Source organism: Parasteatoda tepidariorum, chromosome 4 (genome assembly GCF_982258835.1).
Source record: "Parasteatoda tepidariorum strain Cologne lab strain chromosome 4, Ptep-v5.0, whole genome shotgun sequence".
Classification (NCBI taxonomy): Eukaryota; Metazoa; Arthropoda; class Arachnida; order Araneae; family Theridiidae; genus Parasteatoda; species Parasteatoda tepidariorum.
Genome location: NC_141758.1, coordinates 24,698,194 through 24,770,282, shown reverse-complemented (window position 1 = coordinate 24,770,282; position 72,089 = coordinate 24,698,194). Strand labels below are relative to the sequence as shown.

Sequence of the window (72,089 nt, the reverse complement as noted above, 5' to 3'; positions counted from 1 at the left end):
GAGAATTCTGTGCACCTAAAACTGAGGAAATTCAAGCTTAATGAATAAGTGAGATGTTTTTTTTTTTTTCCTTTTCTTTCTGTGCTTACTCCATTAATTTTTATTTCGATTCAAAATGCATTTTATCGGGTTTATTAATTTTGCTTACATTGCGTTCATTGCAATTTTATAAAGTTTTGGCCGATGTCTTGCTGAAAATTTCCAATGTATTATTAAAATATCATTGTGTTTTGGCAGCCATTCCTGTTACCGCGGTGTTCCGCGCAAACAGGAATGGTGATAAACATAAGTTACCAATTTCGTCAAGGGGCACCCACAAGTATATTTTTACCAAAAATAGATTTTTGTTTTAAATTTTATCATTATTATATTTCTTATTTAATTTATTTCATTTTTATTGCTTTTTTATTATTTAAAATAAATACGTGAATTTTCGAATTAGCAAATTTGCGACCACTGTCAACTTCTACATTTCTTTTTGTTTGAAAGAGAATATTTGCAAAAATATGCCGCCTAAACAAATCGCTCTTAGTCGATCAACATCTCAAGCACGCAAGAAGAGAACTAACCGTGTTTCAGAAAAATCGGAGCAACGGGAAGAAAGACTTGAAACTAATCGAGAACACAATGCTTTAGCCCGTTCCTTAGAAATGTCTAAGAAACAGGAAAGAAGACTGTTAACAAATCAACTACGCACTACTCAAGCCCGTTCGTCGGAAACATCAGAGCAACGGGATGCAAGAATAAAAATCAATCAAGAACGCACTTCGCTATTCAGACGCTGCCAATACTCTGATTTGAATCTCAGTGCATTTCACTATGATCCGACAACCAACTATAGTCTTTCACCCAAGCGTCATCATCGGAAAAATGGATCAATTATGTATGTTTTGTAGTGCTCTCAAATTTAAGAATGAAACAGCTGGAATTTGCTGTTCTGGAGGCAAAGTGTAACTACCAGATTTAACGTCGCCAGCCGAGCCATTATCAACGTTGTTATCGGGTCAAGCAAATCAATAGAAACTTTTCTTGGCGAATATAGGTCAGTACATTCGTGTTTCCAAATGACATCATTCGGTGCTGCTACAAGTATCGGTGCGCATATGGACAGCTAGAGTTATTTATTACATTCACATGCAATCCTGCTTGAGCTAAAATTAAAGAGCTTTAGTAACTTAGGCAAACATCATCGGATCTTCATGATGCATTATCACACGTGAGTTAAAACAAATATTAAGCTCTAAACTTGGTTTTATTGCGAAAGTCATGCTTTTAGAGAGACACGGTGTTTGATGCATTCTATTGAACGGCAGAAAAAGATAATTGCCACATGATTTGGCTTATTGAAAAACTCACACCAGGACAAATTGGTCAGCTCATATCAGCAGAAATATTCATGACGCCATTGATCCAGAATTATTTCAGATCATCATTCAAAATATGTTTCATGGTCGGTGTGCATCACCATACATGTCTGTTTGAAAATGCACTAACGATATCCTAGAGAATTAACTGTTGAGACTATCACTGGTTTTTTCACCATTAAATAAAATTCTCTATTCAAATCATAATCACAAATCTCATTTACACACTTAAATACAAAATTTAAATTCAAACTGAAAGCTTTGCAACGCACGCAGGGTACAGCTAGTTTATGTATAAAACTTAATTTTTATTAAATTAGCCCACACGGAAAAATTATAGGAGTTTGCATATAAATGAATTCAATGTATCTCATTTCAAATTAAATGAAACAATCCATTAAACACCCACCACGTTGTGATTCTAGATTGCACACGACATTCATAAGTAAAGTGTTTTACGTTTTTTCCAACTTGGAAATATATGTTATGCTACAGAAGAAGGCCGTTTTTGATACAATTTCTGTATAATTCAAACTGTTTTATTGTATTAAGAAGTAGTTGCAAAATTAAAATATTATAACCTTTAACTTCGCCGAAGCTACTAAAAATACACTCATGGTCATAAATTAAGGAAAATACCATCTCTGGCAAATAAAGTTTTAGAAACTAAACAAGCGTGACTTTTTCATAAAGCTCATTCATTAAATTAGAGATGAAGTACCAGGAAAAAAAAATGGTGTAGAAATATGTATGATACCATTCATAAAAGCTACGATTTTTGCTACCCGGAGCAATATAAGAAAGATCTCTCTTTCAAAAACTTAATATTGGACGGCATGATGGTTAATACATTATATGTCTCCCATGTGATGAGATACATTCCAACGCCTAGACAAGCTGAGGATCAAATTATCGAGATTGCCTGGGAAAGATTACTCCATTCAGCAAAGAACGCATGAAGGTGGTTGACGGGCTACAACTCGTCAGCCAAGCATATACAACTCATGCTCTATTGGATTCAAGTCAGGTGATAATACTGGCCATTCAAAAGTAGGCATCAGTTTACGATGTTTGCACTGGCGTTGTCATTTATAAACACGAATTCTGCTCTCATGGCACCCATAAACAAATGTGCATGTGGTTCCAAAATGCCACTCTACTACAGATACCCCTTCATAGGGTATATATATAAGCAACAGAGGACAACACACAGAGAAACATCCATGCTCTGAGTGGGATTTGAACCCACTGCCAATGACTTCGCAGTGACGCACGCTAACCTCGATAAATTCGGTCTGTCATGGTTCCGATTTGAACATGCAGATCTGTTCTGGAGCATCCACCCCAAACAAGCAATCCTTCACCACCGTAATGGTCATTGTTCAATGGTATTGTCTTGATGGTAACTGGTACATGGCACTCTCATTATTAAAGTCCGACGTAAATCTGACTACAAGCTAAACCTGGACTAGCCGGAAATCATGACGCCAGCCCACTGTTATGATGACCATATTGTATGTTCTCTGCTCCAGGCTAATCTCTGGAAACTGTCAGTTGCCAAGAGCGGAACGCATGTGACAGGCTTGTGAGATTGCGAGCATATCGACCAATATTTTCAATACCGTTTTTTAAAATATTTTGTCAAACCCATCGCTGTCTAAAATACTCTAGAATGCCTATGAATTTATTAAAAGTATGTACTGCTTCAAAAACTATTTTTTAAAAAAAATTTGCAAAATTTAGAGGGAAAATATTTTTTTACGTTTAAAGTGATACAAGACATTTCATTGAAACTTCAAAAGGTCAGACATTTTTTATTCTATAGATTGCTATCAAAAGCTATCTTTAGAGAAAAATAAAAAAAAAAGAATGTCAGAAAAAAAGTCACAAACAAAGTATCGAGTTCTATATGTCACTTTAAGAGGCACTTTGAGAATCAACGGATAAAAACATGTCTACTTCAAGAGTGCAAACGATATACACTCTCCACAGCTAACGACCCATCATCGCCTCCACCGTCTAGTACACCCTTCTCGTCCTTTAAAGAATGTGTCAACCGGGATCGCCTGGGAAATATCTTCCCTCACTTTCTTTCAAAGAAAAAAAAAATCTTTGAGCACAGTTGTGAAGAATAAATAAAGATTTTTTTACGAGGGACCGCCATTTTTAGTTTGTTGACCCACTCTTCATTTTTGTTAAGAGACCCACACTCAAACTTTTAATTAATATTTGGACCTAATTTTAATATAGTGAACAGAATACGTTATAAAGGGCACCAATAAATAATTACTGAAATTTTACAAAATAATAAGAATGCAATATAAAAAATTTAATAATAATTTAATAGATTTCCTATATAAAATCAAGCAAAGTAAAAATTATTTTACCAAAAACTTTGCTTAATTTCTCAGACATTATAACTGAGTATTGGTTAGGTCATCCCTCAGTTACGAGGCTTGTTTTTTAAGTAAGGACCGTTCTGCTGTATATGTTACCGGCAAAGTATGAAACGCTGGCATTCTATTGAATGCTTAGGCACTGTATATAATGCCGAATGTTTTTAGGCAAGGTATGAAATACAGGTATGAGGAGTACTACTTACTTTCCCTAGGCATTGTATACAATACCTAGGCATTCAATAGAATGACAAATGCTATTTTGGCAAAGTATGAAAAAAACGTCTTGATGAGATTATTTTCTAAATGATGTGCAGTTCTCAAAAATAAAAATGTTATTCTCAGAAAAAGAAAAAAAAAATGAGAGTGCTATTAAGAATTTTTTATTCAAAATGCGTAAAGAAAAATGAAAGTTGTACAAATATAATTTGTGCCTTTCTTATCAAGGGAAACATAATTTGCATATAAAAAATAAGAAATTGACCTACTTGTTGCAACATGGCTGGCTTGAATGACATTTTGAATTAAATTTCATTACATTACAAAATGAATCAGAGATGTATTTTATACTTTTCCGGTTTCTCATTTGGCATTATATTGAATGCCGGATTTCAAACTTTGCCGGTAACATATACACTAATAAGTGGCGCGAACAGCGCAATGAGTGCTTGCGTTATGTCCTGGTGTTCCTTGGGAATAACTGCTCACAATTGCTGTTACAGCTGTGTAGGTAAACAGTACGGTCAGTTCCGAGTCTTTAAAATGTTTAATATTATAGAATCACCAGCTCCGTCAGTGATATGGTCAGGGATGCGCTTTTTTGTTGGCAAAAAACCTGTCTGCTCCAAACATTGTCAGATTTACAGAGCTATTGCCATGCTGACAAGTAATTTGCTTCTCCATGATAATGACCAGCTCAGATCAGAGCTTGATTGATCTCTTTTGGATAGGAAATTTTGGATCTACCCCTCTGTAGCCCAGACCTTGCGTTGAGCGATTTTTAGCTCCTCCGATATTTCAAACACCATTTCGGCGGTAACCACTAGAACGTAAAAAGGGTCGTGACCTATTGGTTATCGGAGGCATTGGTATCTGTTACCACTTTAAAAATAAAAAGGAAATTTCTTGCGAAAAACGGGAGATTCGTCAACTAGGCAGTTTTTCTTAAGTAGTTCTTGTATTCTTCTTATTATTATTATATTCTTCTTATTATTATAATTATATTTTCCTCTTTATGTAAAGCAAATGCTGGTTACTTAAAGGGAGATAGAGCGTACTCCTTGCAATCAGGTAAACCGGGTTCGAATCCCAGTGATGGTTGGCTGATACGAATGCCGGCTTGCACCTACCACAGAGCTGTTGTATAATATCCTCAGAGGTGGATATTGGTTAGAGCACGGGTTAGAGTCCCCTTGCCATCAGGCTAACCGTGGGAGGGTTTCGTGGTTCTCCTCCTCACGTAACGCAAATGAGGGTAAGTTCCATCAAAAAGTCCTTCACGAAGGTAAATTTCTCCCAATACTTGATAGAGGTCTTGAACCTTGTCTTCTGGATTGATTCTAAATTATAAGGCTACGGAGTTGAATATTGATAGTCGTAAGCTCAGAATTAGGTTGACTTTTAACGTTTGTTTTAAAATAAAATAGTACTAAAAGATATCAGTGGTGTTTCAACTCCATTTTTATTCGAGTATCTATAGTTAAACCAACATCTATTTTTTTAGAAATTAATCATCCCAAAAACAACTGAAGACGAAAGATATACTTGATAATGAGTTACTTCATTTACTGCAAAAATTATGAAGGTGGGAAAAAGTTAACATCATCCGATTGCTCAAAATAGGCGCTCATTCTCAAGACTCCCCAGAAGTTAATTAAAAATACAAAATAGAGCTGAAGACGAAAACGCAAAGTTTCCAACGAAAATATTGAAAATAAAATGAAAGTGAAAAACAAACTAGAAAAACCGCGATAGCCGGGAAGCAAATCAGGCATTTCCTCACCAATCACCAATAACTCTGGGAAATGCAACCTGCATCTGGGTTAAAGCGGTTCCCATTTTTCGATCTCAAATTTTATAATAAATTTTAATGGTGTTACGGTTAAATATGTAGCAATATATCATTAAATATGTAGTATATATGTATTGTTAAAACTGCTTGATTTCCCCAACATGCATTTTTTACTTCAAAACTTAAACATTTTGTTGAGCTTAACATGTAATGATGCTAATTTGCCTTTACATATTTTACGTAATAAATCTATTTATTGAATTTAATTCAAATTTAGAATATAGTTGTATAGTTTTTCCGCAAATGTCTCAAGCACACCACTAAATTATCTTGCGCTTGTTGTGAATATTAATTTAAATGTTTTAATAGGTTTCTTAAACAAGTTATGCTGTTAATTAAATGCAATGCAATCAAGTTGATTTGCAATCTGTTATCCGTCAATCCGCTGTGTTTGTTTTCTTGGAATTTTAGCTAAACATATTTCCAATTCAATTCAGGTGAATATCTCTAAGATAACAATTTTGTTAGAAGCCAACAACTAAATTAGTTATTTCGACAGCAAGATCTAAATTGGTGAAATGCAAAATAATTTTTTCATTAATCTTCTTGCTTGTCTTAATAACTCTGTGTATTTTTTCTACTGTCATACCCTTCAAAAGCTACTTTTTTAAAATAATTCTGCACACGCTCGAGAAATAATGCTTTTAAAATTATGAATAATAATAATTTCATAACTTAAAAAAAAAAAAAAAAAAAATAATAGTCTGCTTTAGAAAATTATTTTTTTAATCACAAATAATTTTTTAAAATCATTTCAGTTAAAATTATCATAAGGCTTATTTTTCCTGATCATATAAACTTAAATAATGTAAATATTATAAAAATAATATAAAAATAATATAAATTAATAATATTGATAAGATTAACGCTGCTTCGCTGCTTATTATTAAAAAAATATAAAAATTTTTTTACCTTCATTTTCATGAAGTAGGTGCAGTAGCAATTTTCAATAACAGATGACGCCACTATAGGCAAATTAAATTACATAGCAAAAGTATTTTTTGATAATTTTAGATTTGTGTGATTATGATGATTTTTTTCCGTAAGGAATTTTTTTAATAATAATAAAAAGACACTCTTTTCAGAAAATAATGCAGATTAATTGTTTTGAAAGAATTACGAACTTAATTCACGTGCGATTTTAGAATCGAATCAGAATAATTAACAGATTAGTTGTTAGAATAATTTACAGATGCCGCCACTATAGGTATACAAATATATTTTGTTTGATATTTTAAAAGCGATTTTGCACATTTTTTTCTCGTTAGTCATTTTCCCACTTCTTTAACTTAAGTTTACCTTTTAATTTCAGTTAAATTTACTTAGTTAAACCTTAAATCTAACTAAATCTTCACAAAACTTATCAATATTATAATAAAAAAAGAAAGCCTTAATTAATTTTTAAGCAATTTTGTATGAATAAAAAAATAACATTCCTTCTTATTAATAGTCCTGTGTAATGCAAAATGAGTGTTAACGATATATAAAAGCAAAATTCTTTCCTATAAATAGTTGACTGGAGCCGAATTTTATTAAAAATAACATATTTTAATAAAAACTAAACAAAAAGCTAAAATAAAGAAAATGTTAAAATTATAGAATAGGAATAAAATTATCAACGTTTAAAGTCGGAAATTTATTGCATAGTTAAGTATACGCTCGTCAAAACTGTAAATATCCCCGTTATCAGTTCAATAAAAATGTTGTACTATTTTCACTTTATCAATGATCGAGAGATGTGTACATATTTTTATGAATTTCTTTCTCTTTTTTATATTTATTTTCAAAGCATTGACAGTTAAATTATGTGGATGTTTCGATTTCTATGGATTTAAGCGCGATGGCTTCTGTAGATGTAAAGCGATGTGAAAGAAACTTAGAGTATCTTTTTTTCTAATTTTTAGACTTGCAAATTTTGAAATGTGAAATTTATCGAAATCGAATCGATGCCTTCAGCTGCACCATTTTCAAATAATTTAAAGTCCGAGTCTGACAGTCGTATTTTACGCATCTAGTCTAAAGTCGTTATTTTTATTTATTATTACCACGTTTATATAAACTTGCCTTCGTGTATGTCTTTCCGGGTGGAATTTTGTAATCGATTTTAAACTAACTTCCCGACTAGCTACAAACTTCAAATTTGGCACATAGTTCTGAATTGGATGACAATGCATGAAAATGAAGAGAAAAGAGACATACAAAGTAAAATAAAATTTAAAAAAATATATTTTTGAGATTGTCTTTTGTTGTCGATTCCATTATTTCAAATTAGTATTACATGTCAGGTGAAAATATTTTTATTGTCGAGGATCCAGTTTTTCCTCATTCATATCCAGATTGTTTTGGTTGTCATCAGCATAAAACTAATGAAAGTCGTAAAGGTATTGTTTTTCTACAAAGATTTTTGTATCCCTAATTTAAAATGAAAGTTCTATTATTTTAGTAGTCTTGACTACTCTTGACTAAGAAAAATAGTCTAAATAAAAATATATATTTTTAAGAACCACGTTTTTTTGTAGTGAAGAATAATAATTGAAAAGTAATAATTTTTAAAAAATATAAATTAAAAATTAACTAAAATCATAATTTAAAATAAAAAAAATTCAAAATAGAAAATAATATTTTTAAAAACCACGTTTTTGTAGTGGAGAATAATAATTAAAAAAAAATTGAAAAACGAAAAACGTGGGGCGCATGAAATACATAACAGTACATATACACATTTTCTTACTCACACACATGCACAGCCACATATACATCCACATACATATGCATACACACAAACATATTCCACATCCACATTCAGATACAATTACAATTACAGATATACATACACATATTCTCAAGAGCACACGTACACGCACTAATATAACATTACTGTTATGTATTTCCTGCTCCCCACGTTTTTTGTTTTTCAATTTTTTTTTTAATTATTATTCTCCACTAAAAAAACGTGGTTTTTAAAAATATTATTTTTTATTTCTTTAATTAAAAGGCAGAGTCTGATAGTTGTACTTGGCCCATCAGTTAATCTGAGGTAGCTTTTTTAATATTTTTTATATTTACTTTTTTAAGGGGGAAAAACACCAGAAAAAGTTCAGAAAAGTAATAAATATTCAGAATATTATAATGTTACGATTAATTTCGATGATTCCTCCAAAACTGTGTTGCAACTTGAAGAGACACCAGCACCTCAAACACCCAGCATAAATAAAACTTGTGCATACCTTTTTCTGCGCTATTACAACTTTCCCTGTCATCTGTCCCAGTATAAATTATTTCACATATTGATTTAAGTTATAAACGCTATTTTTACAAATTAAGTGCAACAATTTATGTACAGTGCGAGAAAAAAACTGGACCACTCTGAATAACTTTTGATCTAATGATCGGATCTTTGTGTTCTAAGATTCAATCTTAACGGTTCGAGGAGATAATTTAAAATTTGCTAATGAATTAGTGTAGGTGTTGATTTAGGCTACGAAATCAGTCATAAAAACGTTCATTCTCTGAATAAACATATCCTTTTTTAATACGGATTCAGTTTTCTGAGCCCCCGTAATCTGAGAAATAGGGTCCCAATAGTTTAGTCGGGAGAACGGTCTAAAATACGGACACCATAATGTTAAATTTATTTTTTTCCATATTTTACCATGTCTCCATGTGAATCGAAAAATTTTAGCACACAATTATTGGGAGTATAAATAAGTTTCCGCCAATAAGTTTTCGTTTTCTATCAAAAATTAACAGTTTATTATGAAAAAACGGTGCTCATAATCTTTTATTCAAGGTATTCTCCATTACTAGACGCTTACTTTTCACATCTTTCTGGGAGCATTCGAATAGCACGTCGAAGAACTCTTCATCTTCCGAAGATATCCACGAATCGACCTGTTCTTTGGTTTCTCAATTCTGAGTTTACGGCTACCATTGTTCAACTTCGTATCGTTGTAATTTTTAACTCAATCCATAAGAATAAAAAATCTATAAACAAGTATTGGGAGATTTGCCTTCGTAAAATACTTTTTCATGGAATTAGCCCGCATTTGAGTTACATGGAGAAGAAAACCACGAAAACCTCCCACAGCTAACCCAACAGCAAGGGGGCTCTAATTCATGATCCGTCAATCACTGAGGATATTTTAAGGCAGCATTGTAGTCGATGCGAGTCGATGGCGAAATTCGTATCGATTAGCCTTCTCTTGGATTCGAACCCAGCACAACTCATTTAGAGACGAGTCCTCTATCTTCTGACACGCCAAGGCTCAAAAGCAACCTTCGAATCATTAATACCAAGTCCTAGAGGATCAAGATCCGATCATTACATCAGAAGCTATCTAGGGTGGTTCGTTTAATTCTTTGCGCATTGTACAGCAAAATATAAATTTTTTTATCACTTAGGGCTGGTACATGGGGCGGAGCAGTCCTGACTACCCATACGCTTTAATACGCGATAAGTTTCAATTTTATTACTACTTCAAATACAAAAATTAAATAGTCGACAAAAGCCAGAGGAGTTTTTTGGGTCGCTTTGAAATGTGTTATAAAATTGCCATAAAATAATAATCAAAGTTAAATGAATTTTTCAGCAATTTTACTTAGCTTGCCAATTTAAAAAAGCGTAAATTATCTAGTAATTTATACCCTTAGACTTTTCAGCGGAATATTTTTACTAATGGTCGTAATGCAGTTTACATATCAGATTCCATTGTCTCATCTAATTGTTTATGAATTATGACAGTAAGAAGCATGCTCAGTGAAAATTTTCTGAAATAGTGGTGACGGCGGCAATATTTTTATTTTCCTCCAATATAGATAATCAAATAGTACTTCCACAAGTTAAATGTCCAACTTATCGTTATTACGCTTTAATCGTACTTTTTATATATTCAAAAAATTAGATTATTAGTTTCTACATTATGTAATTACAATTGATTTTTTTTTCCTTCTTCGAGCAAAATTCTCCTATGGTCCACAGCTATATCTTTTGAATTTTTGTTTTTTATAAAAGAAATGTGTGAGAATTTTTTGAAAATGAGCTAACACGAGTCTTATCTCTCAACTTTTGATGAAATTGGAGTATTCGGAAATAGAAACTCCGTGAGAAATGATTGAAAAATGGGTTTTTCAATGACGAGGGCACAACTAGATTTATGTAGATTATGAGGTAACTAGATTATGCACTAATGTCATACTTTTTCGAAAAAATACGACACAAAAATTAAATTCAGATCAATTGAGTATTCCGAGTATTTATAAAAAAATCCGGAAGTAAAAAAAATTTAAATAAATAAATTAATAAATGAAATGAAAAAATAAAAAAATATAAAATAGAATAAAAAAATAAATATTGTCACGTCAATGCTATGGCGTCAGCTATGGAATGCTATGCGCTATGGCGTCAATGCTATGGTTGTGGATCTCAAGATTATGTTTTTTTCTTTTTTTCAGGATAACTAGTAAATATTAAAATTTGACTAAAATTTGTTGTCTTTTAAAGTGAGAAAATATAAGATAAAAAAAGGTAATCAAAAATTTGATTTGCGAAAATGTATAGAAGTTTTTTTTCTTCTTCACGCATTAACAGAGTTTTAAGCTATTTTTAAGTTGAATATAATCTGGATGCAATCTTCGTTTAAACTAGTGCACCTATTTTTATCGTAGTCGAAAGGCTTATTAGTCAGATAATTAATTTCAAAATAAAATTCACAGATTGATGACTGTAATGAGCTAAGTGTTGAAAGTAAGTTCAAATTTAAATCGTCATTAAAAATTATTGGTGGTTTAAGAAGTTTATTTAGCGTAAGAAATAGAGTTTTAAATAATTTGTCATCCAAAAAATCTTTGTCCATACGTTAAATTCCATACGCTTCAAATCTACCGAGTTTGAAATAAACTCTAGAAAAGAGTTACACCTCACAAGATGACACAAAATTATGAACACCTTTTATTAAATATGGAGAAGATTAACGCTAATAACTTTATGGATAAAAGATGAGCCGGGTTTTGTAAATTTTTCTTTTAATATCGATTGTGTATGGATAGATTATAAACCGATTTTTGTAACTTTTTTTTTTATTTTCTAAAGAAAATGTATGATATGGATAGAGTTTGAAACAATTTGTCATTTATTATTATTTTCTGAATGTAAACGTATGACATAAATATAATATCAATCGATTTTTGTCATTTCTTTTATTATTAATTTTTTAGGCAATCGTATGATGTGGTTACAAAAATTCTTTTTTTAAAAATTGATTTGCAAGTAGTCTGTAGAATGATGTAGACGTAAGATAAAGATTTTTTTAAAAAAAATAAATTCTTTAGTATTTATTTGAAGACAATGTTTTTTTCCCTTGTTTCCTTCATGTTTAAAATGTAACTATATGATATAGAGCACCCAAAAGAACTCGAATATAACCGAGAACGACAAATTTCATTTTTTGATATTTTACTTTGCTAATTGCAAGAAAATTTCACAAATAATTTGTATGAAATAAAATTAACTACTTATTTCCCAAATCACAAACGGATGGAACGCTGTCACTTATTTATTTCTTCGTATTTTAAGTGAAGACTCATAAGCCAATACAAAAAGGACTTAGCCTTGGAATACTCGTTGCCCTATCGCTAACTCTCATATCTATAGCCAATAACAGTGAAGCACTTTATCACGTGACAATTTGTTTGTTGATTTCTCAACATTAATGGCGTGGCACTTATATTTCCAAGTAAAACGCAATTATTTTTCGAATTAAACATTATGTAGTCAAGTTGAGAATCTATATTTATATTATAGTGTTTATTTGCATTGTAAGTACTTATTGCAGATTTGAATATGTGTGTTTTTATTTACTTTTCCTTTAACATTTTTTAGCGACCTACATCCAGCGTTCTTTATATTATGTCATAATTTTAGAATGTCTCTTCTGCTTTTTAAATGTATTAGCTTTAATTCCTTATAAGTATTGGCTTAATTTTTGAAAATATCCTCTTTAATTCCTTATTTATGTACTAAGTATATGAGAAATTACTTTTACAGAACGAACATTTTATTATGAATGTACTCATACATTATACATTACTCATATACATACTCATTAGAATGTACTCATCTATTCATAATGGTTATGAAAATCAAGTTATTTTATTATATGTTGTTTGTTATCTTTGTGTATCTACAAATGGTTGATTGAATTTTCTTTGATTCAAAATGAGTGAAAAAAATCTGGTTATTTAATTATTTTTTTATGTAGCGTATGCGTATGAAATAATTTATTTTTTGTATTATATTTCAATATTCTTGTTTGGCATAAATATTTTAATTATGTATAAAAAATATATATATAGTCGATTCGTGATACATAGGTTAAGTCTTCATTGAGTCTAGAACTGAATATATCTATAGTACAAATTTGGCATTTTATTATAATAATTAATTTAATTAGTGATTGGCAAGATTATTAATTTCATTTTTAAGTTAACTTTAAATCTTCCTAAAAATTACAACGATTGTTAGTTGATTTTAACCTATTTTTTTAAAAGAAGTTGGAGGGTTTATATAGCCTATCAAATATAATGTTCACATAGTGGATGAAATTCTTCCTTCAAATTAAACTGTAAAAATCATTTTTTAGTTAAAAGTTAAATCACTTATATCATTTTTATATTATCTATATAATTTTATAGTTAAAAGTGCTAAGAAAACTGAACTTGAGTATGTGTTATCCAACTATAATGTGATATATATATGTTATCCAATAAACCGTATGCAAGGCATTAATCGACTTTTTGCTCTACTTTATAGAAATGTTTAGTATAAAAAATACCTATTGATTTTGCCTATGATATTGGAAAGATACTGAATTGTGTTTAAAAAGCAGTTTTATTTATTATGTATGATGCCCGGTGGCTGAATGGTAGTGCTCCGCACTCCTGTGTAGGTTCGATCCTCGGACCGGGCAAGGTTGACTCAGCCTTTCATCCCTTCAGTGGGTCGATAAATGAGTACCAAACATGCTTGGGGACTAAACACTGGGGGTTCCGCGTTCGGCTGACCACCTGACCGGAACATCTGCTCCTGTACCCCGGAGCCCAAGGTCAAGAAAACTGAGATGGGCACAGTAGGCCTTGGCCCTCCATGGGCTGTTGCGCCACTGAGTTTAGTTTATTATGTATATAATGCTGTTACAATAATTTGTTTTTATGATCTTTGATTTAAAAGTCTATTATTCATGGACTTAGATTGATTTCAAATGACCTGTCTATGTCTACTCATCTTCCATTTATTTTAAGAAGTTAGACTTCTTTTTAACTTTTTATCGTCGCTTTCGAAAGCGCCACTGCACGGAATATATGTATTGAAGGATTATGCATTTGAGCCAACTATTCACCCTCACAAATGAAGCTAGATGAGTCGCCTATGTTCCAAAAGGAATTTCATGTTACTGAAAGTAACTTTGAATGGCTTTGCTGGAAGTGGAAATCATGTTCAACTATTCCGAATAGGAAACAATTCAAAAGAAATTGAAAAATGTATTATATCGTCTGCAGAGGTATACATTCTATAGGTAAATATGGGATCCATAGCCTTGAAGAGATCTGTATTGATCTTTCCACATTTTGATATCTTTTTCTTTTATTTTTTCTTCAGATTTGGTTCATAATAGCATTTTTAATGAGGTTTAGTGACTAGTATAATTTATTTATTACCTTAAGTCTGTCTCCAATTTTCTCTTTGCATCAAAATTAAAAGTTGATAAGTTATCACTGTTTAAGAAATATATCAAATGATGCATGTTCAATTTCAGGTTTTCAATTGAAATAGGATATCAAAAAACTCAAGAAAGTGCCCAAAAAACATATCTTAAAAGTTCGAAAAATTTATTTAATTGATATCCAGGGATCTGTCCAGGCCGAATTTACTACCGTTTAGTGGTACCTTCACAGATTCAACTTTAGGAAAAACTTTCACAAAATACTTTTTCTTAAAATTTTATTTTTACTATGTTTTTGTGTTGATTTTTTAATATAATTTTTAATTTTCACAAATTATGTCTAAATTTTCACAAAATAGGTACCTCTCAGAAAAACCTAGACAGACCCCTGGTATCATACACAATGGCGTAATTTTGGGAGGCAAAACTCCCTCCAAAATTATCCATTGCTTGATTAATAAACTATTGTATTGTAAGTAGTATGTAGGTATAAGAAAGTTTTTACTGTTCATTTTTTGTAATTTAAACCTATATTAGGAAGTAACCGAAATGATACACTGCTCTTGAACATACATTGGAGCTTAACAATTAAATTTCATTAAAACAAAATTTTCTTTGAACCTACAATTAGAGCGTCTACGAAATTAAAATGGTAGTTATGGTGTACTTAATACGAAAATTTTATGTAGATCATTGTGTTAATGTACATTGCATTTCTTTCTCAATAATTATATCTTTCTTTTTTTAACTTTAAAAATTCTTTTTCTTATATTATTTACGAAATCAATAAATAGAATTCAAAATTTTATTATATTTCTAAATCAATTTTGAGACTTTTCATTATATTATCAGTTTTATTTTTATTCAATTTTTATTTCAATTTAACAAACCTTTTAAAAGAGGCACTCTGAAAACCTCTTATTCTGGTCTATTTTATGTAGCAGCCATAAGAGAAAGCTTAAAAGTTGTTTTTATAAAATGTTTAATTAGGACAAATTATATTTCTTTATGTAGTAATGCATAATATATTAATGCTTATTATTTTTTGTATTACAGATTGTTGCCCAAAAATACAGTCTTTGATGAAGATGAGTTGTTTGAAGTCTTTATTTCAAGTCTTGGTAATTGTTTTAATAAATTAATATCCTAATTGATAAATCAGATCACTTTGATTAAATAATTTTTTTTTTTAAACTTCTTCTGATAGAATTAAATATTGAGAATTATGAATTTTTCAGAATTTTTTTCACAATATTTTATTCTGTAATTTTTTATATTTTAACCATTCCAATACAATTATTGACCGAAGCATCATATTTAGCCGGTATCCACATGATGCTCTGTGTAATAGGCCCATAGTTAGCCGACAAAAGCGTTATACCGTTTTTTAATCGGCATTGTCTGCTTCACTCTGGCCCTGGTTAATATTCCATTGATTGATTCAAAATCAGGTTGGATTAATACCACTAAAAGTATGTTTTAAAAATGCTTAATATGTTTTGTATATTGAAATAAGGTTCTTCTATGTGTGGTATTTAGAAGTGAAGTATTTGTTTGGTACAAAAGCAAAATTCAACAAGAGTAACGGTTATTAATTTTTAAGGTTTGCTACATATGTTTGATTTACATAATATATTTGAATCAATACACTCTCCACTTAAATTGTTATATAATACTTAAATAAGAAAATTTAAATATCAGCATACATAAATGCAATACTTCATTGCGAAAACTGCTCTGTTCAGTGGCGTCTCTTAAGTGTAGTTGACTATTGTAGCAAAAGCTGAAGCAACTTAATAATATTAAGAAAAGAAGAATGGAAATAAAATCAAAGTTATTTCCCAGATTTATTGTGAGGAATATGATTAAAAATATTCAATGATTTTTTTTCTTTCTTTTAGGGAGAATGGAAAACCCACCTCAGCATCTTACGGTTTTAAATAATCTTAATAGAGAAGCATGATCCATTCTGCATTTTTATTTCTCCACTTATTTTAAATTGTCAGTACTGAAAATATACAAGATGAATTCCATTTCCAACCTCGCTATTTACAACAATTTGCAAAAAACGGTATCAGACTCAATTATTGAAAACATAGGCTTATTTGAAATCATGAAAAACGAAGGGAATCGATTAAATTCTTTCAACGGTAAATGGCCACTTGATTTCATTGCCATGAATGATCTCGCTAAATGTGGATTTTTCTATTTATTATCTGATGACAAAGTCCAGTGTGCGTTCTGCAAACTTATTCTTGCCAAGTGGGCAGTTGGTGATGAACCATTAGATCAACATCAAAAGTTTTCTTCAAAATGCTGCTTTCTTTCAAGTTTGAAAAAAACTGCTGATCCTAAGAAAAATATACCAACATCTAATTTAAGTTTTTTTTGTACTCCACTTTTCAATTCTTCAAGACCTCAGAGGGCAAAAATACCAAGGATGTCAGATGTTAAGAAACGTTTATCAACTTACAAGGGATGGTCTGTTACAATGATTAGTGTAGAAGATCTTGCTGTGTGCGGGTTATTTTATACAGGTAAAAGAATTCCTCCCTTATATTGTGTTATTGAGATTCTATAAATATTTATAGATATATATAATGTATATCTATAAATTCTATCAATATCTAATATATTAGATGTAGTATATAGAATATATCTAATATATTCTATTAATATCTAATAAGTGTTATTGAGATTATTATTTTTTCTCTTTGGTCTAAAAGATTCCGTTTAGTAGTGTTAAACAATCATGTTAGAAAAAAATGTAGTAAAAGTATGTTAATTAACAATTTTCACAAGCTTATGTTGAGCACATGTATGACATGTGCAACTAATTTGTGTCAAATACGACAAGTTCACATTGAATTTGATGTTTCGTGTGTTGTTCTTAATGATATTTTTTCTCTTCAAGGAATATAATTTTTTTCTCTGATTTTTTTAAAAATTTTAACTTTTACTGATAAGAAATACGTAAATAAAATTTTTATAAAACTCTTGTGAAATTTTTCTACACTGTCTGAAGTTTTGTTAATATTTATTTTATTAACAAGCTTTGCATGCAAATCATTCTTAATCATGTTTTTAATTTTTTATCAATATTTTTAATCTTGTTTACAAGTTGTTTATGCTGTAGGACTTTTTTTGGATATTTGTTATAGGTTATCTCTGAGGTATCTCTATTGTCATTTATATTTTTATTATGTATGATAATGGAGATAAAATTTGAAAGAATTTTGATGGCGCATGTAACAAAAGTGTATCTCCATTAAAAAAAGTTTGAGTTTAAATCTCCAAGTAACTTAACTCTGCTTCGAAATTTTATTTTTCTTTCTGAAAGAGATACAAAAAATTAAATCTTAATTTTTCATAGGCAAAAATTGCCTATATTTTTCTGAAGTTTAGTTTTCAATCCTGAACAGGTTATATACTAATAAAAGAATTAAAAGGTAATAAAAGAAATATATACTAAAAAAGAAAAAACTTGTCTGAAAGCAGTTAGAAATATTAATTTGAATATCAGAGCTAGGAACTGAATATAAAGAATGAAATGTTTATGTTTGAAAGTTCATATTTGATAAAGATTTGATTTGTTAAATTCATGAAAACTGAAGAAAAAAGATTTAAATTTTAGGTAAAATTTTTTAAATTTTTTGTTTCATTTTTTTTCATACAAAATATGGCAATTTTGGCATTATGAAATCAATTTAAGTTATGTTTTATCATAATATTGTTTTTTCTTTTTTTAAATTTATTTATTTATTTTTTGGTATGAAATTGTTCTCTGTAATTACGTCTTTCACTCCAAAATGAATTTTATTCCTCCTGATAAAGTCAAGGTCTGTTTATACCCCATAAAAAATATTCCAACTATATGGCTGCTTGTACATGAATATCCATTTTTTTATGAAGTGAACTTGGCTAGTGCTTCAAGCAAGGTCTTTGTTTAGTATTTTAAATGTTAAACTTTTTTGAATATAAATTAAAGATTCTTTAAATGTAATTGTTTTTTTTTTTTTTTTTTAAGGTGTGGACGATGTTGTAACTTGTTTTTCCTGTGGAATTTCTCTTGGAGATTGGGAACCAAATGATGAACCTATGTCCAAGCATTCACAACTCTATCCAAATTGTATATTTCTCCATTTTGTTATCAGTGGTAGCTCCCTAGAAAGAAAAAAGACAAGAAAGCCCTTAAACACTTTTCCAGTATGTATATTATATAATAATTTTTCATTTTTATAAATTTTTGATGAAATTTTTAAATTTTAATTTGGTAAAATCCTAGTACAGGGACGGCGAACCAATGGCACGCGACACAATACTCTGGGCACGCCACCGATCACAAAGTTCACTATGAAGCACATTAACAATTAAATTAAAATTCACAAAAACAAACAAAAAAAAAATAAACAATTAACAGAAAATAATGCCTGGAGTCCCTCTGCCCGGAAGAAGTGAAACTTCGTAATGTGGAAATGAAAATAGGAAGGGGTAGAAATTGATTTTTAGTGAAATCATATTGTTTCTTTAAGACAAACTTTATTAACATTGCTTGCAATTCGCAATTGATCGAATCTTTTAATTATCATTTTCGAGTGGAGAAATATCCAAATCTATAACATTTACCATGGGATTATGATAACTAAAGTACGATACGAAATGTTTGAGTGGTATTTTTTCAATATTACTTGCAAAAACTGCATCAATGATAGTTCCCCCTGTTGGATCATTCCTACCATTTATCATTTCCAATCCAAATTTGTCTTTAAGGAAGGTTAATAATGTTTCAGCTTCAGGTAACGAGAAATTCACATTAAAATCTCCTGCAAGGATCACAGGCCACTCATTGCCATGGTAGCGTTAAACGTTTAACGCAACCTTGTTGGAAGTCGCATTAGAAGTTTCACTTCAAAAAATTAACAATTTAATGCCAAAATAACAATAACTGTAAAAAACAAACTAACAATAAATAACTAGCACAAAAGCATTAACAGTTCTGCTTAAACTAGCATCTTACAACCTAATATAAGTCATTTGTCTTCTAATCTGCAACAAGAGAAGTCACACTAATGTTACTTTAAGTTGAATTGAACTGAGACATTGCAAAATGTTTTTTTTTTTCATAGTAAAGAAGGAGTTTTCAGTTGATGGAATTTAGTATTGTTTTCCCAATAAGCAAGAAGTCAAAATTATTTGACGGCACATCTATGACCTCATTAAACAATTTTTTGAAAAAATGCAACGTTGGTGCATAAAGGTTCGCCACCCCTGTCCCAGTATATGCTTGTGCAAATGCTGATGTGAGGTTTTTGCGATTGTCGCCGAGAATTTGTGTAGGCAAAAACATAGACAATATAACATGCAAAAGCACATTGAACATATGTATACCGGGCTGTTGCACTTAACCTTAAAAAGCTCGACATATAGACACAAAACTATTATTTAATGACACTAGACAGGCATATTAAAAAAAAAAAAAGAAACAGTAATAAACACTTTGAAGCTACTCACTCACTTTTAAAACGTGTATCCTACATCATTACTTCAAAATACCTTGAAATTATACCTATCTCCAATCATTGTTTTAGAAAATGTATAAAAAAATTACTGTGAAATCATTTTAACTGTTTTCACATACGACAAATATACTGTTTGCATGTTCATTCCGCAGAATCGCACGAAATTCAATTCTGAAGCCAAAATTTAATACTTAAATTTTTGCAAAAAATGTTGCATCCGAACAAAACACCAATAAACATTCATTGCATCAATACTATTCTCCCATTTGCGCAAATAAAAATCATCACCTTAAATATTCACCTCCGATACAACTTCCTCAATTTAGTGATATGCGCAGTTTCAACACTGTCATGTACATCATCATAACATCAAATGTCCACTTCCAATACAATCTTGCCTTTGTCATTGAATATGTTCAATTCTCTCGTAATTCCATTTCCATGATACTATTAAAAAAATTTCAAGGCCAGTCTACAACTACAGATAGCGATCTTTATTGCCATCTATAGTTGTAGATTGAATTGTAATTGTAGATTGGGACGTCCTAAACGCTGCCAGATATTTTTATTAATTAACTCTTTATTTACAGGAGATGATTTCAAGGGAATCCCCTAAACCATCCCTTACTGATATTTTAAAAACAGAAATTGTTCTCAAGGCCAAAGAAATTTTTCCTTCTCAGTTGGTGGAAGAAGTGGTTTGCAAACATTTAAATGAAACCAGTGAAAGCTTCTCTTCTCTTCAACATTTATGTGATAAAGTATTACAATATGAAGAAAAGAAACTGAAAATAAGGTAAATATTACTTTTTTGTTTTTGAAATTATGTTAAATAGTGCATTTGATATTTTTTTAGTTGTGCATAGTTGTTGAAATATTGATTTTTTAGAAGGTTTCGATGACTGTTACATCATGTTTGACATAACAAAAAAGAAACTTTAATATTTATATTTGTTTCCATCTATGAAACTTTTTTTTGCTTGTGTCACCATTGTTCCTAAAAATTTTTGCTGCCCATTGTAAAAGCTATTAGATTTAAACTATTGCATTTTCCTTATTTTTAGAAAAATGTTTAAGGAACGTTTAAATGCGATATTGTTAATTTTGTCACTAGTTTTAAAGTTATCTAATGAAGATTTTTCTATGCCACTTAATTCATTTTGGGGAACATTAGTTGCAGGAGTTTTTTTTACAGCCAGATACTGTTAGATCTGATGATGAGCACTGCATCACATTTTGTAAGATTTCTAATTTGCTTTAGAGTAATTAGTTTCTTTTTTTAATGGCATTTTATGGCACAAAAAAAAGCATACACACAAAAAAGCATTAAAAAAGGCATAATAACAAATGATTAAAAATAATTGCATTAATCGAACTTTTTTCAACCATCTATAATTATTTATTATTTAATTTTGGAGGTTAATATTTATTTCAATTTAACATAGAGATTTTTGAAAATTCTCTTTCGTTTTTTTCTTTGAAATTGATTTACTGTGTTTGGTAATGTATTAATTGTTAAATGCGTAGTTAAATAGTTTAAAATATACAATTCAAGTCACATAAACTAACATTAATGGCTACATTTTTTAAGATTTTCAATTTACATGAAATTTACTATCTTTAACTTAGTGCAAAAGAATGAATTTCAATCCACTTAAACATACTGTGAATCAGATAGGTTGAATGAGCATGCAAAGTGATCTGAGGGAAAAAAATTCAAACAATTCTGGGGTTTTTGCTTTTTTAAGTTAATTAGCAAACTACTTTTTTTAAAAAAATGAAATAGGTATGTTAATTAGTTTTTGCTTGCACTCTGTTATGAAAACTTTAACTTTAATAATTAAGCTTTTAATAAATTAGGCAAACTTTTAAGTATTGAAATTAACATACACATAACTGCCAACTCCGGTTTTTTATCGAAACTCCCGCCTTCCGTTTTTTTTATTTTAATCTTCCGATTTTCCTCGATTAAAAAAAGAAAAAAATTCCATTTTATTTCATATTTTTTACAACAGAGCCATCGAATATGTACCCGAACGAATTTTTTAGAACAGGAATCAAATTCCTGCATCTTCTCGGCACATGCTCTTTCAAGGGAGAAAATCAAAGCAACGACGCAGAAGCTGAAACACACACGGAAGCGTACCTGCATTTAAGAATCTGATCGGCCGTGAGAACGTTCCCTAAATATAGATCAGGGAGAAAACGTTTCACTCGGCTACCGAACGCAGACGAATTTTTTAAAAAGCAAATTGAGTTGATTGCATCTGGCAACAGAGCTAATGTTTACTATCGTGAAGAAATTGCATGCGTTTTTTTGCTTTGTTATCTACGTTTTTGAATCTTAGTTTTGAAAAGTAATTTAGTTAGTAGTTTATGTTAGTTTTTAGTGAAATCATTTTTGAATCATAGTTTAGGTCATCTCTTAGTGATGAGAACTAGAGAAAATATTACAAGCTGCTTATTTTTGTAAAAGTCAAAATTGCTACAATGTAACATTTGATGAAAATTTTTTAAAGAAAGCCAAGTCGTGCGCAGATCAAACTTAGAAAAATAATTAAAATTGATGTTCCTAAGTGTTCTTAATTGTCTTAAAAATTTTTAAATATCCCCAAATTTAACTGTGTTCTGGAGAAAAAATATGTTGAAATTTTACAGCCTTTAATATCTTCCTTTTTTTGAAAATCCAATGTTGGCAGCTATGCATACAGTACTAAAATAGAGTTGAATAAGTTGTACCATATTAAGTTTCTTTTTTTATATTATACTAGGATATCATCGATAAAAATTAGCAGTGTAATCTATAATAAATTTATTTTTGGTTTATTTATGAACAATTGCGAATTGATACAAGATTCAAAATTCGTTACATTATTTTAATAGTTTTATTTTTATGAAAAACAAATTATACCAAAATGTAGCTAGGCAAACAATTAGTGTTTAAATTTTGTAATTGCTGAAATTTAGTGTAATATTACTATAAATTCTATTAAATTTTTATAAATTTGGAATTTTGAAGCATTGTTTTAAAATAAAATGTTTGTATTTTTTACAGATTAAGTACTACCCCAAAAGAAAAGGAACAGACACATGCTTCTGAAGATCCTATTAAAACAGGTATTTTGCTTTTTTTTTTTAACATCAAATTACTTTTATGTTCAGTGCTATATATACAATAAGAATAAAATTAGAACAAATTAGAAATATAGAACAATATAAGTTGTTCATAATTTTTCATCAAATTGATGTGATAATAATTGCAGAAATTGTTGTGAATTAAAATATATTTTTCTATTTTTTTTAAAAATTTTTTTTATGTTTAAAATTATCACTATTTTGATATTGTATTCTGACAGGAATAGATAAGCAATATTTTTGTTTAGCAACTATATCAATTATATTTCAAAATTCGCAACACTTTTTAAATTTTAAGTTGCTTCTGATTATGTTTGCACAATATATGGAATATATAGTGCAAATATCATAAGTTTATATAAGCATTTTTAAAAAAGTTAAGCATTCCCAAAACAGCCTGTTGTGGACCAAGGGGTCTTAAGGGTTAAGACTCAGTTCATTATCAGTTTCGTGACGAGCGGCATAATTGTAGCTGTTGTGTGCTCGTTCTGGGCAGAGTCTAAGACATGATAAAGCTCTTTTTTTTTTTTTTTTAAAGCATTCATGGAATGTTGTGTTCTTAATGTTAAACAATTACTTCTTCAGTTAGGCAATAAAATTAGTAAAAAATTCTGTATTACAAAACTGTATTACAAAAACTATACAAAGAATTCTATTTGTGTAGTTTTTATTAGTGAAATTTGTTTGTTGAATTAAATTGCCTAAATATATTTTTAATGAAAATTGGGTCATTTTTTATAATAAGTAGATTAAATTTTGCTCTTGCAGAGATGCCAACTGCTTCGGACACACCAAAATAATTTAAAATAAAAAACGGTAAATAACTACAAAGTAAATTTTGCAAATATTTGACTGTTTTTGCTTGCTTTTTAAAACTATAGCATGACATAAGTACTATAAAGTGGTGAATCATATAAACCTACGAATTATTTAGAAATAGTGGTGGATAAAATTCTACTGAATTGAATTTATTAAACCAAGAATCACAATTGATAAACTACCTCTTTAAAATACATATTTGCTCTTCGGAGCAAGTTGGCATCTATGCTATTGTAATGTCAGTTTTTCATTTTATAATTGTAAATAATTATAATTAAGTTGTAAATTATGACCATAATTTTGAAGTAATAAGTTAATAAAATTTAGTATGGTTCATAGGCATGATTATTATAAAATAACTAAAGAATAGTTTTTTTTTTTTTTTAAATAGGCTTTTTTTATGATTTGGTAGAAAACTAAGACAAATAATTGAATAAGCAACATAATTCAACCAATTCTGGGCTTCACTCTTTGTATTGTTTTTAAATTCATTCCATTTTTTTTCTTTTTGTGCACATTGTTTTATAAAATAAAGAAATATTATGTGTTAAAAAATAATTGAAGTAAGAATTTTATATTTCTCTAACACTGTCTCAATTTTTCTTACAGGTTATAATGCTGTAAAAAGTTCAAGAGAAGCATTTTTGTGCAAAATTTGCTTGACAAATGAAATGAGTATAGCTTTCCAGCCTTGTGGCCATCTAATGTCATGTGACGACTGCAGTCATCAGGTTTTTAAGTGTCCAATTTGTCGTCTGCCTGTTCAAAATAGAATAAAAACTTACCTAAGTTGAAGAAAAACTAAAACAATTTTTGTTATTATATTTAAGTAAAATGCTTACTATGGTTTTATTTTGTTCATTTGATAATTAGTTAATGTAATTAACTGATTCGGACAGTAGTGTGCTTAGTCTAAATTCATGTAAATTCAATTGCTTCTGAGTTGTGTTTTATATTTTCTGTTAGCACATTTGGAAAGTAGCAATCAACTTATTTCCTATTAAAATATACTCAGTTAGCAATCTATGAATGATTATTTAACAATTGGAAGCTTTTTTTTTTACTGAGTTAGTGTTCATTTTTCGTATGTAATGTAACAGGGTGCGTAGCGTTTTTAAAAAGTTCTTAAAGGTGATTATTTTTGATTTTCGTTTTTAAAAGCCCTTAAAGGTGCTTTTTTCATGGGGTGTTTTAAAAAGTGCTTAAATTTTCCTTTTTCAAAATGAGATTCTTCATTTACCATGTTGGTTTTCGTTACGGATTGTGCAAAATGACACAGTTCACATTGTTCTGTTCAACATTTTCTCAATTAATTCTACCCCACTATTTCGCCGTATTGTCAGTCGGTAGCGTATGAAAACACCATTTGTTTTACGTGATTCAAAAATTCATGATTTTTGACAAATGTCAACAACAATGCCATAAGATTTTTTTTTGGCATGATGGTTAAAACAAGTTAAACCGTCAATTGTCAATTATTTTTCAACCCTGCCTAATTATGATATTTTTTTAAAAGTGCTTAAAAATATTTTTTAGTGCTTGAAAAGTGCTTATTTTTTGTTGAATAATTTGGCTACGCACCTTGTGGAAGCATACCCTCCAATATTTGAGATTTCATCAAAATATTATTCTAGTGGCAATTAGCTAAGCAGAAATCGTTAAAATAAATAGAATTTTTATAAAGCTTTTAATAGAATTTAAAAAAACTAATCTACACACTATTTGACTTTTGATGTATCTATTTAAATTATTCATCTTTAGTGGTATATAATATTCTTTTAATTTTAATTAATTAATATTATTTCAATTAATATTACAGGGAAAATTATTTTCTGAAACTACAATGATTCCTAGTGTTGGAGGGTATATGCAAGTATGCACATTTGACATAAAATGTATCAAAATTATAATTAATTTAATATTTTACGATATATTGTTTTATCTATTAATTAAAGCGATATATGTTGCAGTTAGAGGGCACCAATGAAAGCGAAATATAATTTGCCTATAGTGTGCTGAAGTTAAATGTTATTTTGGTGCGCAAATGTTGTGTAACTTAGTTTTTCAAGTTAAACTGTAACAGTTATACGAAAATTGCGATTTAGCATTATTTTTATTTTATATTTTTGCAAAAAAAACTAGCACACAAACGTATATTTTATGTTTTAGTGTATGAAATTATTCATTATGTACTTTTGTTCAGTTTTTGCTGTGTCTAATTGAAGTTAGGAAAGTACAGCTTGTGATATTGTCTTTATTCTTTTTAGTTTTTTAAATATGTTTTTCGGTTTTTTCCTTTGTGGTACGAATATTTTATTTACTTTTATCAACATATTGAAACGTTTGAAAAATTTTCATTTTCTTTTTTATTGCAACATTTTCAATTGATATTATTTTTGAGACTAATTTTGTGCTCTTGATTTAACTTTGCTTTTTGACAATTTTTTTTGTTTGTTTTGTAGTTATATTTCTTGTAAGCTTTGTAATTAATACCTATATCCCATGTTTGATTGAGTAAATATTGCTAATTTTCAAAATAAAAGGTTAGGCATGCCTTAAGTACATGCATATTACTAGACAAAGTATTACTCATATTGAGAATTAATCAACAAATAATCCCACTCAAATATACCTGACTAAAAATAATTACGATTTTCAGAGGCAAATTTTAAGTTATCTTTTAGCACATAATTCTTATACAGTAGAGTCCCAATTATCCGAGTTAATGTGGACCGCGACTAACTCGGATAGCTGAAAAATTCGGTTAAAACGAAGAGTACAAAAAGGAAAGAAAAAGAGTAGGTATAAATGTAATATATTTAACAAATACAACATTTATACGAGTATACCACATACAATTCATATTAAAATGAAAAAGCTTACTTAAAAACATATAAAAAGCATACTTTACTAGAATTACTGTTTGTCTACGATAGGTACTCTGTCCGCCATTTGTCTGGAGGGGTGGCGGGGACTATGGTAACGAGGTATGATTATTTCAAGTAGGGGTGTGGGGTCCCTCTTTAAGACTGGTTTCGGTGGGAGAAAAGGAGACTTCTTTGTTCGATCTATTGTATTAGCCCTAGAGTTAAGAAAAATGAGCATTCGCGCCTGAAACATCGTTTAGAGCGTGTGATTCTTTTTTTTTTAATCTTTTCTCTTTTTCAAAAGCTTCTGTTTTAGAAAAAAATTTTTTATGTATGTATGGAATATGTATGGAAATTGTATAAAATTGTTTAAAGCAACTCAATGTTTTATTAATAAATAACTCATCTATAAATTTATCATACATAGTAAATTGGTTATTAAGAAAAAAATAAATTTGCTAATAAAAACTGTTTTTAATAAATAGTGAAAAAAAACTGTACAGGTTACAATAAAATATGAATAAGAAAACGTAATTTAAGCAAAAAAAACTTCATATAATTTCAGATGGTTTGATGGGTGCTGATAAAAATCATCGTTGATAGTTTTAGATTTCATCCTAGTTGCGGTCACTTGCTTTCAGTTTCAAAAATAAATAAATAAATAAATAAAATATTTAAAAATTAATAATCAAAACAAAGATATTTAATATTTCTCCGGCACAGATAACGTGAACTATTTTTATTTTATTTATTTCTATTTTAAAATCAGAGTTATTAAGTTTAAGCTCTTCACTTTTTCCAGAAAATTCAAGTAATAAAAGAAATTAACTGCTTTAAAAAATGTGCAAGTTTAGAAATTAAACCATCTAACAATCAATGAACATTCATAATAAATATCGTAAAATTAAAAAGTAATATTAAAAAAACCTGTACTACCCTTAATGTCAGAATTTGTTCACTTTTTTTCCTTTGTATTTAAAAAATAACAACTGATTGAATCGAGAGAACTATTTTAAGTAAGAAAGAAATATTCATGCGAATCTTAAAAAAGTTCTTGAATCAGATTAAATAAGTCTCCTACTGGTGGCTGAGTCAGCCAATCTGGTATACTCCCCATACAAGCTATCATCGAAGGCGAAAGAAAAGGAGACCTCTTCATCGAAGCTACCCTCCCTAAAATGCTCTCTTCTTGTTTCCATAGCACCAGACTGCCGCAGACTTTGTGGCGGACAGAGTACCTATCGTAGACAAACAGTAAATAGTCTTTATTTAAAAAAGTCCTTAATCTTTTTTTGTTTTACATAACTTTGGTGCTTTTCTGCAGCAATGTTTCGCCATTTTTTAGGGATAACAGGAAGGCTGGTGTCACCTCTTTTTGTTGTTCAATATATTCAATAGCATTTTCGATAGCTCTTAGTTCATCTGTATGAGAGATTTTTATATGTTGATTTTAATCATCACTGTCTTCATCATCTTCGCTAGATTCATTTTCATTATTGACGATATTAACGATAATTTCATGGGATCAAGTTGCTGGATTTCGTCTTCTTGAGTGTTTGGAAGATAAAATTCAGATTTATTTTTCGGCGGTATTTTTAAAAATAAAAAATGAACTAGAACAAAAAAATCCTTAAAATATTTGATAGCTCAGTTAAAGCGGAAACTCGGATAACCGGGGCTCGGATTATCGGGACTCTACTGTACTTTTTTTTAACCACTGGTAAATTTAGAATTAATTTTCCTTTTGTAAAATGTGATTGCATAAGTTATATAAGCAAAGCAATTGTTTGTACTCAAAGTTATAAAGTTTCTGATAATTTTGCAAAATGCTATTCCATCTTTTAGGAACGATTTATGCTAACGTAATATTTTTTTATGCTAACTTAATATTTTATAACATTTGTCTACTAAACTTGGTTGAACAAAATACAAGTTTTGGCATTTTTATTTTTATCTTCTTTCATCTAGTATTATTTAATTTTCACCTATTCTCTAAAAAATTTTCTTTTCAACTGGAAATTTTTTTTTCGAAAAATATTAAGTCAGTCTCCAATCAAAATGAGGAAAATTACCTCTTTTTGCTTTCACTACTTTATCTTGACTAGATCTTACTGTTTGTTTAGATTTCTTTTCAACTAATTATTGCAATACAATTAAGCTTCCAGCCTTTCTTGAATTGCAATGTGATGTAGATAGTTTTGTTTTTCAAATTATAATTTTGCTGCACTTAATTTATATTAAATGAATATAAGTATGCTCAACAAAATCTAAAGCAAAATTTCATAGAATATTAAATTTTAAGCAATATTTTAAACTCTTATGTATATCAAAATATTTACCATATTTTATTGTAGTTTTTGTCTCTCTTTTTATCTAAAAGTATTATTTCTAATAATTGGGTGATAATATTTTATTATTAATCTTCTTTTAACAATTTGAAAAAAGTGATATGTGCTGTTTCAGTTTTTAATTGAGATTCTTGGAAAGTTCATAGGGCCAGTCTAATTTTTCTTCTTAATTGTTCAAGTTCATAATATTTATATTCTAATTAGGATTGACATTCAAAGGCTATTATAAAGTAAGGAAGAAAAAAATATGGAGCATTTAAAGTATACCTTTTTGTTCAGAATGTAATAAATGACAATTTATGCCATATGCTTACAATTTGTCAAAAAGTCTCTCTCTCTCTCTCTTTTTTTTTTTTCTTTGTAAAATAAAACTGTTATTCACATAAAGTTGTATTTTTTGTGAACAATACAGACCACTAGTTATTTTTGTATACATACCAAGTATTTTTGTGTAAATAAACAAAATTTGAATGCAAACATGTGATTCATTTGATTTAGATTGAGCATCACATCACATCTTGAGAGTAGGCATTACTATCTGAGAAATTGATTGCCGCCGCTAAATATTGTCATGGGGTTGTGACCAACAAAACTACTGAATTTACAAATTTTTTTCATAGTTGTGTAATGCACTACTTTTTAAAACAGTAATGTAGTGTAATATAATAAAAATACTAGTTAGTAATGATTTCTTGCAGCTACTTTTAACGTTAGTTTAATAAGGAAGCTAGGTTCTATATACTAGTATAATTTTTCGAATCAATGCGATCCATCAATGAGAATATCCCTGATGCAATTTACTTAGTTTTCCCCTCAGTTAACTTAAGATTTAAGACTTAACATCATGAATATTTGATAACTTTTTTCATTTCTTGAAGTAAATATTTGTTTTTACAAAAAGTAATGAAAATTGAAGGATGGAAGAAGTTAGTTAGAAATAAATTGCCTAATTTGTTATTTTAAGCCCTATTTTTTCATTATTTAAATTTTAAAATTTTTTTTTTAATAAAGAGTAAATTGAATTCTGCAAAATTCATCTCATAAAAGTATTTAAGCAATGATAATATTTTAACAGCATGTTTGTAATCACTACATTTTAAAGAAATTAGTTGAAAGAAAGGAGCTTTTAAAGGAAATTTCTACATTTTATTTTATAACCGTCGTACAGCCGGTCCAATTTAGTTCCATTAGCCGGTTTACTACTAATGTTCAACTCTGCAATCTTGTGATTTTGGACCCAGAAGACAAGGGAACTCCTGGATCAAGTATTGAGAAAAATTTGCATTCGTGGAGGATGTTTAGATGGAACTATCTTTCATTTGCACTACACCAAGTTGAAAATCTTCCTTGGTCAGTCCGACGGTAAGAGGTTTCTGGTCAATAATCCGTCTACCACTGAGTATATTTTACTTCAACACTGTGGTCAGTTGCGAGCTGGGTGAGGATTTCATGTAGAATTGCTTGGCTTCTAGAATTCACCATCATAAACATAATTTTTCTTCATTTCTTATCAAAACCATGTCTATAGCAGCGTTGGCAAGGCAGTAAATACCTGTATTGCAGCTAGTTGAGATAGTCCCACATAATCAATTTTAAATATACAGTCAAACCCCGCTATAGTGAACCTTCAAGGGACCAAAATTTTGGTTCACTATAACCGGGAGTTCACTATATCCGTTAAGCAGGAAATTTAACTAATGGTTCCCAAACTCCTCCCTTTTATTACACATCATTCAAATAAATAACTGAAAAATATTATTTAGTAGCGGAAAATGTGTTGTTTTTCATTACTTTTCGTCTTGCTTACAAAGAAAAAATTAATTAAACAATTTGTAATCTTTTGTAAAAAATTTATGTTTGTAAAAAATGCATATTGATCCCACTGACACCTTACAGGTGCATTATCTACCAGGGTTGGAAATATCTGCTTGGTTTGTTTAGGGATGGGAAAGTGAGATAAAAGAAGCTTATCGCTAAATTCCCCTCGATAGATGGGTTTAAAAATCGGTATATGTATTTATTTTAAAATAAAAATTTCAAAATTAATACAAAAGAAATCTAGAAAAAAATCATTTGAGGACAGAAAAAAGTTCATTATATCCAACTTCCTTACTTTTTTGGTTCACTATATCCACAAAAAATAACATTATACGTGTATAGCAAGGCACGGGATCTAACATTTTGTTCACTATATCTGGGAGTTCACTATAAACCGTGTTCACTATAGCGGGGTTTGACTGTATTAACTCACTGCGCATAGGTATAACAGATCAACGAAAAACACTTTTTAAGACATTTGCTATTTGTTTTTAAGTAGATAATTTAAAAAGATATTTTAAAGAAAGGGCATAAAAAATATTTACTTAAATCTTGATATGATTGTAATGAAAAGCAGGAAGAGATGGTTGGTTGCTAAAGTTATGCCTAATCTTGTTATAAAAATTTTTTCGATAAACCATGCCAAATGCATGTTCGTAACCAAATATTCTTTCTTTGTCCCGAATTAGTTGCTACATTTCAAGTAGGTGAAATCATAAATAATTTCCAATGCCGTTTAGTTGATCGACATCAGTACAATTATGTTACAATTAATTCCAGATTCATTAGCTAAAATATAATTTTATGTGATTGCTAGGGAAGGAGTACTTTTAAAACAGGGCGTGTCCTAAAAGCGTGCGATACCTGGATTTTTGAAACTAATTTGGTGCTGATTTAAGGTGAGAATGCTTGGCAAGGAAATGTTGATTGATATAGCACCCTGAAATCTCTGAAGAATATTCAAACTAAATTATGAAATCATCAGTATCAATAATCAGTACAAAAGTTTTTAAATGTAGCAATTAATTTAGAACAGAGGGAGAGTGTTTATTACTTTTGCTGGAGGACACTTTAATTGTCCGCTAGTTATTCGCGAGAAAGAACCCTGCTAACTTCATATTGGCAAAAAGAGAAACTAGACACTCAATTTATAAAGTGTTCGTAGCTAAGAGATAGTTTCGCTCCTTCAGTTCTTGATAGCACAATTTATAAAGTACTTGTTGCTAAGAGATATACAGTACAGAACCCGTTATCCGGAAAACCAAAAAACCGGAACGAAATTCGATACATTTTCCCGCAATTTTTTTTTTAAAATTTTTTTTTTCCTCTTAAGATTTTAGGATTTTTCTTTCTTTTTTTAAAGATGTTTACCTTACCATCATTTTGGAAATAATCATTAGTGTATTACTTCATCGTTTTTTCTTTCCAAATATTTATTTATTTTTTTTTTAGTTGGGTTTAACAATAAAAAAACGGCTTTTTGTAGCGATTCAGAAAACCGGAAAAATCAGTTATCCGGAATAGCGATGGTCCCGATCGTTCCGGATAATCGGTTCCCTACTGTATTTTGCTCTTTCGGTCCTTGAGAGCACAATTTATAAAGTACTTGTAGGTAAGATATATTTCGCTGTTTCGGTCCTTGAGAGCACAATTTATAATTGCCTGCTTTCAGAATTTTTATGAATTTAGATTAAATAAACATTTTTTAGAAAATTATTAAATGAAAAAAAAAAAAAAAAAAACACTAGAGTTAGATATGCATGTCAAAGCGGTATTTTTTCTTTATATGACTATACTTATCAATAAATTAATTATCACTAAGAGGTCTGGAAAATTCGGTAGGCATATCACCTATATTTTTCTTGATTGGCTTGGCATATAATCATATAGCTTTAATCATGTGTCAGATGACCATGGCTTAGGATCACCTTCATATATATGTATAATTTCTTTTTTTTTTTGGAGAGGATTTTTAAGTGGAATGATACAGGAATCTCTTTTTTTCTGCATTAAATCTGTATAATGTAATGTGCAGTACAAAATTATGTAAAAATTTGAATGTGAATTTTTTTTTTCCTTCTAGATTTTTTTATTTCGCTTAAAAGTCGGACACTTTAAACTTTGTCGCTTAGAACCGAAAAATTCAGGTTTTGGTCAAATAATAGTTTAGTTTCAGTTACTGAATGAACGGCTTGGGGCAAACTTTTTTCAAGTTGCATATTTTAAAATTAAATAGTTTCGTTAACATTATTTTCAAATAAGTACTTTACAAATTTCTAGAGATACCGCCGTGTAACAGCATAATACACAGAGATATCTTATTTTTTTTACTTGGAAGTAGTTTTTTTTTTGAAATCCAATAACGCACATCTAATTAATTTGAAAATGTAACTTATCATTGTATATGTGTATTATTGTATTATTATGTGTATTGTATGTGTATTATTGTATTAATTTATAAATGTAGTTAATCATTAGAGTTCAACGGGAAATATTTTTTTCCCAGTAGGAGCGAATGAAATCATAAATAGTTTAAATCAAGAGAATGTTTACAAAACTATTATCCTATCATCAGAACATGATCATTTGCTATCTGAAATCTTATATGTTTAAAATATTTGTACGCAGCGCTAGTCGAATCTCTGCCTAATTATATTGGCTATAAATACATTGGTACAAATATCTACATAAATATTAAAATATTATCACATTATATTTACTACCGCAGAAAAAATATTTTCTAAAACCGCTCAATTTCAGAAAGTAGTTGGAGAGAAGTTATTGTACTAAGCATTTCCAGTTGAGTTTGTTCTTAGTGCCACTGGGGTCACCGGTAACCGGCGTAGCCAATTTTATTAGAAACACATAATTCGAGTAAATTTTTAATTTTTTAAATATTATTATCGTTATTAAAATAGTTTGAAGAAATTAATGCAATATAGAACACACAGGAATAGTTTTATTTATATACACAGAGATTCCAACTTGCTACGGACAGTGAATAAATATTTTCAAGTGGTAGTTTATTAATTGTGATTCTTGGTTGAATAAATTCAATTCAGTAGATTTTTATCCACTACTATTTCTAAACAATTCGTAGGCCTATATAATTCACCATTTTTTATAAAGATATGACACACATAAAACCTTTTGCAAACTAGCATTCAAGTTTAGTTTGTAGTTATTTACCGTTTGATCAGACGGGCAAGCCGCGTAAAATTAGCGTGGCATTCAACGTATTGATAAAGAAAGAACAGGGTGCATAGTGTTTAAAAAAGTGTTTAAAGGTACTTATTTTCGATTGACTTTTTTTAAAAAGCCCTTAACCGGTTAACGCCCAGCGTCATATATTCCTCCAGCGTCATATACAGTTCCTTCTTTCAAAGACATTCATTGTGGTAGGAAACTTTTTTCAGTATTTTCATTTATCTGGGTGAATTAAAGGATTCTCAGATACCACAATGATTTAGTTTTTTCTGGTTAGATCTAGAATTCTAAGGAGCAAGTACTTTTTGATCTATCAATGACTTTTTGAACGCCTTAACAGTAGAAAAACCAATTAATTTCGATAATATATTATACCACTTTTTCCATAAAACCACTTTTTGTATCATTTCAATTTATAAATTCGGGACAAAACAAGTTAATGGTGCTTTTTTTAATGCGGGGTTTTTAAAAATTGGTTAATTTTCTATGTTTAAAAATGGATTTTTTTTCCTTTGCCGTGTCGATTGTCCTTCAAAATTACAAAAAAATGCATGATTTTCCCTAATTTTCTCTGCAATATTTATCAGAAACTAGTTATTTTTTATCATGATTATGTAAAGTTTTTGAAAATGTTTTTGAATTTTATTGATTTTATGCTTGTAAATTAAGAACTTTAAACGATAGGAAAAAATAATTTTTATTACTGCACAGATCCTAATTATGATTTTTTTTTGAAAAGTTGATTGAAAATATTTTTTGAGTGTTTAAAAAGTTACGTATTTTATTCGAAAAATCTGGCTACGCACCCTGGGATATACCTTTCTCAGGAAAGGAGAGAAAGAATTGCCACCTCCCAATTGTAAATTTAAGGTCATAAAGAGGTGAAGATTTGCAGAAATTAATCAGATCATACCAAGGTTGTGTCAACCATCAAATGATATCATCATCATCCAAACAATAGCCAAGTCACAAAGATAAAGATTTACTCCCTCTACAAATCCTCTTTTATCATCCTTTTTATTGGCCTGTTCATCTTCACTAGAGTTCGACAACCGGTCCGATAATATGAATAAAGAAATGAAGCAATATAGAGAAGCGTGCTTGAATTCTCTGGTGACGAAAAAAAAAGAGAGCGACACGACCCTAAGGGCAGTTCTGGAAAAAAGAAACAATATAAAAAAAGATCTAAACAATCCAGACTGCTTGTAGCTCCTGCTTTTCACGCAGCAAATTGCTTCCGGGCAGCCATTGTTGAATCAGTTTAATTTTCAAGACTTCACAACTTTCATTCACCGATAAGAGATGCTTATCGATATAGATTTATCGATACTTTAATGCTTTCCATATCGATTATAAGGTGCGATTGAACCGTTGTCAATCATAACCGAACACTTTTGAAAACAAATGCTTATAAATTATTGATGCAGATCGATTTTGATGTTTATCCACCGGAAAAAGTCATTCTTGTTGGTTTTCCTAATTCGTTGTTTGCATTCTGCATTCAATTACACAGGTCGTTTAAGGGGTTAACGCTTATGATTAATTCAGTTCGATTGTCGGTAAAAGTGGCGGTTATAGTTTGAAACAATCAGTGAAACGTTTTGGTGAACAGTATTGTTCTTTCACCTGCAGTGTGTGACAAGTAACCAGGAACGGACTGGCTTCAGAAATTGCTCAGGGATATTATTAGATTGATGAATTTTTTCATGCTAGGTTCATTGTTGTCATTGCGTTACACTGATCCCTGGTGATCTAAGTCAAGAAGGTTTTTTAAAAGCGATAGCTAACGTTTTTAGAGGGAGTGAGATTTTAAAGAGTTATATTTCATTTCAACTTTAGGAATTCAGTTGGATTTGTTGTTGTTGATGTTAATTTACGTCGCACTAGAGCTGCACAATGGGCTATTGGCGACGGTCTGGGAAACATCCCGGAGGATGGTCCGGAGACATGCCATCACAATTTTGATCCTCTGCGGAGGGGATGACACCCCCGCTTCGGTAGCCCAACGACCTGCGCGTGAAGTCGAGCACTTTACGGTAGCACAGTTTAACGAGGACCAATACCGCACACCCTCGGTCCCTACCCAGACTGATCCAAGTGGTCACCCACCCGCACACTGACCGCAGCCAGTGATGCTTGACTTCGGTGATCTGCTGGGAACCGTGTCTTAACGATCAGTCCACTGCGGGACGAATTCAGTTGGAACATTGGATCTCGATTTATTTAAATTCGAAACTAAGAAAGCCGTGGTGGCTCAAGGGATAGAGTATTTGCCTCCCAATGAGATATCCCTGTTTTGAATTCAAGCGATAGCTGGATGATGCAAATTCTGCTCCCGGCTTGCACCGATTTCAGTGTTGACGTAAAATGTTCTCAGTGGTAGACAGATCATAGGTTAGAATTCCCTGTTTGTCGGGCTAATCTCGGGAGGTTTTAGTGGTTTTCTTTTCCATGTAATGCAAATGAGGGTTAGTTCCATCAAAATGGCCTAGAACGAAGAACAGTTTGTCCTAATGCTTGATTCAGGAGTTTCCATGTCTTTTAGGTTGGGTTCAAAGTTACGAGGCTATGGAGTTGAACACTGATAGTTGTAAATTCTGAAATGGGTCTGCTGTTCAACGCCGGCTATAAAATAAAATAAAATTTGGAATTAAAAGGAAGCCACCAATTTAAAAACTGTTAATATGTTTTTTATTAAAAATGATAGAAATGTTTTTAGTGGATCAATTACCAAATCTAACCTGATACCTCCTTTAAATACTTTAACGTTTGTAAAATATGATAGATATTAATGATTGCTTCTATCTGAAATAGATTGATACCAAAACAATTTTGCCAGCACTTTTTATTTAATCACAATCAATGCACGAGGACTCACTCATCAAATGACGCCATCTAGATTTTTTTAAATCAGAGTTCAGGAAAGCATGACTTAAATTCGTTTACTGAAGATCAAAGGGTCTTACAAATCAAGTGTATACAGACCTGAACCAACGTCTCCTGTAACTGAGAGCCCCCACGCGGTATTTTTATAGATAGTCCGATCAGAACACCATAAAGGCAAACTAGTTTACGAAAGAGCCATTTTATAGAAAATCTAATAAAAATGAGAAAAGGATAGCAAATATACGTTAATTTTTTTTTTTTTAATTTATGAATATAATTGGTTTGTCTTATTTACTTGTCAACTAATAAAGATTCAATTCTCAAATATATTTCTCCCAATTACTTTTAAAATATGGTTTCCAGCGCAAGGTTTAAGAATTGCATTGGCTTTAAGAATTTGATTTCATGCGCACCACTTATTCACTATTTTAATAGTCTGCTCAGATTGTAAAATGTGCATACTTGCATATACCCTCCAACACTAGGAATCTTCGTAGTTTCAGAAAACCGTGTGGTGGCTTTCTCATGTAGGAGGTGATGCCTGAACTCATGCCTCCCTTGAGACTTAAGAACTATTCTGTTGGGTGGAATTCCCTGCAGGTTGGAAGCCACTCTTTTATACTCCGTTACAAGTTAAAAAAAGACTATTGGGGTATAGAATAAATATTTAAAGTACGACTGCATATAGTTCCTTTTTATTTCGTTATCCAATTATACAAACAGGCTTTCAAAACAATAAAAAAGTTTTTAAAAGTTAAACACGTCAGGCAGAAATTTAATTCGTGCTATCTTTCACGATATATATCATGGACTTATTAAAAAAGTTTATACTATCATAGTCTTACTGGAATCCTAGACCTGGTAACGCATTTCGATAAATAAGGAGAAAGTTCGTTCTTGAAAACGAAACAACTATATGACGTTGCAAGAGCATTGGAATTGATTGGACAGCTAAATATGGTTACGTATTACGATGACTAGGAGGGCTATATGCTTTTAACAAATGAAATGCGATAAAAAGAATTTTTATTTTTGTTTCACTGTAGAGGAAAATCGTCTGCAAGAAACAATATTTATTATTCTTCCATCAGTTTCTTTAAATTCGAAAGTGTATTTACGTGTATTTGTTACCATTTTTATATAACATTTTTATAATTCTTACATCTTGTTTGTTGATTATTGTTTTTAATATTAGTAGATTAATGTTGTATACGAAAGCAAGTAAAAAGGACGCTGTGCATGTCGTTTTAACAGTTTCTAGAGTCTCTTCCGTCTAACAATTTAAAATAGTTCGCATTTTTTTAGAAATATAATGTAAAACAAACATACCGCCAAATAATATTTCATTAAAACTTCAAGTTTTGACTGTTACTTATAATATTTTACTTTGCTCGATGAGTATACACGTCATGAGTGAAACTTATTTTATATTAATGACACTTATTCGTCCTTTAAGCTTTATTTCTGAAGTAATGACAGTTCTAATAAAATTCCTTTTAAAAATTAACAAGTGGTCTCAAACTTTTTTGCCGACATTGTAAACATCTGTTAACTCTTACTTCACTTATTAAAATTGGTTGTATTGGAAAATTGAATTACAATTTTTGGTCATAAAATGTACACATTTTACTGAATTCGAAACAAAGCATTTTAATTAGGACATTTATATCCATGTTTATAATTTTACATGTAGTGGTGGTTGAAGTCATTTCAAAATAAATTTATTAATCAACAAACTAAAGAGAAAATTATTAGTTCCTATTGCTCTAAATGTAAGAATAAAATTTTTTACTTTAGACCATTCTTTCAGAAATAGCATCTGGTTTTTTATTATCGACATCTAGAATTAAGTATGGAAGTACAATTTTACAGATTAGGGAGAGACAGGCAAATTTGCTAAGAGTTTTCGCCAATTAATACTGTTGTCATCTCGCTGTGACCAAAGTAAGCCAGTTCCGTTATCTGTTTAAAACTTAAGAATGGGACCTAAATAAGACACTCGACTACCCAAAACATATATATACAACGGAATTCCATTTAATTCTTATTTTTGAGATATTTTAATTTCCGCTTTTATTTTTAAAGGATCATGCATATAAGTTATGTAAAATTGTAAAACCAGATGCGTTTTCTGATGAAACTTTTTAACGACATATCAGGTATATAGCAGTCAGTAACTAAAGTGGTGGCTGCTATGCTGTTGTTTAATAGTAGACGTTCTTTTTATTATCCGGCAATTCCCAAAATTTGTTCTGTGGAATCCAAGGCTTCGTGGAAAGTTTTCTGGGGTTCTGTAAATTAGGTTAAATTTTTTTTTTGAAATCTGAAATGGGTTGGTATCTAGTTTTAATGTATTATTTTTTACATCACTACTTATAAACGATTTAAAAGTTCATATCCAACTCAACTTCGTTTCAGCTCTGTGAACAACGACTTTATTCCAGGTGCCCACGGGCACAATCACAGATGAAAGTGTGGAGTGTCCGCTTTGCGGGCAGGTACACTGTTTAAGTTCAGCTCTGTGATGATGAGCCTTTTAAAATGCAGGCAAAATTACCAATATCTCAGAAAGCTTTGGTGTTTGAAAATCTACCATTCTATTATATACGTTACAAAAATTGTTGTAATTCGAAAGTCTGTTTTTGGATAAAATATTTTAATATCTTACCAGAATTTAACCCTTTCGCGCCGACTGTCACAAATACGTGCCAGCATAAAACCGTATCAATCAGGGTAAAAAGATAAAACTGGTAACCAAAGTAGTTCTTCAGCAGTTGTTTGATTTATTTAATTCCCATTACTTTTGTTCAAAATAAAATTATTTAGATATTCTTTGAACTAACATTGATTATATATATGATTAAACTAACAATAATTAAAGTAAAAACAAAGTAAGTCTGTCAAATTAGCAACGACTACATTTAAGCTACCGTTTTTTATTTATTTACATCCTGATTTTGTAAGAATGCTTTTATGAATTGCACGTCCTCAAGAGGTTAAAGTTTTCCTTACTTGGGGACTTTATATACATATGTTTATTATTTTGATGTGTAGTGGTGGTTAAATCATTCCAAAATATTTACTTCATGGAAAAGAAGCTTAATCCTTAACCCTTTCGCGCCGACTGTCACAAATACGTGACAGTAAAAAACCGTATCAATCAGGGTAAGAAGATAAAACTGGTAATCAAAGTATTTCTTTAGCAGTTTATTTGTAGGCGGAGTTAGAATTTTTTGATTTATTTAATTCACCATTACTTTGTTCAAAATAAAACTATTTAGTTATACTTTGAATTAACATTGATTATATATATGATTAAACTAACAATAATTAAAATAAAAGCAAAGTAAGTCTATCAAATTAGTAAAGACTACATTTAAGTTACCGTTTTTTATTTAATTGCAACTTGATTCTGATTTTGTACGAATGCTTTTCTGAATCACCCGTCCCCAAGGGGTTAAAAGTCATTGTTGGGTGCTGACGAATTAACTCATGCCTGATCCTTAAATTTTGCAATTGCTTATGATTCGTCGGTAACACCAGTATAATCTGATCTTTAAATTTATATATTTTTAATCTCTTTGTTTACATCTGCATCTTTTTTTTTTGGTAAAAGGAATAGAGTAACATTGTTTTATTATTCTATCAAAATTTTCAAAGATATAGCAAGTGATAAATTTCACAAATATTCCATTTGTCTACAATAGCTACTCTTTCCGAAAGATTATATTTTTAAATATAAAGTGCTTGTAAAATTTATGTTCCTATATTTCATTTTTAGTTTAATAAATTGAATTTAAAAGTTTTGACCATCAATTCATATAAATTAATAAAGTATGTATATAAATATATAGTAGTGCTCCAAGGTGAGTTTAAGCTGTAGTATGATTTAAAAATAGTATAACCTGTTTTTTTATTACGTTATTTTCTTGTCACATTACTACCAATTGGAAAAAAATCATCTTCAGAAGGAAATAAAATTCGTAGGAACAACTTATATTTTTTTCGAGGATGATAATGTCTCTTCATAATACTGCATATCCTCCAACTGCTACGGAATTTCCGTAGTTTCAGAAATCTTCTTTTCAGACGGTAGCAAAATTAATGTCTTAATATTTAAGAAAAATTAATTTTAGCGTAACTTGTCCACTATTACTTATAAAAGTGCAGGCCATATGGCTAGATTCTTAAGTTCTGATAAAAGTTTTATGAGAGATCCATTTGCTTTAAAAATTTCTACTTTGGTTCGCTACCACTAGAAAGAATTATTTTCAAAATCCTCATAAGTTGGAGGGTATGTAATAGTATAATTACAAATTTATATATACGTAGAAATTATTTAAATATAGTGGTGGTCAAAATCATTTTGAATTAAATTTATAAATGCAAGGAATAAATATCAAGCGCTCATTTTACTACCACTTTAAATGTAATAATGAAATTTTACTCAAAATGCGTAAAACTTGGCTAGTATGCCTTACTCAGATATGACCTGCTTAATGCAGTAGACTACCCAGTCGTCAACTCTTCTTGCTTTTCTCTTATATGCCAAAAGTCTCAGTTGCCATTCAGCCAAATACAGATGAAGAAGTCGGGTGCCCGCTGACGCGGGCAGGAACTTCAGCAAAGACCAGTTCAAGTCAAGTCAAGGGTAGTATGCCGGTATGATTTATATTTAGTTACTTAACTGTGCCTCCTCTACCCTATTGTTCATAGTCATTAGAAAATTTCTGTTCATAATCATCAGAAATAGTCATTGAATAATTTATAAAATTATTAGAAGGATCGCTGCAAACAGCACTTGCATTAAAATAGATAGACATCAAGCACTTGTATTTAAAAAAAAAATAGACGCGTTAACTTTTGCGATTGCACTAGTAAACATATGGTTAAAAGCTTTAGCTGATCGGTATTAAATAGTTTAAGCAACTTTGTATTATTAGCAATCATTTTTTTAAAACCAAAAATGTGATTTAATAGATAATACACTCTATAACAAAAAAATCGACGCACCAAGAAGGAGTTGTCCGATTGAAACGAAAATTGGTGGATAGGAAGACTATGTACAGAATAGTAAATGATTAAAATTTCAAAACAATTGAATAATTTATTGCTGAGTAAAAGTAACAAGTATAATAAGGTGTTGACCCGCCTCTATCCTGGATACAAGCTGCCACACGGCGTGGCATAGACCGATAAAGCTCCCGGATGGTCTCTTACGGTATTTCCTGCCAAATTCGAACCAATTGTCGAACGAGGTCATCAACATTCCGTGCCAGATGCAGCCACCTTCCCATCATATTCCAGACATGCTTGATGGGAGAGAGATCTGGTGATCTGGCAGGCCAAGGAAGAGTTTGACAAGCTTGCAGACAGTTCATAGCAGCACGTCCCGTATGTAGTCTGGCATTGTCCTGCTGAAAAACCAGCCCAGGGAGCTGCAAAAGGAATGGTAGTAAAACAGGTCTCAGGATGTCGTCGACGTACCGCTGTGCAGTAAGCGTACCTCTAATGACGACTAAAGGGGTCCGGCTGTCAAAGGAAATGGCACCCTAGACCATAATGCCTTCTTGAGGGCAGGTGTGGCGTGCTCTAGTGAAGGCAGGATCCCCCCGCCCTCTGCCCTGTGCGTCTCCAAACACGTTTTCGATCATCGTCAGGACACAGTTGGAAGCGGGATTCGTCGCTAAAGACTATACGTCCCTAGTCGGCATACCCTCCAACTGTTACGGAATTTCCGTAGTTTCAGAAATCTTCTTTTCAGATGGTAGCAAAATTAATGTCTTAATATTTAAAAAAAGTTAATTTTAGCGTAACTTGTCCACTATTACTTATAAAAGTGCAGGCCATATGGCTAGATTCTTAAGTTCTGATAAAAGTTTTATGAGAGATCCATTTACTTTAAAAAATTCTACTTTGGTTCGCTACCACTAGAAAGAATTATTTTCAAAATCCTCATAAGTTGGAGGGTATGCCAGTCGGCATCATTCCAGCCTGATCGAACCATGCACCACTGTAATCTGGCTCGGCAGTGTGCAGGCGTGAGTGGCAGGTGGCGTAACGGTCGCCGCGAGTGTGGATTTCGCTCTCTCAATCGTCTGTGAATGGTCATAGTGGACACTGGTGTTTGGGTTGAACATCTGATAGTTGATAGAGATGAAGCTGTGACAGCTGCTCGGACAATCGCTCTGTCCTCACGCTCTGTTGTAGCACTAGGTCGACCGCTACCATTCTGACGCTAAACTCTGCCATTTTCCTCCCATCCTTGCCAGCATCTTCGACTCAAATGACGAGCGATTTTCCGATTTGTCCAACCTAAGGCTCCTATACTATCAGAGCTGACCTATCAAGCAATATTGGAGCAAACAAGTTCGCAAGTTAACGTTATGTTATTACAGAGATGCCAACTGCGCCGGACACGCCAAAATAATTTAAAAAACGGTAAATAACTACTAAGTAGATTTTACAAATAGTTGACAATATTTGCTCGCTTTTAAAAATCAAAAGCATGTTATAAGTATTAAAAAGTGGTGAATTATATAAGCCTACGCATTGTTTAGAAATAGTGGTGGATGAAAATCTACTAAATCGAACTTATTAAACCAAGAATTACAATTAATAAACTACCACTTGAAAATATTTATTCGCTGTGGTTATGTTAGCTCTTTGCTCCAACAATAAATGATAAGTCGGCCTGTCCAATTCAGGGGCTCTAGTCCAACCGACCTCTCTCGAACTCTGAAAGTTGCTCGTAATTAGCGCGAATCCTGCAGCGAGGCATTTAAGTTGTTGAAAGGTAATCTAATTCGCAATCAAACCGAAAGTTTTAACAACCGCATACCTGCCAACTCTCCCGGATTTTGCCGGAGATTTTATTTTTATATTTAAAGTGGTAGTAAATATATACTATTTTTTCTTTTATAAATTTAATTTTTAAATGATTTTGATCACCACTATTCTTACAAAAATTAAGCTTATATATTAGTATGCGTTACTATCATGGTTGTATATTTTAATATACTGTCATTAGTGACTAGGCACCCCCCTTTTCCGCCCCACCCATTATTTATCTCAATGCTATGAAAGAGCAGATATCCCCTAGGGCAGGGGTCCCCAACCTTTTTGTACCAAAGAGCAAATGCCAGAATATCGGTCGAATGGCGGGCACCATTTATTTTTTAAGATAAATTTATAGTTGATAGACGTAGGTAATAATACACACTACATATAATGCACAAAAAATTTAATTTTAAAAATTAATTTAACTTAGGAATTTAATTAGTATTAATATTCTTGTGTAAAATAAATGATTACTAAATTGCTTTTTCAAACCATACGAAGTATAAAAATTATTTATAAAGTATATAAAATACAGTCAATGTGGTCTTTGGCATTGCATTTCACTGGCCAGCGCTTCATAATTGGGAGAATATGGTGAAATTCCTGCTAGCAAGCAATCGTCAAGGTGTTTATCTGTAAGTCGGGATCTATATTTTGATTTTATGATATTTATTGTCGAAAGCAGTGATTCACACAAGTATGTGGAACCAAAAAGCGACTTTATTTTATATGCTGCTCTTTTTAAGAATGAAATTCATTTCTGACAACTATATTCCAGAATTTCTCATCTGATATAATAGTTTTGAGGATAATGTCATTCTGAAGATCCAAAATTTCTATCTCCACTTCTCGCCTTACTTGAAGAAATTCTGAAATGTGTATTGCTATTACGGATACGTTTATTTGGTTGGTAAAAGGATTTACAAAATATATGATCAAATATCTTGATGATATTAAAATGTTGAAAGCGCTTTTCAAATTGATCATGTATGGAAAATGCACAAGAGACTTCATTTTCAAATGTGATATCCACAAAACTAGCTCAGCTCTGAACGAGTTTATAGCCCCTACCATTCTTGCTATATGTTTGTCTATTCCCTGCAGCTCCAAGTTTTAATTATTTAATTTTTCCGTTAGGTCCGTTATAAAAGACAAATCTGTTAGCCAAAGAGGATCTCTTAGATCTAAAAATTTTTGATTTTTGGATGCAAGATAATTTTTTATTTCTTCAGATAAATCTAGAAATCTATCAAGAACTTTACCTTTACTGAGCTAGCGTACTTATGTATGTATTTGCATAGCATTTTATGGGGAAATGGAAAACTGAAATATTTTATCGTTGGGCACAAGCAGCGGGCGCACCTAGACCGATCGACGGGCGCCATGGTGCCCGCGGGCATAGGGTTGGGGACCCCTGCCCTAGGGGATAGGCACTCTGTAAAATATGATTAGTTAGAAGTAGTCATGGTTGTAAACTTAATTTTTTTCAAATACAACGTATTTGTTTGCTTAAAATTGAAGTTTTAATTCCATTTTAATACCACTGGGAAAAATGATAATGGAAGGAATTAAAAGTTGGCAGGTCTGCAACCGTTGAAGAACTGCTCCTTATGCCTCTATCACACGAGAGAAAAATATGTGCAACTGCAAGTGTAAGTGCAACTGTAAGTGAAATTCCTCCGTTCGGAGTTGCCGAAAGGGTTGCTTAATTGCCTGAACGGTTGCATGAAATTGGGTTACCATATTTTGTTATTTATCTTTACTTTTGGCTCATATTTAATTTTATCATATGATTCTATTATATCATAGTTTCTCAACGATGTTCGTAAAGATGCTGCAGAATATTGATTGATTTTGATTTAATTTTTTACATTTGTATTTGTGTTAAGTCTTTTCTTCAGCAGGAAATTAAAATTCTGAAAACTTTATTTCCCCATTAGTGAAGTAGCATAGTATAAAAAGGATTATGATTTCTACCTCATAATATGAGATAATATTAAGATATCATTGAATTTCATGCTGCGTCCCTAAAAAGATAAGGGGGTGAAAGGGGGATGGACTTAAATACTATCTAGAATTTTGACGACTTTTTTACGTTGATTTGAGTGACTAATGTATAAAACATGGTGCGTAGCATTTTTAAAAAGTGCTTTTTAAGTGAAGTAGCATAGTATAAAAAGGATTATGATTTCTACCTCATAATATAAAATGATATTAAGATATCAATGAATTTCATGTTGTGTCCCTAAAAGGATAAGGGGGTGAAAGGGGGATGGACTTAAATACTATCTAGAATTTTGACGATTTTTTTTATCTTGATTTGAGTGACTAAGGTATAAAACATGGAGCGTAGCGTTTTTAAAAAGTGCTTAAAGGTGCTTATTTTTGATTTTCATTTTTTAAAGGCCCTTAAAGGTGCTTTTCTTAATAAGTGTTTTTAAAAAGTGCCTTATTTTCCTTTTTCGAAAAAGAGATTTATGAAAAGGAATGTCGATTTTCGTCACATATTATGTAAAAACGTACTTTACACATTTTTCTATTTCACGTTTTCAGAATTCATTCGTCCCGCACTGGACTGATCGTTAAGACACGGTTCCCAGCAGATCACAGAAGTCAAGCATCACTGGCTATGGTCAGTGTGCGGGTGGGTGACCACTTGGATCAGTCTACGTAGGGACCGAGGGTGTGCGGTATGGGTCCTCGTTAAACTGTGCTACCGCAAAGTGCTCAACTACGCTCGCAGGTCATCGGGCGACCGAGGCGGGGGTGCCATCCCCTCCGCAGAGGATCAAAATTGTGATGGCATGTCTTCGGATCATCCTCCGGGATATTTCCCAGACCGTCGCCAATAGCCCATTGTGCAGCTCTAGTGCGACGTAAATTAACAACAACAGCAGAATTCATTCAACCATGATCAATTTCAGCGTACCGTCTGTCCATAGCGTATGAAAACGCCAATCATTTTACAGGTTTGGTGAAATACTTGCGAGTCCGCATGTGCGTCTAGTGAGCTGTGTTCGGTGAGATTCTTGCTCTCTCATGCTGTATTTTGCAAGATATTCTCAATTTCAGGCTTTATTTTCCACCCTCTGAAATCGAACCGAAAAATCTTTTGATCATTTTTTTAATGGCTAATATAATCAAGAAAACAGTTCTTTGTCAAATTCTAGTTATTTTATCATGATCATGTAAAGTCTGAGAATTATTTTGCACTTTGTCAATTTACCTAGAGCTTTAAAATATTTTTTGAGTGCCTAAAATGTTCTTAAAAGTTGCTTATTTTTTGTTGAAAGATTTGGCTCCGCACCCTGTAAAAGCATAGTTTATTTATATATATTTACTATGTAACATGCTAGCTAGGCAAGTGCGGTATCATTATCTATGTAAACACTAAATCGAATGAGAATAAAAACAAGCTGTCTGATTTAATAGTTTAACAATTCGAAAATTTATAAAAAGTTTAATGTGTAGAAAGGACAATTTTATGACTTATACCACTTTATGCAACTGACATTGCTATCTAATCAAGTAAGGCATTTCTTCAAATTTATTTTTTAAGCTTAATTCAAAAACATAGTCCTTTGAAATAATTCTGTAGAAGAAATGATGGTTTAATGTATGAAATATAAATTTTTGAATTACCTTTCACTCATAAAATATTTATAACATCAAAACTATTAGATCTATCAAATCAATTCTATTTTTTAAATTCAGTCTAAAAAATACATAATAAATAATGTCAGACTTGTCTATACTACAATGTCTCAGAATTTTATTTTCATCAAATTAATTTACATTACATGAAGGGATCATCAATTTTATTCATTTACACATTGCATATCAGGAATATCACTTTTATGAAAATTATTTTTTCCACTTTCTTAGTAAAATTGCTTTTTAAATATAAGAGGATTTTCAATGTCATACTTAAATTTTATTATTGTAAAATTTATATCATTCATTATTGGTATAAGATAATTTAATTAAAAATTATAGGATTTATTTTGGGACAAATTTATTGTAATATACAGTATATAAATTAAAATTTATTTATAACTATAAAAAAAAACAATATTTCATTAAGAACATACTTTTAATGCATCATATTATTTTGTTATAGCCCTTTACGTGTTTTGTTTTGCATTTTAAATAATACAAGAATCAATTTAAAAAATAAAACATTTATTGTCAAGTGAAACATTTAGAACATTATTCATTTTTATTTCTTATTTTTTAATTTCTTCCATAAAAACAGTATTACATCTCTTTCCTTCTTTACCAGATAAACCTCACAGGATTATACGAAATATCTGAAATAAAAGAAAGAAATCACTTTCATGATAAAATTTTACTAACACATTATTAGAATAAGGAAGATTAAATGCCATTAATTTGAAATCATTTAAGTCCTTAGGTATCCCTTTTAAACTTATTTTAAGTTTGACAGATATTTTGATTATAGTTCTAAGATTATTCTATACACTAATGAAAGATGGCAGGTGTGTTTAGTTTTGTAGTTCTTATGTTTGGATTGAAATTTGTTTCAAGAAAAATAAATTGTATTTATAAACGAAGACTCTTAAAAATGTAAGTATATTGAAAAATTAGTAAGGTACACTTACATACTTACTGTCATTATAGAAAAGCTAAGTATCAAGAGATAAATGTGAAGTATAAATAAAAAGTAAAGTATCATTAGTTAACTTTGAATAATTATAAACAAAATATTATGCAAATCATCATACACAAAAAAAAAAAAAAAAAAAAAAAAAATAGAAGGGATGAATGTAGAAGCAGACAAGGAGATTGGGGATTTGCATTTTTAATAATTACTTTTTATATATAATATACTACCTTTCTTGTAATACTTTTCAATAATTACTGGAAAATGGGGTAACTTTGTGAGAAACAATTTAAATATTTACCACACATATTTTCTAACTTGTTTTAAAATGAGATTTTCAAAAATTAAAAGAATTCTTAGGGAAGAATAAAATAATTATTTCACTAATAATTATAAAACTTTCAAATAATCGGACACATGCTTTTACAATCAACAGAAACAAAGATTAAAATTTAAAAATAATGAAATATAATCATTATTATATTTTATGTTATAATACTGAAACAAAGTTTGGCGAGTTGCTTGGCGAATATTTCAAAGTAAAGCTTTTCGCCAGTATAATTCTTTACATATATAAAAATAGAAATTATTTCTATTTAAAGTAATTAAAACTTTGATCGGAACAAATTATAATAAGTTTTAATTTTATTAGCTTAAAATAAATAAATATTTTAAAAGAAAATTTATCGCAAAAATAATGTACTATACTTACCGATACTAAAATCGTGTGCAGGTTCCTGTTATGGTAGTACATCAACTGCATTGAGATGGTCATCTCATAGTGCGAAAGTATTTTTAATGCTTTCATTTTAAAGGAAATGTTATTATTAAACTAAAAACTTGTTCCGTCTCATCTATAAAAAAATTTCATCCGATCATCCTCTTCCTAACGTCGCCGCCATTTTTATTTACATTTGTATATGTCATCACATAAAATTGAAACGTCATAAAAAGCAAACGATCTGATTGGTTCATGAAAGAAATTGCCTGAACGGTTGCAGATATTTCGTGCAACCGTAATTTCTATATCACACGAGCTTTTTTTGGAGAAATTTCACTTGCAGTTGCACTTACACTTGCAGTTACACTTGCAGTTGCACATATTTTCTCTCGTGTGATATAGCCATTATTACGTCTTATGGATGCGCAGTTCCGATGCGCCAGAGATCAAACTAGTCGTTCATTGGACGCCAAATTTTAATCATTTGCATATCTGTCATTAGCACATTCATGCATACGAAATTTCAAAGCAATCGGATGATTGCTTCTTGGTGCGTCGATTTTTTTGCTATAGAGTGTATTTACCTATTTAATTTTGTAAAAAAAAATTTTTTAATTGTGAATGATAGGAGCTTTAGACCATTCTTTTAGACACACAGAAATAACATCTGATTTTTTTTATCGATATCTAGAAATAAGTATGGAAGTACAATTTTACATTTTACAGATTAGGGAGAGACGCGCAAACTTGATAAGAGTTTTCGCTAATTAATACTGTTGTCATCTCGTTGTAACCAAAGTTAGTCAGTTCTGCTATCTGCTTAAAACTTAAGGATGGGACCTAAATAAAACACTCGACTATCCAAAACATATAATTATATACATCAATGAAGATAACGAAATTCCATTTAATTATCATTTTTGAGATAATATAAGAACCACTTTTATTTTTAAATAAACATGAATATAAATATCGCTAAGGCAGCTAATCTTCAAAATCTAATTTTCGAAAATAGAACTATTCAAGCATGTAGCAACCAACTAATAAAAGTGGTGGCTATGCTATTGTTAAACAGTAGGAATTTTTTATTATCAGGCATCGATTCCCAACATTTGTTTGGTAGAGACCAAGGCTTCTTGGAACGTCTCTGACGCCTCGTTAATTAAAATATTTTTTTTCTTTTTTAAATCTGGAATATGTTGGTATCCAACCAATAATCTATTTTTATATTAATCTTAAATTTAAATTATTTTCATGAAATTAAGTAAATTGCTAATGAAAGAGAATAGAAACGTTGAAGACTATGCAAATACTTTTTCCAATAACAATTTATTGAATAAATAGCAGAAATAAATTTAAGCATTTGCAAATAATTGAATTAGAATTTCTTATCTATAATTTTTAACATTCAAGAAATCGAGAATTGTTTTTCCCTGTTTTCATTCTCATGGTTTATAACAGCGTGACATCTATTGGCGAAAAGGAAAACTAGACACTCAATTTGTAAAGTACTTGCAGCTAAGAGATATGTTTTGCTCTTTCGGTCCTTGAGAATACCGATTCAAATGCAAAGAAATTCTTGACCATGAGGAAACTTTAATAGTCCTTTTATTGAAACATAACATGTTTCAGTCGACGTAGGTTTTGAACCTGGTATGTTGTGGTAGTAGAATTTTTTCCCTCAAGTGTAAAATTAAAATGTACACCATAAAGTAGGTAGGTACTTTATTTGCATCGCACAAGAGCTGCACAACAGGCGGTTGGTGACGGTCTCGGAAACATCTCTGAGGATGATGCAAAGACATGCCATTGCAATTTTGATCCTTTGCAGCGGGGACGGTTCACTGCTTTGGTAGCCCGGCGACCTGTGCACGAAGTCTAGCACTTTACGGTAGAACAGCTTAACGAGGACCTATACCGCACACCCTTGGTCCCCACGCTGGCTGATCAAAGTGGTCACCCACCCGCTTACTGACCGCAGCCAGTGATGCTTGACTTCGGTGTTTTACTGGGAACCGTGTCTTTACGATCAGTCCACTGCGGGACATACACCTTAAAATGCATTAAAGGAAGTTCAGTTTCACATTAAACGTTTTTGTTACAAATAATGCTATTTTTGTTGTTGTTAGTTTTATTAAAAAAAATCGATCTTTAATTAAGGAAAAGACATCCACTTTTGTCGTAGCTGAAATTTAAAATTATACTCCTCTTTTTTTTCTTGTATGAAATCACATTTAACAAAGTTCATTTTTCCCGTAAAACATTTCCTTTTGCATTGTCTTTGAAGATTGAAGATTGTAGTTTTAATCTTTACTCAAATTCTTTTCTTCTTCTTTTTTCTCTCCATAAATCAAGCTAAACATTCCTTCAATGGTGGGAAAAAGGTAGTTTGACCAGGTGCTGATTATCACTAACTAAAGTAGTAAATGTAATCAAATTAGTGACTGTTTCCTAATACTATTCTGATTTTTTTTAAATCTGAAAAAAAAATCCGAATATTTTATGTCTTTAACTACTCTGGTGAAAAATTTGTTTATAGCAATTATACAAAGACTTGATCTTTCCTCATTCGGGTGAGGTAATTTTAAATCTGAAATGAGCGTTTTCTGCAAGTCGCATATTGTTTTGAAAAAGTATATTTTTAGTGTAATTAAGTTTTGGTCTGAGTGTACGATTTTATAAACAACGTATAGGTTTATATACATGCATATACACTTGTCTGTTTGTTTGAAATTATAGCCCTTAACACAAAAGACACATAACCATTAAGTATCGCTTCATAAGCTGAAATGTATTATTGCCTTTTTCCTACTACTAACTGCGTAACAGATAAGTGGGGATACTCAGTATTCACTCGAAGTGCATTTTGAAAAGTCCTGGTTAGGAATATATTGTTGATTTGATTAAACACTAGAGCTTGCAGAGAGAAACCGATTGTATTGAATTCATCGACGTAAAAATATCTAAGATCCGTTCAAAAACCTTGTTCAAAAAAAAAAGCAAAATTCTTAGTGCTATTAGTGCTTTTTCATAACATTTTTCCTTATTTTATTTGACTTTAATATATAAATGCTTAAAAAAACATTTACTTAATTAAAAGTTCTTTAGAAAATTATTAAATGGGAAAAAAAGGCTAGAGTAAGATGTGCATGTCAAAGCGTTTTTTTTCTCCATATGACTATACTCATCAATAAATTAATTTTTAAATATTTAGTATATATAGTAAGGGGTCTGGAAAATTCGGTAGGCATAGCACCTATATTTTTATTGATTTGCTTGGCATGTAATCATATAGCTGTAGTCATGTGCCAGATGACCATGGCTCTATCTTACCTACATATATTTGTATAAATTTTTTTGGAGAAGATTTTTAAGTTGAATGAAATAGAAATCTCTCTTTTCTTCATTAAATCTGTATAACATAATGTGCAGTACCAAATTTTGTACAGCATTACGTGTTGCATTGTTTCCAGATAAATACTAAATGAATTTCCTGATGTGCCACCGTGTAACAGCATAATACACAGATATATCTTATTTTGTTACATGGAAGGCGACTTTTTTTGTTTGTTTTTGAAATCCAACAACGCTCATCTATTTAATTTGAAAATGTGGCTTATCATTGTATATGTGTATTATTGTATTATTATGTGTATTGTATGTGTATTATTGTATTAATTTGTAAATATCGCTAAACATTAGAGTTCGTCGTGAAATATTTTTTTTTCCAGTAGGAGTGAATGAAAGCATAAATAGTTTAAATCAAGAGAATGTCAGAAATTTTCTGTTGGAAGGAATTCCTTGCATGTTGGAAGCCACTCTTTTAGACTCCGTTGCAAGTTAAAAAAAGACTATTGGGGTATAGAATAAGTACTTAAAGTACGACTGCATATAGTTCCGTTTTATTTCATTATAAAATTATGCAAACAGGCCTTCAGAACAATATAAAAGCTTTTAAAAGTTAAACACGTCAGGCGGAAATTTAATTCGCGCTATCTTTTATGATATATATTATAGATTTATTAAAAAAGTTTATACTTTCTTGGTCTTACAGGTATCCTAGACTAGGTAACACATTGCGATAAACAAGGAGAACGTTCGTTCTTGAAAAAGAAACAAATATAAGACATTGCAAGAGCATCGAATTTGATTGGCCATCTAAAAATGGTTTCGTAGTAAAGATGATTAGGAGTGTTGACATGCTTTTAACAACTGAAATGCGATAAAAATGATTTTTCTTTTTGTTTCACTGTAGTAGAAAATCTTCTGCAAGAAACAATATTTATTATTCTTTCATCAGTTTCTTTAAATGTAAACAGTATTACGTGCATTTGCTACGATTTTTATAAATTTCTCTTAAATTCTTATGTCTTATTTGTTGATTATTGTTAAGAATATTAGAAGATTAATGTTATATACGAAAGAGAGTAAAGAGGACACTGTGCAAACGTCGCTTCAAGTGTTTCGAGAGCCTCCTCCGTCTCACAATATAAAATACTTCGCATTTTTTTTATGATGTAAAAGAATTATACCGCCAAATAATAATTCATTAAAACTTTAAGTTTTGACTATCACTGATAATTTTTTACTTTGCTCGATGAGTATAAACGTCATGAGTGAAACTTATTTTATATTAATGACACTTATTTATTCATTAAGTTTTATTTCTGAAGCAATGACAGTTCTAATAAAACTCCTTTTAAAAATTAACAAGTGGTCTCAAACTTTTTTGCCCCCATTGTCAACATCTGTTAACTCTTACTACACTTTTCAAAAGTGGCTGTAAATGAGAATTGAAGTACAAATTTTAGTCAAACAATTTACACACTTTTCCATAAACGAAGGAAGTAATATTTTAACTAGGACATTTATATACATGTTTATAATTTTATATGTAGTGCTGGGCAAAGTCATTTCAAAATAAATTTATTAATCAACAAACTCAAAAGAAAATTATTAGTTTCTATTGCTCTAAATGTAAGAATAAAATTTTCGACTTAAGACCATTCTTATAGAAATAGCATCTGATTTTTTATTATCGATATCTAGAAATAAGTATGGAAGTACAATTTTACAGATTAGTGAGAGACGGGCAAATTTGCTAAGAGTTTTCGCTAATAGGTATTGTTGTCATCTCGCTGTAACCAACCTAGCTAGTTCCGTTATCTGTTTAAAACTTTAGAATGGGACCTAAATAAGACACTCTACAATCCAAAACATAAATGCATCAATGAAGACAACGAAATTCAATTTAATTATCATTTTTGAGATATTTTAAAATCCACTTTTATTTTTAAATGATCATAGATATAAATTTTGTTAAAGTGTTCAACCGTATGAATTTCTATGTCGTTGCAAGATGTATGAAATATGTAGCAACCAACTTATTAAAGTGGTGGCTATGTTATATTTAAGAGCAGACTTTTTTTTAAATATCGAGCATCGATTCCCCCATAATTTGTGCTGCTCAAGGCTTCGTGAAAAGTTTTCTGGCGTCCTATAAACTAAGTTCAATTTTCTTTTCTGTTTAAAATCGGAAACATGTTGGTATCCAACCAATAATCTATTATAATATTTATTTTAAATTTCAATTATTTTTTTGAAATTAAGTAAATAGCTAAGGAAAGAGACGTAGTGTTAATGTATTATTTTCTAAACCACTACTTACAAATGATTTAAAAGTTCATATCCAACTCAACTTTGTTTTAGATCGCTGATTTTTAGCCTTTTAAAATTTTGGCAAAAATTACGAACATCTCAGAAAGTTTGGTTTTTGAATATCTACCATTGTATTATATATGATACCAAAATTGTTGGAAAGTCTGTTTTTGGTTAAAAGATTTTAATATCTTACCAGAATTAGAAGGCTTATTTCAGGGAGCTTATACATATGTTTATCAATTTCATACGTAGTGGTGGTTTGTGGAAATCCAAAAAAAAAAACATTAGATAATAAGGTTGAACAATTCGCTAACCGGACTGTGTAGGAGTCAGGCAGCTGGCCTTGAATAAGAAAGGTTTATGGTTCGAATCTCGGAAAAGCTTTGGAAGTTTTTTCACACTCTGTTCTATCCGTTCTTCCTTGAGTAACAATGTACACCCTCCTTTAACCCTTTCGCGCCGACTGTCTCAAATACGTGCCAGCATAAAACCATATCAACCAGGGTTAAAAGATAAAACTGGTAATCAAAGTAATTCTTTAGCTGTTTATTTGTGGGCGGAGTTATAATTGTTTGATTTATTTAATTCACCATTACTTTGTTCAAAATAAAATTATTTAGTTATACTTTGAATTAACATTGATTATATATATGATTAAACTAACAGTAATTAAAGTAAAAACAAAGCAAGTCAGTCAAATTAGTAACGCCTGCATTTAACCTACCGTTTTTTATTTAATTGCATTTTGATTCTGATTTTGCACGAATGCTTTTCTGAATCACCCGTCCACAAAGGGTTAAGGGTGCCCCTATAAGAGTGGCCAACAAATATGTCCTAATACGCCTGAATTGATGAATGTCAACCCAGATGGGCATTGGAAGGAAAAAAAAAGGGGGGGGGGGAGGAGGGAGGTTAAGTAGTGAATACATTCCAAAAAACAGTTTTTTCCGTATCTGTCAACAACTTAAGAATGGGACCGAAATAAAACACTCGACTATCCAAAACATATATACATCAATGAAGGCAACGGAATTCCATTTAATTCATATTTTTGAAATATTTTAATTACCGCTTTTAGTTTTAAAAGATCATGCATATAAATTACGTAAAATCAAACAAGTTTTACTTATGAAAAATTTGAAGACATATCAAGTTTACAGTAGCCAACTAACTAAAGTGGTGGCTATGCTGTTCTTTAATAGCAGACGTTCTTTTTATTATCCGGCAACTCCCAACATTAGTCTTGTGGAATCCAAGGTTTCGTGGAAAGTTTTCTGGGGTTCTGAAAATTAGGTCACATATTTTTTTTTTGGAATCTGAAATGGGTTGATACCTAGTTTTAATACATTATTTTTTACACTACTACTTATAAATGATTTAAAAGTTCATATCCAAATCAACTTTGTTTCAGCTCTGTGAACAGAAACATTCCAGGTGCACACGGGCACAATCACAGATGAAAGTGTAGAGTGTCTGCTTCGCGGACAGGCACACTGTACTAGACCTCAGCTCAAATTCAGCTCTGTGATGGTGAGCCCTTTAAAATGTAGGCAAAATTACCAATATCAAAGAAAGCTTTGGTGTTTGAAAATTTACCATTCTATTATATACGTTACAAAAATTGTTGTAGTTGGAAAGTCTGTTTTTGTTTAAAATATTTTAATATCTTACCAGAATTTAACCCTTTCGCACCGACTGTCACAAATACGTGCTAGCATAAAACCGTATCAATCAGGGTAACCAAAGTAGTTCTTTAGCAGTTTATTTGTGGTCCGGGTTATAATTGATTTATTTAATTCCCATTACTTTAGTTCAAAATAAAATTATTTAGTTATACTTTGAACAAACATTGATTATATATATGATTAAACTAACAATAATTAAAGTAAAAACTAAGTAAGTCTGTCAAATTAGCAACGACGACATTTAAGCTGCTGTTTTTCATTTATTTACATCCTGATTCTGATTTTGTAAGAATGCTTTTATAAATTACACGTCCCCAAGAGGTTAAAGATTACCTTACTTAGGGAGTTTAGTGGTGGTTAAACCATTCCAAAATATTTACTTCATGGAAAAGAAGCTTAATCCTCAAAAGTCAGTGTTACGTGCTGACGAATTAACTCACACCTGATCCTTAAATTCCGCAATTGCTTATGATTCTTCGGTAACACTAGCATAATCTGATCTTTAAATTTATATATTTTTAATCTCTTTGTTTACATCTGCATCTTTTTTTTTGGTAAAAGAAGTAGAGTAACATTGTTTTATTATTCTATCAAAATTTATAGAGACATAACAAGTGATAAATTTCACAAATATTCCATTTGTCTACAATAGCTATTCTTTCCGAAAGATTATATTTTTAAATATAAAGTGCTTGTAAAATTTATGTTCCTTTATTTCATTTTTAGTTTAATAAATTGAATTTAAAAGTTTTGACCATCAATTCATATAAATTAATAAAGTATGTATATAAATGTATAGTAGTGCTCCAAGGTGAGTTTAAGCTGTAGTATGATATTAAAATAGTATAACCTGTTTTTTTATTATGTTATTTGCTTATCACATTACTACCACTTGGAAAAAATCATCTTCAGAGGCAACTGAAATTTGAAAGTACAGCTTATATTTTTTCGGGGTAGATAATGTATCTTCCAAATGTCCTTGTCCTAGTGTTTTGATCTTATTGGGCACCTGGGCCGCGAAGCGGCCCCTATCCCATTCATCTGGAATTTTAGAACAGTTTTGGTTGAGCAATGAGGTAAACAGGCAATGGAGTTGCTTTTATGAATGTTTCAAGCTCTTTGCTTGAATAACTAAAAAGGAATCAAAAATAAATTGAGCAGCTTGCTCTAAACTGTGTTTGTTTGATTTTGGAGTTGTTCAGAATTGTGTCAGCATGAGTAAACGTTATTTTCAGAAAGGTTGATGAAATTATTTGTTTTGATAGTTATGATATGAGGCGTCGGAGGTGAAATGTGCAGCTATTGGTCTGTAGTTTTTATCTTTGATATAATTTTCAAATTTAAAGATTTCATTAAATTTGCTGTTTTACATTCTATGGCTTTATCGAAAAAATCTGCGTTTAGCTTGTATATATGCTGTGATAGAGTTGGTATTTTGAGGTCTGCATGTATATTGGTATTCCGGATGAACCATCTTGCACAGGTTATTTTTCTAAGGATCTTGTTTTGGCATTGGTTTAATTTCTTCAGTAGATGTTGAGGTATCGTTGTCCAGGCAGGTGAGGCATAGGTAAGTATTGGGCGGATCATTGCTGTATATAGTAGCTTCTTTAGTTTAAGTGACATATTCTGATTATATATTAATGGTTGTATGGCTATTAATGCTGCATTTGCTTTATCTATTGTGCTTTTGATGTGATCATTCCAGGTGAGTTTGCTATTGATTATAAGGCCAAGATAATTTGCTTTTTTAACTATTGGTATTGGTATGGTGAACATTTTTGGTTGAAGTTGTGGAAGTATTTTAATTCTTCGTTTTGTATAACTAATATTTGTGATTTTCCAGCATTTACTGCAGTTTTCCATTTTAAGCACCAGTCTTCTATTTCGTCTATATGATCTTGTAGTTTTTGAAGAGCATGATTTGCGTTTCTGGATTTAATAATAATACCGGTATCATCTGCGTAATAGGCTGTTATAATCGGCTTTGTTTATAGGAAAATCATAAGTGTATAATATGTATAATATCGGTCCCAGAATGCTGCCCTGTGGTACTCCGGCTGTGATGTTTCTCTTTGTGGATTTTTTGTTTTTGATGGTGATTTGAAATGTTCTATTAGAAAGATAGGGAGGGCTGTAAGAAGTGGTTTTATTCTATTGTAGATGATTTTTTCGTATATTTTTCCAAGTATGTTAAGTAGACTGATTGGGCGATAACTTTCAAGGCAGCTTGGGTTCTTATTTTTCTTGAGAAATAGAATGACTGATGCGTTTTTCCAGATTTGTGGGTAGTAATTATGAACAAGGCAGACATTAAAAATATGCGTGATTTTGCAGATGTAGTTGTTTGGTAATAGTTTTATCATCTTATTCTTTATCCCGTCCTCACCTGGAGCTTTATTTCTTCTTCCAAATTGTATAATTACAAATTTATATATACGTAGAAATTGTTTAAATATAGTGGTGGTCAAAATCATTTTGAAAATAAATTTATAAATGCAAAGAATTAATATCAAAGCAAAGACCTTCAGCAAAGACCAGATCAAGGTAAGGCTAGTATGCCGGTATGATTTATATTTAGTTACTTAACTGTGCCCCCTCTAACCTATTGTTCATAGTCATTAGAAAATTTCTGTTCATAGTCATTAGAAATAGTCATTGAATAATTTATAAAATTATTAGAAGGATCGATGCAAACAGCACTTGCATTAAAATAGATACACATCAAGCACTTGTACTGTAAAAGATGGACCCCAGTACTTGTATTTAAAAAAATAGACGCCTTAACTTTTGCTATTGCACTAGTAAACATATGGTTAAAAGCTTTAGCTGATCGGTATTAAATAGTTTAAGCAACTTTGTATCATTAGCAATCATTTTTTTTAAAACCAAAAATGAGATTTATTAGATAATATTTACCTATTTATTTTTGTAATAATAGTAATAATTCTTTTAATTGTGAATGATAGCAGCTTAAGAACATTCCTTTAGACACAAAAAAATAGCATCTGATTTTTTATTATCGATATCTAGAAATAAGTATGGAAGTACAATTTTACAGATAAGGGAGAGACGCGCAAACTTGATAAGAGTTTTCGCTAATTCCTTTAAACTACTGATGTCATCTCCCTGTAACCAAAGTTAGCCAGTTCTGCTATCTGCTTAAAACTTAAGAATGGGACTTAAATAAGACACTCGACTATCCAAAACATATATGCATCAATGAAGACAACGAAATTCCATTTAATTATTATTTTTGAGATAATTTAAGAACCACTGATATTTTTAAATGATCATAGATATAAATTTTAAAGAAGCAGTTTACGTTAATTATAGAGATAAAACACGTGAACTATATCAAGTATGTAGCAACCAATTAATTAAAGTGGTGGCTATGCTTTGGTGAACAGTAGGCGTTTTTTTACTATCAGGTATGAATTCCCAACATTTGATTGGTGGAGGCCAAGGCTTCGAGGAAAGTTCTCTGGCGTCCCGTTAATTAAAAGATTTTTTTTTCTTTTTTAAATCTGGAATATGTTGGTATGCAACCAATAATCTATTATAATATTAATTTTAAATTCTAATTATTTTCATGAAATTAAGTAAATTGCTAATGAAAGAGAATAGAAACATTTAAGGCTATACATATACTTTTTCCAATAACAATTTATTGAATAAATAGCCAAAATAAATATAAGCATTTACAAACAATCGCATTAGAATTTCTTATCTATAATTTTTTAACGTTCAAGAAATCGAGAATTGTTTTGCACTGTTTTCATTCTCATGGTTTATAATAGCGTGACATCTATTCGCGAAAAGGTAAACTAGACGCTCAATTTATAAAGTACTTGTAGCTAAGAGATATGATTTGCTCATTCAATCCTTGAGACCACCGATTCAAATGCTTAAAAAAAATTTAATCTCTGAAATCAAAGAAATTCTTGACTGTGAGGAAACTTTACTAGCCCTTTTAATTGAAACATAACATGTTTCAGTCGACATAGGCTTTGGACCTGGTACTTTGTGGCAGTAGAATTCCCCCCCTCCCGAAGTTTAAAATTAAGATATACACCTTAAAGTAGGTAGGTACTTTATTTGCATCGCAGTAGAGCTGCACAACAGGCGGTTGATGACGGTCTCGGAAACATTTCCGAGGATGATGCAAAGACATGCCATCGCAATTTTGATCCTTTGCAGCGGGGACGGCTCCCCTGCTTTGGTAGCCCGGCGATCTGTGCACGAAGTGGAGTACTTTACGGTAGAACAGCTTAACGAGGACCTATACCGCACACCCTCAGTCCCTGCGCAGGCTGATCAAAGTGGTCACCCACCCGCTTACTGACCGCAGCCAATGTTGCTTGACTTCGGTGTTTTACTGGGAACCGTGTCTTTACGATCTGCGGGACATACTCCTTAAAATGCATTAAAAGAAGTTTAGTTTTACATTAAACTTTTTTGTTACAAATAATGCTATTTTTTTTGTTAGTTCGTGAAAAAATCGATCTTTAATCAAGAAAAAGACATCCACTTTTGTCGCAGCTGAAATGTAAAATTATACTCCTTTTTTTTTCTTGTATGCAATTACATTTCACGAAGTTCATTTTACACTGAAACATATACTTTCGCATTTTCTGCGAAGATTGAAGATTGTAGTTTTAATCTTTACACAAAATTTTTCTTCTTCTTTTTTTTCTATCCATAAATCAGGCTAAACATTCCTTCAAAGGTGGGAAAGAGGTAGTTTGACCAGGTGCTGATTATCATTTACAAAATTAGTAAATGTAATCAAATTTGTGACTATTTCCTACTATTATTCTGATTTTTTTAAATCTGAAAAAAAAATTCCAAATGTTTTATGTCTTTAATTACACTGGTTAAAAATCTATTTATTGCATCTATACAAAGACTTGATCTTTCCTAATTCGGGAGAGGAAGTTTTAAATCTGAAATTAGTGTTTTCTGCTAGTTGCAGATTTTTTGAAAAAAGTATATTTTTAGTTTAGTTAAGTTTTGGTCTGAGTGCACGATTTTATAAAGAACGTATAGGTTTATATAAACTCATGTTCGTGAATTGCAACATCATGAAGGAATCGTCATAATTGAATGAAATTTAATACGCAGTTGAGCGGTAGTGGTACAAATAAATGATTAAACTTTCAAAGGAAGCAAACAATAACAAGAAATCGAAAACAGTATTTTGTGTAGTCACCACGCGGCGCAATAAGTGCTGCTATACGACGTGGCATGCTGTCAAGCAAATTTTGAATGTCTGTCTGAAGAAGAGCATTCCCTATTGTTTGTATACGTACCCAAAGTTCGTCTGTACAAGCAGCAGGAAGAGGATCACGAGCGAGACGCCGACCAACGAAATCCCACACATGTTCAAGCGGCGACATATCCGGGAAATACGCAGGCCAAGGGAAAAGCTGTACCTGCCGCGATGTAAGGAAGAATTGAACAGTCCTAGCAATATGAGGGCGGGCATTATCCTGTTGAAATACAGCGCCTGGCAAGGCTTGAAGGAAAGGAACAGCTTGGGGCGGTAGAACTTCACTGATGTGCCGGTTGCTGTTCAGATTACCCACAATTCGTAGCAATTGAGATAGTCCTTGATATGCTATGGCACCCCAGACCATAACTCCGGGTGTTCGCCCACTCTGGTGTTCGATAATGCACGGCTTTCACCGGCACAGCGCCTGACACGAATGCGGCCATCATGGTACCACAAATTGAAGTGGGATTCGTCAGAAACCACGACACGCTGCCAATCAGTACGCCAGTCCCTATGCTGATTGGCCTAGTGTAGCCGCAGGCGGCGTTGGTTTAGCGTGAGGGAGATCCTGTATAAAGGAGTCCTTGCGCGCAGTCCACGCTGTAGCAGACATCTACGAATGGATGATGATCACGATGAAACACCTGTAGCTATTGACCACGGTGCTGTCAGTTGTCTAGAGGGAGCCGTATGGTCCGTCAGTGCCATGCGGACCAGGTGTCTATCATCACGAGCTATCATCACGTGACATTTCGGGGTGAACTCTTGGATTTCCAAGTTGTCCGACACTCGTCCGTCCACTGCTTCCACACAAGCATCACTGTGATGCTGTTACGCTGCACACGAGCAGCTACTGCACGATAAGACAATCCAGCTTCACGAAGGCAGATGATTCTCCCCCGTTCAAACTCCGTAAGTTGTTGAAATCTCGCTCTCTTTCGTCGAAGAAGCATAAGTAACGACTGAGCTAACGTTTACCGCTAGCAGATATCCATCAATAACCATACACGCCTCGCTACAGCTGTCTATTTATTCGGATACATCCGACGTTCAGAGGGCGCTGCTCAGCATACGCATGCGCTACGGGTCTGAAATTCTAATCATTTGCATATCATGCTCTACTTTGCATTTCCTGAAGTCCCGCAGTGGACTGATCGTTAAGACACGGTTCTCATTAGATCACCGAAGTCAAGCATCACTGGCTGCGGTCAGTGTGCGGGTGGGTGACCCACTTGGATCAGTCTGCGTAGGGACCGAGGGTGTGCGGTATTGGTCCTCGTTAAACTGTGCTACCGTAAAGTGCTCGACTTCGCGCGCAGGTCGTCGGGCTACCGAAGCGGGGGTGCCATCCCCTCCGCAGAGGATCAAAATTGTGATGGCATGTCTTCGGATCATCCTCCGGGATGTTTCCCAGACCGTCGCCAATAGCCCATTGTGCAGCTCTAGTGCGACGTAAATTAACAACAACAACAACAACAGCATTTCCTGAAAATTTCAGCTCACTCGGGTAAGTCCTTCATGGTGTTGCAATTTTCACAAGCATGAGTTTACATACATATACACTTGTCTGTTTGTTTGAAATTATAGCACTGAACACAAAAGACGCATAACCATAAAGTATCGCTAAGTTGAAATGTATTATCGCCTTTTTCCTAGTACTAACTGCGCCGCAGAGAAGTGGGGATACTCAGTATTCACTCGAGTGCATTTTAAAAAGTCCTGATTAGGAATATATTATTGATTTGATAAAACACTAGAGCTTACAGAGAGAAACCGATTGTATTGAATTCATCGACGAGAAAATATCTAAGATCCGTTCTAAAACCTTGTTCAACAGAAGAAAAAAAATGTCTCAGTGTTATTCGTGCTTTTTCGTAACATTTTTCCTTATTTCATTTGACTCTAATATATAAATGTGCAGAAAAAAAAACATTTACGTAATTGAAATTTCTTTAGAAAACTATTAAATGGAAGAAAAATGCTAGAGTAAGATATACATGTCAAAGCGTTTTTTTTCTTCATATGACTATACTTATCAATAAATTAATTTTTAAATTTTTAGTAAGGGGTCTGGGAAATTCGTTAGGCATAGCACCTATATTTTTTTTGATTTGCTTGGCATGTAATCATATAGCTGTAGTCATGTGCCAGATGACCATGGCTCTGGCTCACCTACATATATTTGTATAAATTTTTGTTGGAGAAAATGTTTAGGTTGAATGAAACAGGAATCTCTCTTTTCTTCATTAAATCTGTATAACGTAATGCGCAGTATCAAAGTTCGTAAAACTTAAATTGTGAATTACATTGTTTCCAGATAAATACTAGTAAATGAATTTCTTGAAGTGCCACCGTGTAACAGCATAATACACAGATATATCTTATTTTTTTTTACATGTCAGGCGAGTTTTTTTTGTTTCGTTTTTGAAATCCAATAACGCTCATCTACTTAATTTGAAAATTTGGCTTATCATTGTATATGTGTATTATTGTATTATTATGTGTATTGTATGTGTATTATTGTATTAATTTGTAAATATCGCTAAACATTAGTGTTCATCGGGAAATATTTTTTTTCCAGTAGGAGCGAATGAAAGCATAAATAGTTTAATTCAAGAGAATGTTAGAAATTTTCTGTTGGAAGGAATTCCCTGCAGGTTGGAAGTTTTACCACTTTTAATTTAGTTTTCCATTTTTCAATAACTTCAGCTTTCTTGAAGTGAGTTTGAATAAAATTGGTCACTTTTAAAAAACGTATAAAAGTTATAAAATACATAATTCCTTTTGAAGTTTTAGCATTTAAGGAATTTATTTTATAAATAAAGAAAAATAAAAGTCAGTAAGTTCCTAATAGGTCATGTTAAATATATTTACCACCAACAAAATGGCGTTTTTATAAACTAAATGAGTTTTTTTTTAATATCAATTACTGTTCTTAAAAAAATTTCAATTCCAAAAATACTTTAATTTACCTTTACTAGAAATAAAGGGCCCATTAAATGGTTAAATTCGAAAGGGAATTTAATTGTGCAGCTCTAGTGCGACGTAAATTAACAACAACCAACCAATCGAAAGGGAATTTACGTGTATTTGTTACGATTTTTATATAACATTTTTATTAATTTTTACATCTTGTTTGTTGATTATTGTTTTTGATAATATTAGTAGATTAATGTTGTATACGAAAGCAAGTAAATATGACGCTGTGCAACGTCGTTTCAAGAGTTTCGAGAGCCTCTTCCGTCTAACAATTTAAAATAGTTAGCATTTTTTTTAAAAATATAATGTAAAACAAACATACCGCCAAATAATATTCCATTAAAACTACAAGTTTTGACTGTCACCGATAATTTTTTACTTTGCTCGATGAGTATAAACGTCATGAGTGAAACTTATTTTATATTAATGACACTTATTCGTTCATTAAGTTTTATTTCTGAAGCAATGACAGTTCTAATAAAATTCCTTTCAAAAATTAACAAGTGGTCTCAAACTTTCTTGACGCCATTGTAAACATCTGTTAACTCTTACTACACTTATTAAAATTGGTTGTATTTTAAAATTGAATTACAATTTTCTGTCAAAAAATTTACACATTTTACTAAATTCGAAACAAAGCATTCTAATTAGGACATTTATATCGATGTTTATAATTTTATATGAAGTGGTGGTCGAAGTCATTTCAAAATAAATTTATTGATCAGGAAACTAAAAAGAAAATTATTAATTCCTATTGCTCTAAATGTAGGAATACAATTTTCGACTTTAGACCATTCTTTAAGAAATAGCATCTGATTTTTTTTTTCGATATCTAGAAGTAAGTATGGAAGTACAATTTTACAGATTAGGGAGAGACGGACAAATTTGCAAAGAGTTTTCGCTAATAGTACTGTTGTCATCTCGCTGTAACCAAACTTAGTCAGTTCCGTTATCTGTCTTCAACGTAAGAATGGGACCTAAATAAGACACTCGACTATCCAAAACACATCAATGAAGACAACGAAATTCCATTTAATTATTATTTTTGAGATATTTTAAAAACCGCTTTTATTTTTAAATGATCATAGATATCAATTTGGTTGCAGTGTTCAATCATGTCAATTCAAAATTAACAGGTTATATATTAAATATATAGGAACTAACTAATTAAAAAGGTGGCAATGCTTCGCGTAGTAGTAGACTTTTTTTTTTAATATCAAGTATCGATTCCCCCATAATTTGTGCTGCCCAAGGCTTCCTGAAAAGTTCTCTGGCGTCCTGTAAAATAAGTTCAATTTTCTTTTCTCTTTAAAATCTGAAATATGTTGGTATCCAATGAATAACCTATTATTTTATTTATTTTAAATTTCAATTATTTTTATGAAATTAAGTAAATAGCTAGGGAAAGAGACGTAGTGTTAATGTATTATTTTCTAAACCACTACTTATAAATGATTTAAAAGTTCATATCCAACTCAACTTTGTTTCAGCTCTCTGATGGTGAGCCTTTTAAAATGTTGGCAAAATTACCATCATCTCAGAAAGTTTGGTATTTGAATACCTACCATTGTATTATATATGTTACAAAAATTGTTGGAAAGTTTGTTTTTGGTTAAAAAGATTTTAATATCTTACCAAAATTTAAAGCCTTTTTTCCAGGGAGCTTATACATATGTTTGTCAATTTCATGCGTAGTGGTGGTTTGTGGAAATCCAAAAAAAACATTAGTTAATAGGGTTGACATACCTGCCAAATCTTACGGAATTTCCGGAAGATTTTATTTTCATATTTAAAGTGGTAGTAAATATATACTTTTTTTTTCTTTTATAAATTTAATTTTTAAATGATTTTGATCACCACTATTCTTACAAAAATGAAGAACATATATTAATATGCGTTACTATCGTGGTTGTCAATTTAAGTTTTTTCAAATACAACATATTTGTTTGCTTAAAATTAAAGTCTTAATTCCACTATAATGCCACTGGGAAAAATGATAATGGAAGGGATTAAAAGTTGGCAGGTATGGGTTGAACAGTTCGCTAACCGGACTGTGTAGGAGTCAGGGAACTGGCCTTGAATAAGAAAGGGTTAGGGTTCGAATCTCGGAAAAGCTATGGAAGTTTTTCCATTCTCTGTTCTATCCGTCCCGCTTTTGGGAGCAATGTTCATCCTCTTTTAACCCTTTCGGACCGACTGTCACAAATACGTGCCAGCATAAAACCATGTCAGCCAGGGTAAAAAGATATAACTGGTGATCAAACTTTATTCTTTAGCTGTTTATTTGCGGGCGGAGTTATAATTGTTTGATTTATTTAATTCACCATTACTTTGTTCAAAATAAAATTATTTAGTTATACTTTGAATTAACATTGATTATATATATGATTAAACTAACAGTAATTAAAGTAAAAACAAAGCAAGTCAGTCAAATTAGTAACGCCTGCATTTAACCTACCGTTTTTTATTTAATTGCATTTTGATTCTGATTTTGCACGAATGCTTTTCTGAATCACCCGTCCACAAAGGGTTAAGGGTGCCCCTATAAGAGTGGCCAACAAATATGTCCTAATACGCCTGAATTGATGAATGTCAACCCAGATGGGCATTGGAAGGAAAAAAAAAGGGGGGGGGGAGGAGGGAGGTTAAGTAGTGAATACATTCCAAAAAACAGTTTTTTCCGTTATCTGTCAACAACTTAAGAATGGGACCAAAATAAAACACTCCAAACTATCCAAAACATATATACATCAATGAAGGCAATGGAATTCCATTTAATTCATATTTTTGAAATATTTTAATTACCGCTTTTAGTTTTGAAAGATCATGTATATAAAATATGTAAAAGCTGATCAGTTCTTGAACGAAAAATTTAATGACATATAAAGTATATAGCAGCCAACTAACTAAAGTGGTGGCTATACCATACTTGCTAACCTTTATGCATTTGGCGTAAAATTTTATTTTTATATTTAAAGTGGTAGTAAATATATACTTTTTTTCCTTTTATAAATTTATATTTTAAATTATTTTGTTTCCCACTATTCTTAAAAAAATTAAGCATATATGTCAATATGTGTTACTATCATGGTTATCAGCTAAAGCTTTTTCAAATACAACGTATTCTTTTGCTTATTATTGAAATTTCAATTCAATTTTACTACCACTGGGAAAAATCGTAATGGAAGCGATCAAAAGTTGGCAGGTATGCTATGCTGTTGTTTAATAGTAGACGTTCTTTTATTATCCGGCAATTCCCAAAATTTGTCTTGTGGAATCCAAGGTTTCTTGGAAAGTTTTCTGGGGTTCGGTAAATTAGGTTAAATGTTTTTTTTTTTTTTTGAAATCTGAAATGGGCTGGTATCTAGTTTTAATGTATTATTTTTTACACCACTACTTATAAACGATTTAAAAGTTCATATCCAACTCAACTTTGTTTCAGCTCTGTGAACAACGACATTATTCCAGGTGCCCACGGGTACAATCACAGATGAAAGTGTGGAGTGTCCGCTTCGCGGAAAGGTACACTGTTCGAGTTCAGTTCTGTGATGGTGAGCCTTTTAAAATGTTGGCAAAATTACCAATATCTCAGAAAGCTTTGGTGTTTGAAAATCTACCATTCTATTATATACGTTACAAAAATTGTTGTAGTTGGAAAGTCTGTTTTTGGTTAAAATATTTTAATATCTTACTAGAATTTAACTCTTTCTCGCCGACTGTCACAAATACGTGCCAGCATAAAACAGTATAAATTAGGGTAAAAAGATAAAAGTGGTAACCAAAGTAGTTCTTTAGCAGTTTATTTGTGGGCGGGGTTATAATTGTTTGATTTATTTAATTCCCATTACTTTAGTTCAAAAAAAATTATTTAGTTATACTTTGAACTAACATTGATTATATATATGATTAAACTAACAATAATTAAAGTAAAAGCAAAGTAAGTCTGTCAAATTAGCAACGACTACATTTAAGGGGACCCGGAATCCCATATACCGTCCATGTTAAAAAGGTCATTTTTGCTGTACCTTTTTCTCTGTATTTTACAAAGATAATCCATACCTGCCAACTCTTCCGGATTTCCGGAAGATTTTATTTTCATATTTAAAGTGGTAGCAATACTCAGGTTATTCCAATTAACTTTTTGAATTATAATGATAATTATAAATGAGTTAGACCACCACTACATATAAATAATTACAATAAATATATAAAAACATAATAGTCCTTGCACAAGCGAATTTCAACGAGATCAAAATATAAATATATTTTTGAGTCAGATTGTTTTTCGTGTATTGTTTTACAACCACTCTGAAAATCCATTCTCGGAAGGAGTGAAAGTTGGCAAGTAGGATAATGGCTTGAAATTTTTTACACATATTTTTATGACATTTGAGAATAATTTAACATGAGCTTTTTTAAATTGTTTGTTTCAAACTTTTTTAAAAAATATTTTTAGTGGAGCAATGTCAAAAAAAGGCAAAAAACAGAAGATTTTGAACTTTAAAATTTTTTAAAATGATACTTAAGCACTTTTTCTACAAAAGCTCATGTTAAATTAAAGTATAACACTTTATACATATTGTGTAATTTTTTTACTATGTAGCTGTATTATATTTTCAGAAAAGGTACATTGAGTTTCAAAAAAACTCATTTTGAGATACGAGGCAAAATGTCTAATTTTTCATTAAAAAAATTAATAAAAACTTTTAATCATAAGTTTCATATTATTTTCCTTGTTTTTATACATATATACACTTAATTACTTAGATTAAGATAGATTAAGCTAGTAACATAATGGTTTTAAAACTCAAAACAAAAATGTGAGGAATGTAAATGAATTTTTTTCCAAAAATACTCATATTCGAAGAATTCTTATTATAAAAATGGATAAATTATAATTTAAAAAGACAGATACATTAATATTGTTATTTATAAATCAGACAATTGTGAAAACGCAATAAAAAGTAATAAAGATGAAACAAAATAAAAATATTGTAATAGTAAGAAAAAATAATATTAATTAACAAATGATACTAAAAATATCAAAACAGCACGTTCGCTTCGCAATATTTCTAAAAGATAAACAGGGTTTATGAAGTGAAAGTTAAAGTATAGCATTCTTTAACTTAAATAAATGGAAATCTAATAAAGCTAAAATAAGTAAAAATAATTAGCTGCATTCTTATTATATAATTTAAAGCGAAATTAAATCGAAGCGATGTCAAATGTCCTCTGCATTCAAACCGAAACCATTTCGTCTGCTCGAATTTTTTGACGTACCTGACTGTTTCGAAAAATAAATTAAAATACTTCTAATAATCGGAGAAAAATTAATTTGGTATCGTTGTAAGGAAGAAAGTTCAAATTATTCAATGAAATAAAAAAAAAATATTTTCGAAAATTTTGACATTTTTCACTTTCCGGGTCCCCTTAAGCTACCGTTTTTTATTTATTTACATTCTGATTTTGTGAGAATGCTTTTATGAATTTACACGTCCCCAAGAGGTTAAAGTTTTCATCATCATCATCAAAATATATCTGGGCGCCTGGGGCCATTAGCTGCCTTTTTCCCATTCGTCTTGAATTGTGATCTTTAGGGTGGTTCTTTCTGGTAATTGGAATGCAATTGAAGTAAAAGGAATTTAAATATTTTGAATTTTAGATAAAATTACGTCACTACAAAAGTAAGCTGCCATCGGTCTGAGGTTTATGTCTCCTCTTAAGTTTTCAAAAGTAAAAATTTCGTTGAATCCTGTGGTGTCACAATTTATGGTTTTTTCAAAAAATCTGAAATTTAGCTTTGCAATATGATGATCTAAAAAATCTATGTTGAGGTCGCGAAGTATGTTTTTATTTCTGAAAAACCATCTTGCTTTTGTTATTTTCCTGAGGATTTTATTCTGGCATATTTTGAGTTTTTTAAGGAGTGATGTTTGAGATGTTGCACCAAGCTGGAGATGCATAAGTTAAGATTGGACGGATCATAGAGATATAGAGTAAACGTTTACCATTTTAGGGTTCTGAAGAAGGATTTGTAATCTGTGGCAGGCTGTTTGTGCTTTGTTGATAACTGTTTTGACGTGATCTTTCCAATTAAATTTACTGCTTATGACCAGACTAAGATATTTTGTGCTTTTGACTATGGGAATAATTTCATTAAAGAGAACAACTTGATTTTTGGGGAGGAGGATTTTTCTTTTATGCTGGATGATTAGTAGTTTTGATTTTTGTCCATTTACTTTGAACTTCCAGTCTAGTCACCATGTTTCGATTTCCTTCAGTTTTTCTAGGAGTTTTCGTAAAGTCAAGGTTTTCCCTACTTGGGAGTTTTTATATATGTTTATTATTTTCATGTGTAGTGGTGGTTAAACCATTCCAAAATATTTACTTCATGGAAAAGAAGCTTAATCCTCAAAAGTCAGTGTTACGTGCTGACGAATTAACTCACACCTGATCCTTAAATTCCGCAATTGCTTATGATTCTTCTGTAACACTTGTATAATCTGATCTTTAAATTTATATATCTTTAATCTCTTTGTTTACATCTGCATCTTTTTTTCCTCGTTAAATGAATAGAGTAACATTGGTTTATTATTCTATCAAAATTTACAGAGATATAACAAGTGATAGATTTCACAAATATTCCATTTGTCAACAATAGCTGCTCTTTCCGAAAGATTATATTTTTAAATATAAAGTGCTTGTAAAATTTATGTTCCTATATTTCATTTTTAGTTTAATAAATTGAATTTGAAAGTTTGACCATCAATTCATATAAATTATTAAAGTATGTATATAAATGTATAGTAGTGCTCCAAGGTGAGTTTAAGCTGTAGTATGATATAAAAATAGTATAACCTCAGAGATGCCAACTGCTCCGGACACGCCAGAATAATTAAAAAAACGGTAAATAACTAGAAAGTAAATTTTGCAAATAATTGACGATTTTTGCTTGCTTTTCAAAAGGCATAGCATGATATAAGTACTATAAAGCGATGAATTGTATAAGCCTACTAATTAATTAGAAATAGTGGTGGATAAAAATCTACTAAATTGAATTTATTAAACCAAGAATCACAATTGATAAACTACCACTTTAAAATATATATTTGCTGTCCGGAGCAAGTTGGCATGTCTGTAACCTGTTTTTTTATTAT

The 72,089-nt window shown here is 31.0% G+C and overlaps 1 protein-coding gene across 4 annotated transcripts; it reads left to right on the top strand.

Annotated features, from left to right (window-relative positions):
- Positions 1 to 12,475: 12,475 nt before the first annotated feature.
- LOC107455269 (baculoviral IAP repeat-containing protein 8) lies at positions 12,476 to 29,713 on the top strand. Of its 4 annotated transcripts, XM_087160801.1 has the most exons (8): positions 12,513 to 12,644; positions 14,169 to 14,401; positions 15,605 to 15,669; positions 16,450 to 17,085; positions 18,576 to 18,754; positions 20,658 to 20,863; positions 23,123 to 23,184; positions 24,631 to 29,713. In XM_087160801.1, exons 4-8 carry the CDS (start codon positions 16,572 to 16,574, stop codon positions 24,813 to 24,815), a joined length of 1,146 nt encoding a protein of 381 aa, XP_087016927.1. In that variant the 5' UTR covers positions 12,513 to 12,644; positions 14,169 to 14,401; positions 15,605 to 15,669; positions 16,450 to 16,571; the 3' UTR covers positions 24,816 to 29,713. The 4 variants fall into 4 exon arrangements, with proteins under 4 accessions (XP_042907587.2, XP_087016927.1, XP_087016929.1 ...); XM_043051653.3 differs by lacking the exon at positions 14,169 to 14,401 and having other exon boundaries at positions 12,476 to 12,644; XM_087160803.1 differs by lacking the exons at positions 12,513 to 12,644; positions 14,169 to 14,401 and adding an exon at positions 12,716 to 12,773.
- Positions 29,714 to 72,089: the final 42,376 nt, after the last annotated feature.

Bases quoted from the DNA above. Each gene is read 5' to 3' on its own strand.
- LOC107455269 (XM_043051653.3), top strand. From the start codon at position 16,572: ATGAATTCCATTTCCAACCTCGCTATTTACAACAATTTGCAAAAAACG. The intron at 17,086-18,575 runs GTAAAAGAATTC...TTTTTTTTTAAG, and splicing joins GTGCGGGTTATTTTATACAG to GTGTGGACGATGTTGTAACT. The intron at 20,864-23,122 runs GTAAATATTACT...TATTTTTTACAG, and splicing joins GAAAAGAAACTGAAAATAAG to ATTAAGTACTACCCCAAAAG.